Source organism: Sorex fumeus, unplaced genomic scaffold (assembly GCF_029834395.1).
Source record: "Sorex fumeus unplaced genomic scaffold, SorFum_2.1 ptg000265l, whole genome shotgun sequence".
Lineage (NCBI taxonomy): Eukaryota > Metazoa > Chordata > Mammalia > Eulipotyphla > Soricidae > Sorex > Sorex fumeus.
This window is the reverse complement of record NW_026606322.1, coordinates 14,169,166-14,241,254: the sequence shown is the minus strand read 5'-3', so window position 1 is coordinate 14,241,254 and position 72,089 is coordinate 14,169,166.

The following is a 72,089-nucleotide window of genomic DNA, read 5'->3' as shown; positions in this document are numbered from 1 at the left end:
ATTAGTAGTCTCTGAACACTTCAGACCTGGGAAGTAGACACTAAGCACAGCCAGGTGTAGCCCAAATGTGTCAAGAATGTTGTAATAAGGCAAAGAAGGTTATAATAATACTACATGTATATGTTATGAACAAAGTATGAAACGACCAGACCGAGTTTTGCCAAATATTTAGAAATTAGTGATTCTTCATTGGATTTTTGCTGTTTTCCAAATTGCACAGCAATCATTTATTTGACGCCCCCCCCCCCAAACAACTCTGAGGGAAGGAAGGGATAATTCAAGAATTTTATCCTAAAAAAAGATTATCTTAAAAAAGGAACAGCTTTCTGTAGTCAAGATCAAATTAACCAGCAGCCACATTTGCTGCACACCTATTCTCATTTCATCACAAACATCACACAGGAAGGAATTTAAATGAGTATAGAAATCAGTATCATTGTGTGAGTGAATATATGACCCCGCCTTACTCCAGTATTTAACTGATTTCTTCAGAATACAAAAAGGGGTCTGTAAATTTAAGGAGTAAGAAAAGAGAGTTATTCTTAGATTGACCTGAATATTAGCTGAGCTTCTTTTAAAGAGGGTAGTATAATAAAAGAAGCTACACAGACACATATATAACTATCAAGTGAGAGGATATTAAATATAGCAATTTGAAGCTGATACTCTCAAAACAACTGCTGTTACTCATAATGCTGGAATGCAAGAAAACTATATAAAGGATTTGTGAAATTGAGTTTTTTCCCCCTGATCATAAAACAAGTTAAGCTTCTAATGTTATTTTGATCCCGGTCTGTGGTAAATGAAGATTCTGGAAGTGAAATGTGCCAAATAAAATTGTTCAGAGACAAGTTAAAATTATAGATGTTCAGAAAACAGGTACCAGTACTGAAGACTTCCCTATAGGGCTTAAATAAATCTAGAGGCATTAATAATTTTATGATTTCTGATCCTGCCATTCATCATGATAGCTGATGTGTCCAAGTTCAGATCAAAGAAATAGAGATTCATAAAATTTTTTGTGCATCAATTTCCACATGCTATTTCTTCTCACCTCTTTCTGTTGTTTCTCTCTGGAACAACCCATACACACAAATAAGCAGGGTGACTGCTGTCAAGCAGACAGGTTGTTCTGAATTATTATTTACAGGACATTGTTTAATGTCCTTTCCAGTCCATAATCTCAACATAGAAGCACTTGCTAAGAGTAGGCAGATCCAAAAGAGTAAAATAAAAATAATATCAATTCATACATAACCTCTCTTGACAAAAGAACTATTTAATACCTCAGGAAAGTGCAGTATACTTCATTAAGTTATACCTGAATGTTTTCTGTTAAGTTCCTGTTGCAGAAAAAAAAAAGGCACTTTCTCATTCGCAGTTAAACATTCAAGCGTATAAGCATTTGACCCAACTATAAAGTGTTAAAATGTGAGTTTTGGTAATATTACAAATCAGTTGATCACCATGTTAAACATATTTCTACATTTCTGTAGCCTTCAATTTTACAGAAAGGAAAAATATGCATTTCACAGATAATGAGATAGAATTTTAACACAATTGAAATTGTTTACTTAAATGCATGAAACTATTTATAGTGTAGTATATTTGTTAGAATACAAGATATAGTTCTTTCTGGGAACTTGGTTGTCTATATTTTTGTTTTTTATCTTTTTGTTAATTGTGTTTTATTTAAGCATTAATGTACATACCTACTTCCATGAACCCATCTTTATGTTTCTTTAAAAAAATTATTAAGACACCATAATTTACAAAACTATTCATAATAGAATGGTTTCAGGCATACAATGTTGTAACACCAGTCCCACCACCAGTGTCCCCAAGGTCCCTGTTACCCCTTACCCTTGTCATGTATAAAAGAGTTATTTTATATTGCTTGCTACAACAAAAATTAAGGAAATAGCAAATGGAAATATCAGAACATAAATCAACAAAATCAATATGAAATGATTACTTGCGATATGATTTTAACCCATATAAATAATAAAATTTAAATAATTTAACAAAATACAGTATACTCATATTCTCATTTGCATAACTAAGTTTTCAATATGGCATCTAAGACATATTGCATTGAATTTTATTGGGCTGGAGCGATAGCACAGTGGATAGGGCGTTTGCCTTGTATGTGGCCGACCCGGGTTCAATTCCTCCTATCCTCTCGGAGAGCCCAGCAAGCTACCGAGAGTATCCCGTCTTCCATGGCAGAGTCTGGCAAGCTCCCCACTGCCTTTTTGATATGTCAAAAACAGTAACAACAAGTCTCACAATGGAGACGTTACTGGTGTCTGCTCGAGCAAATCATTGAATATCGGAGGACAGTGCTACAGTGCTAACTTGCAATTTACTGAAGATATCATCATATCTTTCCTATCATAAATAAAGCTTCTTTTTTTTGTCCCCTTGTCTGGCATATAACAAATTTATTTCATATTCCTTGGTCAAAAAAATTAAAATAGTGGCAAATAGTTATTACAATATAAATCAATAAAAGTCAATTTGTAATGACTAATTGTTCAATTGTTCTATGCCTTTAACCTTTCTTATCCTAGTAAAGGACAACCACATATACTTTTAGTGAGTACCACATTCAATACCATGTGATAACTTTCTTCTGTACTTTTAAAAACAAGCTCTTTTAAAACTTTTGCAAAACTGTCTTTAAGCTATGAAATCCCAGAGCTGAGCTGTTATTTATTCCTGAAGTTCTGTATAGTTACTTCAAATTTGAATGATAATCTAGTGGATAGTTTTCTATTTGAGGTGTTTAGTTTGTCGAGTTTTGATACTTTCCATATTTTTCTGACTTTTACAGTCTTACTTTATAGATTTGCCATACATCTTATGGACTTTCCTTTGTATGTTAGTTCCTTTTTTGATCTTTCAATATTCTGTCCATCTTTAGATTTTGTTATTTGAGTGCAATGTGTTTTGGAATTTTCCTAATTGGGTCTATTTTCACTGGAACTTATGGCCTCTTGGTTCTCATTGACTATAATCCTTAACTCTGGAAAGTTCTGATCAGTGTTTTCTTTAGCTATGTTTCTTCATATTTGCCTTCTTGTTCTTCAGGAACTCCGATGATTATTATATTGTTCCTTTTGAACTCATCCCATAAATCTCTAGTATACTATTCATTTCTTTACAGACTCTTCCACTTTCTGCTGTTTCCTAATGGTTTTCCTCTCTCTCACCTTGAAACTCTTCAATCTTTTGCTCAGCTTCTTTTATTCTGCTGTTAGGATCGTCTCACTGACTTTTTTTCATATCATCTACCATGTTCTTCATTTCTTTCATTTCTGACTATAATAGCTTTCTCATTTCCACTTTCATAATCTCTTGTGCTTTGTTGACTACCGATGCTATCATTTCTCTGATCATGTAATACTCTCAACAATAGTATCATTAAAGGCACTATCTGAGGATTTACTGCTGCTGTTTATGTCTTCAGTGGTACTGTTTTAGGTTTTTGAGCTTGATAACTTTCTATATATGTTCCCTATTATTTTTCTAGTGTTGTTGTTGTGCTGAGGTTGAGTTTTTGTGATGAAATCCCTGGGAAGGTGGTGAGGGTTAAGCTAGAGTTTGATCTCTGTCTTCTCTGCTTGTCCTCACAGAATGATAAGAATAACTGTGATAAGTTTATAATTTGTTGAGTGGTTCTCAACAGATTGTGATTGGGTGTGGAGACTGCTGGGGATCTACCTGGAAGGGAGAGGCTCTTCCATTCTTATTGCTCTGCCTCAGTTTGAAACAGGTCCACTGATAACAGTCAGAGGCGAGCCTCGGGTAGGATGGTGGAGCAGTAAGCAGAAGTTCCAATACTGTGTATATGTTTTATCGATAATGGTGGTACAGAGTTTTTGAACATTGCAGAATTATTACTGCTGGATAGAATAATATTTTAGCATTTGTTCTTAAACAATTATTTTGCATTTTACACCAATTTAATTTATAAAGAGCTTTAAACCTCAAGGTAAATGCTTTATCTTCTTAAACAGTCTTCTAGTACCTTTCTGTCTAAAATTATACATTTTTCTCAGGGAATTTCTGCTAAAATATTTACATGTGTGAATATTTACATCCTGAAGCAGAGGTGATTGTTATGACTGGAGAAGGCGAAACTAAGTTTAATACTCATTTGTATATGTGTCCTTGGAATGGGTAACCTGATAAGAGTTTGCAAGATTTACGGAATGGAGCAAATCCAAAGATTAAACTTAGATGGATTCTGGAACCAGAAAGTAAATGAAGTTAAACATATTTTAAAGTTAGACATTTTTATTTATTTTGCATCTCACCCAGTGGTGCTCAGGGGTTACTCTTGGCTTATGCAACTAGGAATAACTCCTGACAGTGCTCAGGAGACCATATGGGATGCTGGGATTGAACCCGGTTCAGCCGCTTTCAAGGCAAACGCCCTACCCACTGTGCTATTGTTCTAGCCCCAAAGTTAAATATTTTTGAGAATTTGAGAATCCACTGAAATTTTCAAAGCTTTTGGGTAAGATAAATATGAAGTAAGAATATGCATTTCCCTTTCCACATACTCAAACATCTATTGAGATGCCATTTTTATCCTTTCATGTGTTGATATAGTGTGCCAAATTTATTGATTTGTATATGTTAAGTCATTGAATAAATGAAATGTATCCCATTTGATTCTCTTGTATGATTTTATTGTATGGTTGAATTAAGACTTGCTATAATTTTCCTGAGGAATGTTGCATTAATATTTATCACATATGTTGAATTCTAATTTTTCCCTTTAATGTTAAATTTGAGTTAAGTATCAGGGTAGTAATGGCACCATAAAATGAGTTTGAGACACAGTACCACTTCCTAAATATTTTTGGAATAATTTGAGATAGGTAAGTAGTATATAACTTTTTTAACTATTTTAGATTTCACGAGATAATAATATGTTCCTGGAATTTTCATTGCTCTTCAATTCTCTTATTCTCTTCCTGATGATACTCTTTTGTGAATTTTCTTTCTTTTTTTTTCTAATTTGATCTTTGGAAGTCTACAATTACAGTGATTTAAAGGGTTCAATTTTATGGTGGTAAATGGAAAACACCTTGTGTAGTGATCATAATGTGATATATTAAATGTGGAAATAATGTGGAAATTCATATAAATGTGAATACCTGGAACAAATAAAGTGCTGTAAAACCTGTCACTTTAAAAACAATTAAAAGTTTGTGTTTTTGAGGAGGGTTTGCCAGAGAGATAGCTCAAGTGATAAAGCACAAGCCTAATATGTATAAGGTTTTGAGTTCATCCCTGACACAGCTTGGCCACAGAGAACCACAAGTGTTTCCTGGTGGTCTGTGGACACTTGTATTTTTATTTATTTATTTATTTATTTTTAAATTTTTAATAGTGAGACATCATGAGGTACAGTTGCAGACTTACACATTTTTGTGCTTGGGTTTCAATTATACAATGATCAAATACCCATCCCTCCACCAGTGCCCATTTCCCACCACCACGGATCCCAGTATTCCTCCCACCCCCTGACACTTGTATTTTCAGTCTTAGCCATAAACCAAATGATCAGCTTATCATCAATGCACCACCAGCAAGTGTCTCTTACGGAGATAGGAACATATTTGTATATATATATATATATACATGCACATATATATTAATTTTTGCAGCTTGACTTATTGAGAAGAGTAATTTATGCCTTTTAAAAAAATTATATGGCACTTAGGGAAAGCAGACTCCAACCAGAGCATAGGTGTTCAAAGGCTACTATTTATGATACTTAGTCAACCAGATTGGATAGATAGATGCTTTGGTGGTAGTGCAGTGCTGCTGTGTCCTCGTGGTGCTATGGACCAGTAGACAAAGCCCAGTGTTGCTTGGAAGCAACAACTCACAGTGCTTAAGGACTCCAGGGATTCATTTGGCTATGATAGGTGACTATGAGTGTAATATTGAAACAGGTCCTACTGCATTTTAGGTAATCACCCCTGATCCCTAAACTAGCACCATTGGCCCTAGAATTGCATTTTAAAATGTACTTTAGGTAAGTTTATTATTATTATTTTCTTCGACTTGCTGAGCCTCATCAGATTTCACATTTTGTTCAATAATGTGCTTGGTGTAGCATGTTGCAGCAAGATGAAATAAATATTCAGAGAGAAAATAAGAAACAAAACAGTTTCTTTTTAATTTAATTACTGAAGTCTTTGTGGGGGTACTTATGCAAAAGACAGTTGTGTAGGGAAATATATGGGAAAGAAAAAAAATGTTTTTCATGATATCGCAGAGACATCCTGAACCTAGAGTGTTTGGAGAAAATAAAAGCAATATAATTAGTAACAGAATGCATCAAAAATGTGAAACTAGATGTAGAAGTACCATGTGCATAAGAAAGAATTCACATTCAGAGATCTCCTAACTGATATCAGTCACTTGAGGAAATTTCATTATCATTTATACCTGGAAGCAATATTTTTAGTCACTGTGAATCTCTTGGTTGTTATTATTGGACATTAAACATTACCTATGCCAACAATTAACTGTAATGTTCATCTATAAGGGCAGAGAAAACCTTCTAAGTAGTCACCATGATGCTTCCTTTAGATTTTCCAAACACAGTTAAGGCATGTGCCTTCCTTGGTCTATAATGACTTTCCCTGTATTCTAAAGTGCCTTTTGATTTTCCTAAAAATAGGAAAGCTTTCTAATGGAAAGCAGCGTCTTGGGTATTGTCAAAGAAAAACTGCACTAGTTATAGTTGAACCAGAAAGAAGTCTTTCTAAGAGTCTAGCAATTGATAAAGGAGAGGTTGAGTTCAAATAAAATATGAGATGGAAGTGGGATTTATAAATACTAATGGGCAGGATGAGGAAGTGCATGAAAAATGCTTAAGGACTTGGTTAGGTATCAAAAACCAAGGACGATTAATGTCTTGGAATTAAGTCATAAGTGTTTAGAAAGTATCTCTAAACTTACCTAGCAGATAGATTTCTTTGTGAAAATTATTATTATCAGGTGAGAAACAAAGTAAAGACAAGGCCAAATTGAGAAAATTGCTCAGTGCGTTTTGAGCAAAGTTTGTATAAGATGAGGATCCTTGTCAACATATAGAGAAATGGAATATTGTAGAAAAAGAAAGAATTTTCATCCCCCTCATCACATACACACACACACACACACACACACACACACACACACACACACACACACCTGCCACTTCCTGCTATTCTCTCTTCCCTCTTACAGACTTTACTGATCCCACTACATAGTTAATCTTACTAGAGGGTACTATATCTGTAAAAACTGGTTTGATACTATTTAAAATTTCTATACCTTATTTGTGCTTAATGGTGCCATGTTTAGTTATGCTTAAACTACTTGATGGTTGCAATAGAGTATTGTCAGGAAAAAGTATCTGGTTAAATCTCTAGGGAATTTGGTGTACCTTCATTTATTTATTATTGTTTTATATCCACAATCATTATACTTAAGACAGGGTAATTGTTTAAAGTAATGACTTCTACAGACTATGTGCTAAGTCTATACAAGTGTCTCTAATTTTATACAATTAGCCAGGGATTTTTTAAATATTTAAATACTGACACAATACTAATCCTACTGAATCAAACTCTAACCAGGAGTTGAGAACTGGGAAAGACTTTTACAATTTTACAGATTTGTGGGGCTGAGAGATAGTACAGTGGATAAGTTGTTCACCTTATGTACTGCACAATGGGGTTTGATCAACTACACCCTAGGTGGTGCACTGCTCCCTGCCAGGTTTGATTCCTGAAGACAGAGCCAGATGAAGGCCCAGAACATAGCTTGGAGTGACCCCGTTGCACCCCCCCCGAAATAAAAGTAAAATATTCTTAGGCGATGGTGATGACCACACACAACTTGGAAATGTTCTTGACAGTTATCTTCCAGAGCCATTCTACATGCTGGAGTTTATAGCAATTCTGCTGAACCATACAAATGCAAAAGAAGTGTAGCCTTAGTGCTTTTATAGAGGCTTAAAATAGTTTTACAATAGTAATTACAGTTAACAATTTAGTAATTCAAGTGTTATACAGTTATTTTCTTATGCTTGGTATGCTCTCAGTTATTTCTTGAACATGCATTTTGTTTCCTTATCACTCTAATTGGCTTCTGAAATACCAATTTACTTATGATTGATTTCTTTTTCAGTGGAGTCTCATAGTTAATTAAAGATTCTTTTTTCTTTTCCCAAATTCATTTCTCTCTTCTTTCACTTTATTTATTATTGAAATATTTACTTATGTTTTGATCTGTGAGCTAGCCTATTAGCTTTTCAAGAAGAATCTCATTTAATTAATCTTGTTTTTTATGTGTAGCAGTATATATAATGATATGGACTATATTAAACATAAGTATATATGTTATAGTTATGCATATAAACAAATATATACATAAGTATATATGTATATATTTTATATGTTTGCATATAGATAAATATATAAACATAAAATATATGTTTTTCACATATAGAAAATTTTTAGAGCTATAGTTGAGGAATAACCTCTTATTTTACATTTCTTTTTTCATAGCTCTATTATATCATTGTCAGTGTGAATTTTTATTTCATTGATTTTTTATATTAGATATTTTAAATTCTTTTATTTTTGATTAATCATTTCTATAACAGTTAATTTAATTCCTTAGATACATTTTAATACTTGTTTATTTTGACACTGAATTTATCCTTTTCACATTTTTTTCCATTAAGTAATTCTGTGGACCTTCAAGATATGTTTTGATTCTCTAGATATTTGTTTTATGGAAAGAATGCATTTAATCTTGGTCAATTTTTTCTTGAATCCCTATCCTGGTCAGGGAAAATATGCCTGAGAATAAAATTCTTCATTGTCCCCATCTTCTCTTTATACCAGACTTTTTCTATATCTGAACTTAATGACTAATCCAAATCAATTTGCTGTTCTTTTGTTTGGTTTGGGGGTTACACCCATGAGTGCACAAGCCTTACTCTTGGCCTGTCCTCAAGAATCACTCTGGGAAGGCAGAGGGGTATATACAGGGTGTCAGGGATCAAACCTGGGTCAGCTGCATACCAGGCCTTGGAGATATCTAAAAGGACACAGGTCTCTTGTGTGTGAAACTCTAGATATAATTCTACCACCTCATGGTTCCATAAACTACTGGATGTCACCTTAGAGGTGATCTTAGAGGATCCCTAAGCACTTCACTGTGGTCTAGTCACAGCACTTTGGAGTTAAGTAGCAAACCGGTAAACTGATGGTAGCCTCCAAGTAATCTAAACACCATGGCGGGTAGCTCTAAATAAAACTTACTAAAATATAGCAAACATCCTTAAGAATTTTCTATTTGTAGTATAAAATTTATTTTTAGAAAGACAAATGTAACTAGCAGAATATGAAGTTAATGCAGCAAAGATAACTTTAGCCACTGTCTTTATTATATAAAATGCATATCTATACTCTTTAGATGTTTATCCTCCACAGTTTTAAAGGTATTAGATGAAATCTCATCTCTAAACTTTTACATTTTTTATTTTCCCAGTAGTAACTTAAGATTCACCTTCAAAGTAGTCACAAAGATTAACTTTAATATTGTGGGGCAATCTTAATTCAGCCAACTTGAAATAATTTATCTTATTTGAAATACTCCATTGTTGACTTTCTTATTAAGTAACTAAAAATTTAAGTTAACAAGCATTTCAGAGATAAATCTGTCTAAGAACTTCTCATTTGATTTAATCTTTTGCTTTTTCAGTAAGCTTATCTTAGAATTGCCATTGGTAATATTGACACAAGAACCTTCATTTTGTTTCTATTTTAGTCATAAACCTTTTAAGACTAGGTCAACTACTTTTTTTTGCTAGATAACACAAGATAAGTAAATTACTACACATGGACAGAAAGGAATTTTTTTATCCAATTTTGTGTTTTGAGAGATCTGCATGTATTAAACTAAGCTATTACATTTCACACTAGTTTTATTCACCAAAAATTTTTTCAGACTATAATGTTTTTGACCAGTTAGTTTTTTAATTCTATCCAGAAGCAAAGCTTAAGAGGTAAGATATACAAACATGCATTTAGATACAAAAATATGCATTTCTATATTTCCTAAAATTTTAGATTTCTATAAAAAATCAAACTGCTAATGTTTTCTTCAAATCACTAGCATTTTCTTTAATTTAATTTCAATACTCATGTTCTTGAGCTTCAATATTCTTAAAGTTTCTGCAATCATGCGTATATTTGTAAGAAAAAAAGATAATCTAATTCCCAGTAGATACTAGGTCTTGTTCTGTAAGAGAAACGCCACACCTAGATCTTATTAAGTTCATTCTGCTTTTGTCCCCCTTTATATCCATAGGGTATAAATCTTGCATGTCAATTTATTGTCATTTGGGGGGTGGGGACAAGCAGGTTTGGGGGCCACAATTGGTGGTGATCAGAGCTAAGATGGGTTCCGTGTTTGGGGGTCACTTGTAGAAATGCTCAAGAACCACGTGGTTCTGGGAATTTAATGAGGATCCGTCGTATACAGGGTGTCTTAACCCGTGCACTATTTCCTCTCCCCGTTCACTGTTGTTTTTAACTCATTGTGGGTTTAAGAGTCTCTGCTGACCACTGAACTCATAGAGGCACTTTTGTATTAGAGTGAGAGGCCTAAATTATATTAAATACAAACCCAGGTTTTTCAAAATACATTACTTTTCTGACCATGAAATTTTTGCATCATTTGTTTACTTTTTTAAATTCCCTTATTCATTATCAATAAAAAATTAAATGGAAATTTTTAAAATTTTTATATATTCATTTTAAAAATAAGTTTAGAAATTTTGCAACTTAAATGTGATCCAACATTTAGCAAACATTTTTGTTACTATTTATGCACAAGATCCAGTGGTCAGTTGCATGAAAGACAAGTACCCTACCCACTGTACAATCTCTCTATCCCCCTATTTATTCAGTTTTTCTGATTCTGCTTCAAAGATTTTTAAAAGCACTGTAGCACTGTCCTCCCATTGTTCATCAATTTGAAAATTATTATTCTCCTATATTCTAAATCTAAGTGTTTTTAAGTTTTCATATAATTTACAATATTATATTAGTGATGTGAATTGAGAATTTAAACTTTAATTGATATTTCAACAAAGAACAAATGCTTCAAAATTAATTTATCAAACATTTATTATTTTCAACATCTCTTGCTATTACTGTCTAATTACATATGTGTTCTATTAAATTACTTAATTTTCTCTACATGTCACATTACATTGTTTTAAATATTGTTGTCAAACTTAAATATGTCTTATAGAGCAATCTCTATAAACCTCTTAAGTGTTTAATATGACAAGATATTATCTCAAAACAAAGGGTAAAATGAAATAAATGAGTTATTAAGCAAATGAGAAGCAAAGAAATATATGAGAAAGATTTAAGGATTACTCAAAATGTATTAATTTTCACCATGAGTGCTAGAAATAGACAAAAAAAATTGCATAAAGAAAAATTATTCATTCTAAGAGATAACAGATGATGCATGATATTAAAATTTCTTTGTATAGAAACTATACATAGCAAAAGCTTTTGCATAATAATGTTGAATGGAAGGCATTTTAGGCATTCATGTTCATAAACTATATACTATACTGAATATATTCTAAATAATATACCTAAGCACAATATATTATAAACATATTCATAATTAAGATAATTTATGTTTCAGTTTCATTTTATCATTATTTTGGTTCCACTAGGAAAAAGTAACTTAATCTTCATAAGCATTAATTATAAATATATGAGAATTATTAATAGCAGCACATTAGTAAATAAATATAATAAGTAAATATGTCATGGGATCTGACTTTTAAAGTCCCATAAAGGATAAAAAAATGTTAAACTTTATTATATAATATGTCTAATAATAATGGTTTCCAAGTACTGGTACAAATAAAGGGATGTTCAATTTAGATAAGGTAAAATTTTCTCAGAGTTAATTATATTAAAGTTAAATATTACAAATACATAAATATTCATTGTGTATTACTACATAATAGCAACTAAAATAGGCTTAAGTGCTTCTATATATTTTTATATCTGAATAAATCAAGTTAAGAGTCTCATTGGCTATAATAATATGTGTATGTATATACATGCATATATATGTATACGTGAGTAGCATTCACAATTGACTTTCTTGATTTTCTGTCACTCTATGATTTACTCAGATTTTTGTAGCATTTGATCTTTTGGCCACTTCGCAATTCTTTAATCTTGCATGTCAATATATTGTCATTAAAAGTGACATATGACCTTATTGCATTCTGTTTCTTGCAGACATCCTTGAGTCACACACTAAAAACTGCCAAATCTTAGAACATTATTATCCCCAATAAATTCTCTTTTTTATGTGCATAAAGAGATTAAAAAGTGTATAGGTTACAGATATTTAGTAACTGAGAAATTCAATTGAAATGCAAAAGAATGTATTAGTTTTTTTCTCTACATTTGATACTGTGCTCCAAGCTAAGGCTAAAAAAATCTATACTGGTATACTTGAATAAGAAGAACTTATTTATCAATGAGATTCTTAGACCACATGAAATTGGTTGTGAAGTAATTAAACACAAATGTCTGCCTGTGCTTCCTGCAGGCAAAGCAGATCTCTCTTCAGGAAATACTCCTACCCAGTGGGAAAGTTGAGAGGCTGACAGAAAATGCTGCTAATGTCAAAACTGGTTCTAACTCTAGTCACACTATTCTTATTATCATAAGAAATATAGCACACACATACAATAGAACATACAATAGAATATTAGAACTTTACTCAACAGCCAAAGTTATTAAATAAGAAACAGTGTACTTTAGTTTTATAATAATAAACACATCTCTGCATAAATTAATTGATAAAGTCAGCACTGATAGTTAATTTAATGAATGGTTAATTATAAAAGTTGAGTAAAAGCCTGAAACAAATAGTAATTCATTCTAAGGTAGAAATTCTGGTGTTCAAATATGTTGGATATAGGGGTTGGGGGACTGGAGTGATAGCACAGTGGGTAGGGCATTTGCCTTAGCATGCAGCTGACCCGGGTTTGATTCTTCTGTCCCTCTGGGAGAGCCCGGCAAGCTACCGAGAGTATCCACCCCACGCAGCCGAACCTGGCAAGCTTCCTGTGGTGTATTTTATATGCCAAAACCAGTAACAACAAGTCTCACAACGGAGACGTTACTGGTGCCCACTCAAGAAAATTGATAAACAATGGGAGAACAGTACAACAGTACTATAGGGGGTGGGGAATACAACAAAGGAGATATTCCGTGAAGAACTATAAATGCACATCAGAATTGTTTCACATGGATTTAATATTACTTATTTTCAGTAGAAACTGTTAGTTATCATAAAAGAAGAAAAATTCTGTTCAAATTCTTAAATCTCTTTTAATTGCATGTGAATGAATAGAATGACCTATTAAATAAAGTTGATTTTTTTTATTTTTTATAATTTTCTATATTTGAATCACCATGAGAGCAGTTACAAAACTTTTGGGTTTAAGTCTCAGTCATACAATGAAACACCCATACCTTCACCAGTGCCCATTCTCCACCACCAAAAACCCCAACATACCCCCATTTCACACCCTCCCCCTACATGCGGGGGCAGATGATTTCCACATTACTCTTGCTCTACTTTGATCACATTCAATATTTTGACCCACCATTATTATTTGGGATTTTACCCCAACATTCAGATCTGTTGAAAAGGCAACAGCAGACAGAGTATTTTCTATTGCTGGTTAAGAATAACATATGATGTTGTGTGGCTGCAGTAGTGGCCATGCGATTTTGAAATTCCAAAATTTTAAATTTGGAGGGATTTCTACCAAAACCTGCTGGGTTCTGAGATTTGCTCCTGAGTCTCTGGGATCGTGGCCCTTAAGCAGCTTGATCAGGAGCCAGAAAGGCCGCTCATGGGCAGTGACTTGGGGTCTCATTGGGACAGAGAGGAAAGAACCAGCTCCACCCCAATCCCATGAGGCCCTGCGTGTCTGGTCACTGAGGGCCAAAACCTGACTGTCCAATGGCCTCTGGCAGATGGCGGTCACCGAGCTGCCAAGAGGGAGCAGGTGGAGGGACAGCACCCATTCCCCCCTGGGGTGGTCCAGCAACAACCCACTGTGGGGTCCAGACACATTTCTGCCAAAAGTCACTGGGTTTCAATATTTGTTTCTGAGTCTCTGGGATCATGGCCGTTAAGCAGCTTGATCAGGAGTCAGAGAGGCCATTTGCGGGCGGCAATTAGGGGGCTCGTTGGGACGGAGAGGAAAGGGCTGGCTCCATCCGCATCCCATGAGGCGCCACGTGTTTCGTCGCTGCGGGTCCAAACCTGACTGTCCAGTGGCCTGTGGAGGATGGTGGTCACTGGGCCACCAGGAGGAACAGGCCAAGACAAAAACCTATTCCCACCTGGGTTGACCCAGCACCAGTAACCTACTGCAGGGACTGGATGCATTTCTGCCAAAAGCCGCTGTGTTTCAAGATTTGTTTCTGAGTCCTTGGGATCATGGCCGTTAAGCAGGTCGATCAGGAACCAGAGAGGCCATGCCTCCAATTGTATAGCTGAGTCCGAGGTGGTTTGTGGGTGTGTCTCCCACATACCTACCTTTTGGCCATTAACATTCTTGGTAAACTTTGCTCCAAGTTTTTGAGGTCTGTCCAAAGGCACGGCAGCAATTTTGGGGTATCTGGAAGTCTGAAGGTGCCATCAGGCTGCTGTTGCACTCATCTCAGAGGTACAGATTGACCTGCTGGTGGCACCATAGGCCGAAGTTCATTATGTTCTGTATTTTTGATGCTGTAGGTAAACCAAGTATTTAATTTACCTAATTTCAGACATCATTATAATTCAGTGTAGGCCACATATCACATTCCCATATTCCTATTAAAAATCAATGAGTCAGTATGGATGTAACCCTACTGAAATGAAAAGTTTGGGTAAAGAGTTACGTGGAAAATTTAGCACATACTAACTTTGTCTTTTAAGTTCAGACACAGCGAGAGTCAGCCAGGAGAATAGCAGCTTTTTTTTTTTACCTATTGTGGTGATTTCACTTTAAAACACAAGTAGTGGCTCCCTGCTCCAAAGTTTGTTATAGCATTTATAATTGGCACTTGTTTGGCAAATGCTTAGTATAGAATCCTGTTCCTGATACTGACCTCATGTTAAATGAGCATATTAAATCTCCATCCCTGGGCAGGAATTTTTTATTAAAATCAGGGGGAAATGTCACTGGGTGACCAACACTCAGGTTTGTTTTGGAATAAGATAATTTAGTCCTGTTTTCTTTGTGAGCTCGCTTCTCTCTGTTCATATCCTCCTCACTGCATTTCCTCCAGATGGACTCCTCAGGAGAACTTCAGCCTTCTGTATTTCATACCTTTAAGAACCAAGTGCCATTTTCTTTTCCAATTTTTACTTAGACACTATGATTTACAATACTGCTAATTACAGTTTCACTTAGCCTTTCCTTTCACACTTAATATGATAAGCAGGGTGGGATTGAGTATCCAGTACATGATTTTCCCTTCCTCTAGAAGGCTGAAGACTCCTCCAAGCAGGAGGATTACTTCATTTTCAATTTTTTTTCAGAAAATGTATTAATCTGATATATTGATGATGTCAATATATCAGATGGGCTGGAGCGATAGCACAGCAGGTAGGGCGTTCGTCTTACAAGCGGCCAACATGGCCAACCTGAGTTCGATTCCTCCACCCCTCTCGGAGAGCCCGGCAAGCTACCGAGAGTATTCGATATGCCAAACACAGTAACAACAAAGTCTCCAATGGAGACGTTACTGGGCCCGCTCGAGCAAATCGACGATCAACGGGTGGGCCTTTACCTTTACCTTTACCTTTATTGATGATGTCTTGCTTGCCAAATATAGTATCACTAAAAGAAGAAACTTCTCTCCAATTAATTGCTACTCTTGTGGTTTGCTGAAAAATAAATAAATAAATAAATAAATAAATAAAGAGCTTTGGAAAATTATAAGAACAATGATACTTTTGTTGCTGTCTTATTTGTTTGTTTTCTGGGCCTCATCTGGAGGTTCTTAGTGGTTACTCCTAACTCTGTACACAGAGATCACTCCTGGCTGAGTTCAGGCGACCACATGGGGTACTGAGGATGAAATCACAATACAAATTGTGCAAAGCAAACATCTATATCTTTGTATTCCTAAAACAATGAGTTTTATCTGTTCATGATTGAGTTTCAGTCATACATGTTCCAACACCCATTCTTTATGTCTGATTTTTAAATAGGTTGCTTACTTTTAATATTTGAAGAGAAAATATATCTATTTCCATTCTCATCTCTGAGGAGTTCATCTCTCTAGTTAGCTGTACTTATTCTGATCAAATAATTACATATTTTATTCCATTAATGGTTTTTTATGGTGCTTTTACACTAGGGTTTGCATCAAGAAGGAGGATACATAAACTATTCCATTTTAAATTTATTAACCATCTTTTTGAGCTAGAGATTTTCCAGTGGTTCTTATTCTTATTTCTCTAAGTTTCAGAATATTTAAGTGTATATTGATAGACAGGAATTGTAGATGGTAATTATAAAATATCTTTCTCTGTTCCAAGGACTGTACTTTGGCTGCCAATTATCTTTAAAGTGACCATTATGATGTATTAAAACCACTGTTTTAATTTCTGTATTGACTGTGATAGTATTTTTCTACCATATTTTATTTCTCTGTTGTTGCTGGTCAATAATTTTATGTCCATCTATATTGCTTCTTAAGATGTACTATTAACCAAATTTGGAAATCCAAATGCAACCAGAGTCGGATGCAAAAAAGAATCAAATAAACTGACATCTATTTCTGAGTTTTTAAGCTCTGTAAGTTATTATTGGGGTCAATTAGTAAATTATTTTTCTCTTAAAATCATTTACCCTAGATATTTAAAATCATTTATCCTAGATCCTTAGATATCATGAACTTTTGATATATACATTATATTCTTTCTCTGCTAAATTCAAAGAAGTTGTATCTTCATCTAAAATCTCCTATGGTTAGTTTTTGGTATGCCCATCACATAGTCTAGGGTATAGATAGCCTTTCTTTCATATAGACTTTTTTCATATGTAGACATCTTTGACATGACTGCTCAGAGATTTTCCAGAAATTGTGGAGGATTCTTCAATTCTTAAAAAAATGCCAATGGTTTATAGATTTTGTCAAGTCTTGGAGTCCTCCACTTCAAAAGCAAAAAAATTGGAGAAAGATCAAGTAGTATACCAAAGGAAATTTTTGAAACAAGAAAATATACCATTTTTTATCTCCAGACAAATTCACAAGGAGGATACATAGATTGAGTGTCTTTGAGTGGATGCCCCGCATAAGTTCATTTACTTCTCTCAAGTTTTGATGAAATTTACTCATTTGCCTTTGGTTTTTCCTATGATAGTGATGACTGTTCTGGAATATATACTGACTGAAGAAGGATCTCCCTGAGTTTTTTTTTTTAAGATTTTGCTCTTTTCAGAATTATGTTTTTTGGTATTTTACTTTCATTTCTCTCTCATCTCCCTCTCCTCTCTTTGTCTCTTTCTCCCTTTTTTCTCTCCCTTTATCTCTCCCTGTCTCTCTGTTCCTTGCACTCTTTCTATTCCTCTCTCTCTCACACTATTTTTTACACATACACACACAGAGACCACACAGATACACAAACACACACAAGAACCCCATTAGAGATTCCTTGTAATCAGATAGTGTACCATGGTACCACAAACATTTATCTATGTTAAGGAAAACATGGACACTACTTCCACTACCCAGCCGTCGCCACACTCCAGGACGCTTTCCGGACCCGCGCGGCAGCTCCGGCCGAGACCCACGCACAACTGAAGACCCACAGAACAAGATAAGTGGAACTCTCTGAGACCTTGGACTCCAGGCTCGGCGGACCCAGGGACAGAGCTTCTTGCTTGCTCCCACCACCACAGGTGACAAAGGGATTCTAATCAGGAGCCCCACCCTACCCTGCCCTGTCTGCTTCCATCAACCACCCAGGGATCGAATTGTGCACAGGAGACCCACACTACCCAGATAAATACCCCACTGGCAGACTTCCACTCTCGACAGGACTTCCACTACCCAGCCGTCGCCACACTCCAGGACGCTTTCCGGACACATCATAAGACACTAAATACCCATCTTCTGGAATTGTCGTACCATATTTGATAGGGTTCAAATATGGCAACACCTACAAGGGTGATTAGAGGTCACCCCAAGAGCCTCTATACCTCTCGGAAAGACTGGCAAGCTACCGAGAGTATTTCGCCCGCACGGAAGAGCCTGGCAAGCTATCCGCTGTGTATTCGATATGCCAAAACCAGTAACTACAACTGGTCTCATTCACCTGACCCTGAAGGCTTCACCGACAAGGCAGCACTGAGAAGGATGAGAAAGGAGAGGCCGACAAAATCTCAAGGCCGACCTAGGCTGCCACAACGAAGGAAGACAAAAATGATCGTCTGTACTTTCAATGCACGTACGCTAGCATCAGATGCATCCATCGAGGACCTGATGGTACAAGCGTGAATGATCAAGTACGACATCATTGGTCTGACCGAGACAAGAAGGCACGAATCTCACCATGCCGTTTTCGACACCGGAGAAGAATTGTTCCTCGGAACATGCGATAAAAGAGGTGTTGGAGGCGTCGGTGTCCTTGTCAACACAAACTTGGCCAAGAGCATTGATTCATTCGAATGCCTAACAACCCGAATCGGACGTTTACATTTGAATAGATGTGGCTCACTGCCTGCAGTTTCTATCTTCGTTGTCTACGCACCAACATCTCATTATGATGAAAGAGAAATCGAGAAGTTCTACATGGAGCTAGAGAAGTTCTATAAAGAAGATCACACCTTCTACAAGATCATTGTGGGTGATTTTAATGCCAAGATAGGACCGAGAAGATCAGCTGAAGAACTTCACATCGGGACCCATGGCCTAGAATGGAACAAACAGGGTGAGAGACTGTCTGAGTTCATCATGTCGACCAAGACCATTCATGGTAACTCACAGTTCCAGAAGGCAGAATCTAAACGATGGACATGGGAGTCTCCCAGTGGACGATTCCACAACGAAATAGACCACATCATATTCAATCGACGGTTTTGCCTGACTGATGTCGCTGTTGTCCCAAAATTTCGAACGGGATCGGACCACCGTCTCCTTCGTGCAAAATTCTACTTCACAGAGCGGGGAGAAAGGGCTGCAAAGTTCAAAAAGAGAACTCCCAGAACGACCACCAACTGGGAAATCTTTGGTACTATTGCGGCAACATGGGAAGATGCCATTGTTGACAACATTGACGAGGAATACGATCAACTGGTTCAGCACCTCCATGAATGTGCGAGGAACGCCAAGAGAGAGATAGCCACAAAAAGTCGCCTATCTTCGAAAACTCTTGAGCTAATTCGCCAGCGTGGTTTGGCGCATGCCTCAGGCAACCGCAAGCTAACGTCCGAGCTTGCAAAGCAGTGCAGAGATGCGATCAAGGAAGACCTCAAAGAGAGAAGAGCAGAAGTACTGGTAGATGCGGCAGAAGCCGGGAAAAGTATTCGTAACGCCCGCCTGTCCTTCGCCAACTACAAGACCAAGATGACTGCCCTCCGACGTCCTGATGGATCCATCACATCCTCCAGAACGGCAATGGAGAAGATTATCCATGACTTCTTCTCAAATCTCTTCGATAGCCATGTCCACTTGCCAACATACCAAATTCCACAGGATGGGTATGTCGTTCCTAACGTTCTCCCTTCCGAAATCCGACACGCCATTTCGTTGGTAAAGAAGCAAACAGCACCCGGCCCAGACAAGGTCAGACCTGAACACCTGAAGAACCTGCCGTCAGTACTCATCAATACACTGGCTCGGCTCTTCACTCGCTACCTGTCTGAATGCAAGGTTCCGTCCCAATGGAAAACCAGCAGGACCGTACTACTGTTCAAGAAGGGAGACATCCATGACATTGGCAACTATCGCCCGATCTGCCTATTGTCTGTCATCTACAAGCTGTTCACTCGAGTCATCCTGAATAGGATTGGCAGAACACTAGATGAAGGACAACCATGCGAGCAAACCGGGTTCCGCAAAGGATTCAGCACCATCGACCATATCCACACGGTAACCAAGCTCATTGAGCTTTCTCGGGAGTTCAAGATGCCGCTCTGCTTAACATTCATTGATTTAAAGAAGGCCTTTGATTCTGTTGAGACGGAAGCGGTCATTGAAGCCCTAGCCAATCAGGGCATTCAAGCCCAATACATCAGGATCCTCTGTGAGCTGTATTGCGGATTCACTACCAGGATCTCACCATTCTACAAAGAAGTGATCGTTGATGTCAAGAGAGGGGTGCGGCAGGGTGATACCATTTCACCGAAACTCTTCAGTGCCACCCTCGAGAACATCATGCGACGACTGGAATGGGAAGGAATGGGAGTGAAGATAGATGGTCGGCAATTACACCACCTCCGCTTTGCTGATGACATTGTTTTAATAACACCAAACATCAGCCAAGCGGCACAAATGCTGGCCGACTTTGACCGTGAGTGTGGAAAGGTAGGACTACAGCTGAATCTTACGAAGACAATGTTTATGAGAAACAGCCTTGTTCCTGACACCCCATTCGCTCTCAATGGAACGACCATCTCCGAATGCAACAGCTATGTGTACCTAGGTCGAGAGGTCAACATGAGAAATGACCTGGCACCCGAGCTGCGCAGGAGGAAGAGAGCGGCTTGGAACGCCTTCAAGAACGTCGAAGAAATAGCTAAGAGGACGAAGAACCTCCGGCTCCGGGCACATCTCTTTGATTCCACTGTTCTTCCTGCATTAACATATGCCTCAGAGACCTGGGCCCTATGCAAACAAGATGAGAACGTTATTCAGGTCTCCCAAAGAAGAATAGAAAGAGCTATGCTTGGAATATCACGTTTCACTCAAATGAGAGAACGAATCCGGAGTTCTGACATCCGTCGACGATCAAGGATCAGGGACGCTGTCTCATATGCCAAGGTGTCGAAAATCAGATGGGCTGGTCACGTAATGAGATTTAAAGATGACCGTTGGACTAGAGCTGTTACTGATTGGATTCCACGGGATGTCAAGAGACCGCGTGGCCGCCCACCTACCAGATGGTCAGACTTCTTTGTCAAGATCATGAACGATCGGTTTGAGGCCCTCCATGTTCCCGGAGCGAAGAGATGCCATTGGGCTACACTAGCACGCGACAGGGACAAATGGAGACGTTACTGGCGCCCGCTCGAGCAAATCGACGACTAACGGGAAGTTAAGTGTGATTAAGTGTGTGATTAAGGAAAACATTTCCATTTGTGGTTCCAAACATTATATCCAACTTATTGAGATCTGAAGAAAGTTCTGGTAAACCATTAACAGTACGTTTTCACTATGAATCTTTTTTTGTTTGTTTGCTTGTTTCCCTACAGTTGCCTCTTATTTTGTAAGTAAATCCCATATGATAATTACCATGACCTTTTCTTTCAAAAGCACAAAGGCTTTTGCTTTGGTCATGATCATGATTACCATGGTTCTGAGGGAATACACTTGTGTATCTGATCTTTAAGTCATTAGCAGTTTCTCGTACGTTGATATAGGTTCTTCTTTTAACAATTTCCATTAGTATTCTTTTGTTCCTTGAGACCATAGCTATGCTGCAATGGCCTATTACTGACTGCATGCAATAACTATCATTTATTTTCCATTTTTGTAATATTTAGTCACTTGAAATTATATATTTTTTAAATTTATGTGCATACCTTATCAACCATGCCAGCCACCTCGCACCTGCTGGGTCCCCACAACCTGCACCCCCCAGGCGCCCCCCGGCTCGCCTGTTCCTGGGCTCCCGTCTCCCCATAGCCCCCGCGGCAGCTATAAGAAGAAGGAGATCTCCAAGGTCCTGCATAGCTCCTACTTGAAGGGCATGAACCTGGCATCCTTCTTCCCAGCCAGCAAGATCATCATGTACGTGACCTTCACCATATATGTGCTTCTAGGCCACACCATCACAGTCAGCTTGGTTTTCGTGTCTGTGACCCTGTACCGTGCTGTGTGGCTCACTGTCAGCCTCTTCTTCCCTTTGGCAATCAAGGTGTCAGAGTATTTTATGAGCATCTGGAGGATAAAGAACTTTCTGCTGCTGGATGAGGTCACGTGGCCCCCACCGCCACTGGCCTCTGAGGGGAAAGTGCAACTGTGCATGCAGGACCGCAGCCTTCTGGGACAGGCGTCAGGCTGTTTTCACTGGAGGGAGGGAGGGCAGAGAGGGAAGGGTGAGAGCCCTCCTGGCCCCAAGCAACCCAGCCCAGCAACTGACCTCTACTACCCAACTGCCGCCATACTCCAGGCCACTTTCAGGCCTCACGCATGAGTGAAGTCCCACGAAACTCAGGTAATGCTGAACTTTGTGACCTTGGACTCTGGGTTCAATGGGACCCAGGAGCAGAGATCCTCTGCCTGCTTCTCCCAGTCTCTGGTGACCCAGGGCTCACACCCACAAGCCACCTCCTGCCAGTGCCAGATAATCTCATTGTCCACCCTCCAGGGAGCCTAAAATGAGAGCCCTCCCCACCCCAAGGGACCCAGCCCCTGCAGCTGATCTCCACTACCCAACCACAGCCATGCTGCAGGCTGCTTTCCACATGCTCAGACCAAGCCTCACATATGAATGAACATAGTCCTGGACCACGTGGACACCACACATATGCCCAGTTCTCTCCTTTTCCTGTGAACTCTGACCAAGTCCTGTTTAACGATGCCCAGTCTGCGATCCACTTACCTGGCTGGCCCCGAGATGCTCGCCTGTACCAGGCCCTGTTCAGGCTCATGCAGCCCTAGCTGAGCTATGGGTCCCGTAAAAAGAGAGGTGGGTCGAGGGAATTTGTGTTACGGAAAAGTGAGAAGAAAGATCCAAAAAGAGGGGGTTGGGGCTGGAGAGATAGCACAGCCGGTAGGCCGTTTGCCTTGCACGCAGTCGACCCAGGTTCGATTCCCAGCATCCCATATGGTCCCCTGAGTACCGCCAGAAGTGATTTCTGAGTGCAGAGCCAGGAGTAACCCCTGAGCATTGCCGGGTGTGACCCAAAAAGCAAAAGAAAAAAAGAGGGGGTTAACTCGGTCTGGGGGCTTCTATTTATCTGCTGCCAAGTCCCACCCCCCAGTCATCCTATTGTACTTTCTGATTGGCTACCTCTTCAATGGCAGAGATTTAAAGTGTCTTGGTGTTCTCAGCTTATGTTGTACCAGTATCACAAACACATTGACATATATGAAAATGTTCTAAATTTATATTCTATCAATCGATGCTTTTACTCCAAGCACTACTATGATCTATAAGTATATGCATTTTAAATTATGTTTTATTATATACATTATTTGTCTAAAAGACAGTATTCAAGATTCAAAGCTTTCAAAACGAAAAACCTAATTTTCCCTTTCTAAAATAAAAATTGTTATCCTAATTTCCAGTTACTGATTCTAAAAGATTGGAAAATATGATCCAATAGTTATATGAGTGGTGATTTTCTTTTACAAATATACAGTATTCATTGAAATAATATGGCATATTGTTATATTTGTGTGTATAAATTTTGTCTTCCAAACATTTTCATTTTCTTGATATATAACATCTTCTCATTTCTCCCAAAATGCTTTAATACTAACATTGTTCATGCTGAGTAGTCTTTGAATATAACAACAGAAACCTTCAGAAATTGGCAAATAAATACTTGGCTCATTTTAATTTTAAATTTATCAAAGACATAAAGGAAAGAAAATATAAGGGACTTATGAGAATAAAGACTCCAACTGTGTAGTCAGATTAAATAGTGTTGAATGAGATTTCTGATACTGTAATTGCTATTAAGGCTAATTTTAAATACGCACATAAGAAGTCCTATTGCTTTTTATTCTAAAAGTAATTCTAATGGCTATATCACGATGGTGGCTAGACTTCTATCTACAAATCCACAAGTTATTATTCCACCATGCCCTTCCTACTGATTATAAAAAGAGTGTTAGAGCTAGAAAATTAGTATAGATTTTAGGGTCTTCACCTTACATATGGCTGTTTCTGTGATGATGGTTTGGATCCCAGAATTGCATATGTTTATGTGAGCACTATCAAGCCATGGTCTCTGAGAAGAGCATCAGGTACCTTTACTGCTCCTCCCTTCTAATAGACATGATTGAGAGGCTGCAGATATAGTATAGATGGTAAAACACTTGCTTTGCATATGGCTGACCCTAGTTGGAATCGTTAGCCATATGTTTTCCCCCAGGTACCACCAAGAGTGATCTCAGAGCACAGAGCACAGATCCATAAATAAGCCTAGACTACTACTGAGCGTGCTACTACTGAGCGTGGCCTAGCAACATCACTCCCAATCAGTCAATAGGTCTTTTAAGTATACTTTGGATATACCGAAAAAGGTATTCAAAGGCCACTTTGGTGGAAGGTCACTCTTTTCTTCATACACACACACACACACACACACACACACACACACACCCCTCCCTGCTTTTCAATCCTGAGAAAAGTAAAGACTCTACTATTACTAAAGTTGAGAGGGAATCAAAGATAATATCTAGAACAGATGGGAGTTTCTTTACTGTGTGTAATTGGTCATCTGATTTTCTGCGTAGATGTGAACAAAATGCCAGACCAGACGGTCCATTACTCTGTGATCATGTAAGCAGAAAACACTATTAGCCATTATTTGTGTGTCCTGAATTTGCAGTATTTCTTTTTTTACAGTCTACACAATTTAGTATGTTAAGGATCATTTAGAATATATCATATTGCTGGGACAGCTTGCATTAGTGAGACACACTGAAAAAGGATCAGAAACTGTAATCTTAGTAGGATCACAGAGGCAAAAACTTCCAGTCTATGAATATAATAAGATGTGAGACTGTTGTATTAAAATTAGGATGAATCAAATTTAATAACTAAAATGCCAATTTTTAGAATCTTTTTAAGACAAAGGAAGAGTTTTAATATGGGACATTATAAAAGTATTAATTAGAGGGTAGAGTGCTTGCCTTTTATGCTGTCAACCCAGGTTCAATTCCTGGAATCCCAACTGATTCCTGAAAATGGACTCAGGAGTTACCCCTGATGATTACTGGTTTTGCAAAAAAACAAAACAAACAAACAAACAAAAAAAGAGAGAGAAATAATTAGATACCAACATGCATTGATAAAGTTGAGTTTTTTTTAAGCCAGTGGTTACTTTTCTGTTTTTTTTATTCCTTATATTTTCCAATTGCAGATATAGTGTCTCATTATGTTATTTCATTTTATTTCCTCTCTATATGAGATGTTGCCTATCTCAAAATAGCCCCTAAATTTCTATGATCCTGATTCATTATCTCACAGTTCTTCTAATGCTCATTTTTAAGATAAGACCTTTAATTTATTTAATTCATTGAGCAAATATATTTTTCTTTGGTGCCTCATTGGTCTTACAATTTTTAACCATGTTGTGGATATGGTGGGCTGGAACGATAGCACAGCACGTAGGGCGTTGCCTTGCACACTGTCCACCCGGGTTAGATTCCTCCATCCCTCTTGGAGAGCCTGGCAAACTACCGAGAGTATCCCGCCTGCACAGCAGAGCCTGGCAAGCTCCCCGTGGTGTATTTTATATGCCAAAACCAGTAAACACAAGTCTCACCATGGAGACATTACTGGTGCCTGCTTGAGCAAATCGATGAACAATGGGAGGACAGTGCTACAGTGCTACAGCTGTGGATATGGTACAAATGGAAGCAAAAATTAAAGTTGTTGTGCATTTTCTAAGAGAGGAACGAAGCAAGTAGGTAGTCGTTAGGAGTTACTCAGAGTGAGCGTTCATCTAATATTTTGTGTATGCCTTCCGTGTGAGTCAACTTCTCAAACATATAGTTGTGAGTTTCCAATCACAAAGTGACTCTGATATTGCACCAAGGTGAATCATAATACAGTTATTTACCTTCCTGCAGCTTGTAAGCAAAGAAGTTTTGTCAAGTGAATCGAATATGACATCTGTTCTTGGTCAAAAAGAAGAAATGAAACAAGCAAATAATCTTCCTTCAAATTACTTGCTCATGATTAAGCAAAGAGCTTCAGGTAAATGAAAAGTGCAATTGCATTAGTAATGTGCTTGTTTCCCAAGGTGAAACATAAAAATTATATATATGCATATATAAATATATATAACTGAACACAGCTATTAAAGCACTGAACTTTGTAAGGTCATATAAGCCTAAAAATCTTATAGAGTAGTGTTCTAAATGACATTGCACTCACACTATGTCCTTGAGAACAGTTGAGAGTTTTACATTTGACATGCAATTAAGGAGACACAGATATATGCTGGACCTTGTATTTTCTTGTTACTTGGCAACAGTTTCTTTTCTACCTTAGCAACAGTAGAGAGGAGAGCTTTTGAAAACAGAAAATACTAGAAGATAGAAAAAGTCAAAGCCTTTCATATTTCCTCTGGGTGAAGGGTTTATTGGAAGAAACATTATTCCACCAAGGATATAGAATTACATTTGTTTCAACTGATGATCACACTTTTATTGAATTTTAACTCTAAAAGTTTATATCTTAATTATTTTATTTATATACCTTTGCTTGTTAAGAATTGCAGAGTACCACTCAATGGGTCAATTAATATTCATGTCTGTTTCCTAATATGTATAATTCACAGTGGGGAAAAAAAGCATATCAAGGAAAGCAATCATTTTCAGATAACCTCTATTTGAATAAGATACCACAGTCTGAACCTTACTCTCTTTACTTTTTTAGTTGGGAGTCATACCCAACAGTTCTTAGGACTTACTCCTAGATCTGCACTCAAAAATTATTCCTGGTAGACCAAACATGATTGCCACTCAATGCCTCTTTTGCAAACCACAACACCCAAAAGGGGAGAGAGAGAACAAAATGGAATACCTTGCCACAGAGGCAGGGTAGAATGGGGGGATGGGGGGGTGGGAGGGATATTGGGACCCGTGGTGGTGGAAAATGGGCACTGGTGGAGGGATGGGTGTTTGATCATTGTATAATTGAAACCCAAGCACAAAAATTTGTAAATCTACAACTGTACCTCATGGTGTTTCACTAATAAAAATTTAAAGAAAAGAATTATTCCTAGTGATGCTCAAAGGACCATATGGGGGTACCAGAAATTGAACCCAAGTTAGCCACATGCAAGGCAAATGCCCTACTCATTGTACTACCTCTCCAGCCCCAAGTCTGAATGTTTCTTAATTAAAATTTTAGAAAGACTTCTATTGTAAACTGGGGAAAAGAAAGAAGAAACATGATTGGATTCCATGAAATTTTGCCTTGCCAAAATAATATAGTTTTCTGTAGTTTCTTGGTGAAAGTCTGATTGACAGTTCATAATCTGTTTGCTAATATGATCACTTTATTTTTTGGAGTTCACTGGATGATAACAGGAGTTGTTATGAAAGAGGTTTGTGGAAATTCATACAAAAGATCATACTATTAATTTACCTTTTTCTTATGTCACCATTTGGTGAGCATTCATTCAGGCAAAACGAATCTTCATTTTTCAAAACACATTTATAGATATCTACTCACATACTTTTCCAAATTTCCTTAGCACAACACTTCCTACTATGTTCCTTCCAGGGCCTTCATCAGCCAGGGTAATCATTGTTCAGTATATAACAATGTACATGACTATTTCTCTTTTTAGGGGAAGTGAACATCAAGTTGTTTAAAGTTCCTCCCACTGGGAAAATGTCCTTTCACTACTGTCCTTAGGGGTATCAGAGAGAGTTTGTAGAAGTGCAGTTGTCCACTTCTGGATGGTACGTGCAAATTATACTTATCTGAAAAAAAGATAGCACTGTCCTCCCATTATTCATCAATTTTCTCGAGCGGGCACTAGTAATGTCTCCATTGTAAGACTTGTTGTTACTGTTTTTGACATATCGAATACATCATGGGGAGTTTGCCAGGCTTCGCCGAGTGGATGGTATACTCTTGGTAGCTTCCCAGGCTCTTCAAGAGGGATGGAGGAATGGAATCCAGCTTAGGCATGTGCAAGATAAATGCCTTACCTGCTATGCTATCGCTCTGGCCTGAAAAAAAAGGTATAATACATAAATGACCTCTTAGGAATTTGGAGGAAAATTGTTACTTACTGGTAGAAATCTGGCACATTTATCAAATAATCAAGAAAAGAAGCTTATTTTTAAGTAACGCATATCAAAAAGTGACTGACCATTGTATCCTAGCAGCTGAACAAACTGTTCTACCTTATAGAATCAAGCGGATCCAATGGGACTTACAAGGCAAAGTTTTCTTTTCCTTTGTTAAATTGTAGTAGGTAACTTTCCATTAATGTAAATAGGGAAAGAGAAGACAATGAGGTATGAATGGGGGCCATGTGCATTTAGACTACTACTGTACATAGTTTATGTAAAGTGTTAGATCCTTCTTAACCTGATCACTTCTATAGCATTGCTGTGACTACTATCACCAATTTTATAGGTTTGTGGGTCAGTTTAATTCTTTGTAATGATGATCAGTTCACATTTCATGGTAAATGAGTACTTCTGAAGTATTGTTTTCCTAATTACTAGTAAGAGACTAAAAGGTTATTATTATTGTTATTTGTAATCAAGTATAAAATAACTATTCACAAATGTTGTTATAGATTTATTCTTTCAAAAATATAAAGATGTTGTGGTTTGCAAAAGAGGCATTGAGTGGCAATCATGTTCAGGGTGGGATGGGGGATGGGGGGTCAGAGGGATACTAGGATCTGTGGTGGTGGGAAATGGGCACTGGTGGAGGGATGGGTATTTGATCATTGTATAATTGAAACCCAAGCACAAAAATTTGTAAGTCTACAACTGTACCTCATGTGTATCACTGTTATTCGATTGCCTCAAGCAGGCCCCAGTAAAGTCTCTTTCATCCTAGCCCTGAGATTATATTCAAGGCTCTTTAGGAGAGTGAGACCCATCATTGTTACTGGTATTTGGCATATTTGGTACGCCACGGGGAGTTTTCCAGACTCTGCCCTGTGGGCAGGCTACATTCGATAGCCTGCAAGTTTGTCCAAAGTAGGAATGAGATAATAAGATGTCATAAAAAGATGTCCTGATAAGATGTCGCGTGGCTGCAAATGCGGCCGCGCGGTTCCGGGAGCTGGATTTTATAGTCTCTGAGTCTTGGCCGTTGATGGGATTATACGGCGCCAGGGGGCCAGGTGGTGGGTGTGACCCCCGCCTACTGGAATTTGGAGGATCTGGGTGGAGGATGCTCAACTCCAATCCGAGTAGGCTTGGAGATCTCAGCCCCGGAACCCGCGTGGCTTTGTCCCGCTGCCAGTACCTTCATGTGTGTGGAGAGTGGTCTCGGCATGGTGGTGACTGGTCCTGGAGGTCTTCCGCTGCCAGAGCCCTGGTCAGCGCGGGGAGGAAAGCTCAACCCGCTCCCCTCCAAGGGACCCCGGCGAGGAACAGCCAGGCGCAGGGGCAGGAGACTGCACTGGTCTCGTCCGGGAGCTGGATTTTATAGTCTCTGAGTCTTGGCCACTGATGGGATTACACGGTGCCAGGGGGCCAGTCTCGGCATGGTGTATCACTAATAAAAATTTTAAAAAATTTAAAAAAATAAATAAATAAAAATATATAAAGATCTTACCATGCTTAACATATAATAACTCACAGCAGCAACTAGGTCGTCTCAGTAATCCATTCACACAGTAAGTACCATTGGATCTGCTTGATTCTATGAGGTAGAGCAGTTTGTTCAGCTGCTAGGATACAATGGTCACAGTCACTTTTTGACATGTCAAAAATAAGTAAGTTTATTTTGAAGAAACTTACTTCAAAATAAGTTTCTTTTCTTGATTACTTGATAAATGTGCCAGATTTCTACCAGTAAGTAGCAAGTTTCTCCCACATTCCTAAGAGATCGTTTATGTATTATACCTTTTTTTCAGTTATAGGAGGGAGAAAGATGCAACAACACTATTCACTTTAAAATGAAAATATTAACGTTGTAAAGGTTGTAGACTATTCCCTAAAAGTTGTATCATCTTCTCTGATAAACATCTTACAATAAATCTAGAATAACTATTATTTTTTTGCTCATTACTTCCAATTAAAATTTAATGATTGAAATGTAGTGAGTCATTCTGATATACTCTGGAAAGGAAAAGTAACGAACTTTTATAAAGCTAATATAAGGATATAGGAATTTAGAATTTACATACAATTGAGGCAAGGCAATAAATAACATTGCTAACATTACCAACTAAATGCGGACTTTTTCAATGGCCTTATTGACAAGGATGTGGAAAAAGAATTTTCAGATCACTAGTGAGCAGTATACCAGGTACATTTGTTAGGTTGATGTTTTCAATCATCTAACTCTAACATTGCCTCTAACTCAGCTCAAAGTGACAGTTTCTACATTTTGAAAGATATCAGTTCAAGATAGTCTTCACTAATTCCCTCAAATTATGGTGAATTTATCAATTACAATGTAGTTACCCTGATGAAAAAGAAAAGTTTTTTTTTTTGAAATCTGGAAGGCAGATTAACAGTGCAATTTTTTGTATTAGTGTTCTTACTCAAGGGAACCTAGTTTTTCTTACTTAAGAGGTATTAGATTTAAAAAGAACTGGAGAATTGGTTGAGAGGCTTTGAATTTTATTATAATTTAGATTTGCCTTTATTGATTTACTTCTCTTTGAATGTACTTTATGAATTTAAAGTTTCTACTTATTTCTGGGAAAGCTATAATAGAGTGGTGAACAACAGCGGTCTGCTAAACTTACCATTGATCATTGAATATCATTGAAACTGGGCTCTGTTCTTCATTATAAAATAGCCAAAATTACCTTGTCAAGTTTTTTCTGCCATCTGAAGAGCAGTCATTCCCATTACATTTAGATTTAATAATTAAGTAACTGTTGTTACTCTTAAGTCTCTATAAGGATAAGAAACTCCACTTATAAATTTACTTTTTTTAGTGTTGGTGAAAGTCATATATTCTGGACATCTCAGTTTGGATGCAGACATCATAAATGAAAATTTAACTGTAATATTCCAAACCACCACCGTCTTTGAGTCCAAAATCCTATTTCCTTAATCAATCTTGAGGATGAAGAAGAAAAATGAATAGATCATGTTCCAAATTTTAAACAATCTGGTCAAGGTGATAGTAATCAAACCAATATGATATAAAAATGCATGGATCGATGGAATAAAATTTAAAGCCCAGGGTAGAAAATACATTACTCTACAAGGGAATATCATCCTATAGCCAAAAAAGGAAATTCTCTTCACCAATTTGTGTTGTAAAAAGTTAATATACTATGTCCCATGGTATCTATAAAACTTTCTCCTTTCTACTGCATGGAACATAGTTTGGTACCTGAGGGAGGGACAGGTTTGATACCTGAGAGAGGGGCTGTCATCTCCAGGCCTGGGAGATACAAGCTCAATGTTTTCTTGTGGGCAGAAACAGAGAGAAATAGTGAATCTAGGTTACATTACAGGGCATCTGTGCCATTTTACCAGTTATGAGCTTTTATATAGTCACTCTGTACCAAAGACAAAATATAGTTCTTTGCCATAGGCAATGAGAAGTAGAATTTCGGCTCTACACACACTACTTGTCTGAATGCAAGGTTCCGTCCCAATGGAAAACCAGCATGACTGCGCTACCTTACAAGAAGGGAGACATCCATAACACTGGCAACTATCGCCTGATCTGCCTATTTTCTGTCATCTACAAGCTGTTCACTTGAGTCATCCTGAATAGGATTGGCAGAACACTAGATGAAGGAAAACCATGCAAGTAAGCCGGTTTCCAAAAAGAATTCAGCATGATTGACCATATCCACATGACAACCAAGCTCATTGAGGTTTCTCGAGAGTTCAAGATGGCACTCTGTCTAACGTTCATTGATTTCAAGGAGGCCTTTGATTCTGTTGAGACGGAAGCGGTCATTGAAGCCCTAGCTAATCAGGGCATTCAAGCCCAATACATCAAGATCCTCCGTGAGCTGTATTGCGGATTCATTACCAGGATCTCACCATTCTACAAAGAAGTGATCATTGATGTCAAGAGAGAGGTTCAGCAGGGTGATACCATTTCACCAAAAGTCTTCAGTGCCATCCTTGAAAACGTCATGTGACAACTGGAATGGGAAGGAATGGGAGTGAAGATAGACGGTCAGCAACTACACCACCTCTGCTTTGCTGATGACATCGTTCTAATAACACCAAACATTAGCCAAGTGGAACAAATGCTGGCCGACTTCGACCGTGAGTATGGAAATGTCGGACTACAGCTGAATCTCACGAAGACAATGTTTATGAGAAACAGTCTCGTTCCTGATGTTCCATTCACTCTCAATGGAACAACCATCTCTGAATGCAACAGTTATGTGTACTTAGGTCAAGAGGTCAACATGAGGAATGACCTGGCACCTTAGTTGCGCAGGAGGAAGAGAGCAGTGTGAAGCACCTTCAAGAGTGTCGAAGAAATAGCTAAGAGGACAAAGAACCTCTGGCTCCAGGCACTTCTCTTTGATTCCACTGTTCTTCCTGCATTAACATATGCCTCAGTGAACTGGGCCCTACGAAATCAGGATGAGAACGCTATTTGGGTCTCCCAAAGAGGAATCAAAAGAGCTATGCTTGGAGTATCACGTTTCACTCAAATGAGAGAAAGAATCAGGAGTTCCAACGTCCGTCGATGATCAAGAATCAGGGACGCTATCTTGTTTGGCAAGGCATCGAAAATCAGATGGGCTGGACATGTAATGAGGCTTGGAGATGACTGCTGGACTAGAGCCGTTACCGACTGGGTTCCATGGGATGTCAAGAGACCGCATGGCTGCCCACCCACATGATGGTCAGACTTTTCCGTCAAGACCTTGAATGATCGGTTTGAGGCTCTTCGTGTTCCTAAAACAAACAGACACCATTGGACTATACTAGCACGCAACAGGGACAAATGGAGACATTTCTGGCGCCCACCCGAGCAAATCGATGATTAACAGGAAGTCAAGTGATCAAGTGATCAATCCATAAGCAAACTTTAAAACAGTTGAACACACACAGTTACACAGAGATACATAGTTATATTTAAATTGATTTGTCTTTTGCTTTTCGTTTTGGATCATACCTGGGGGTACTCATGGCTCATCCCTGGCTGTGATTAGAAATCATTTCTAGCGGGGCCTGCAAGATATGTGGTGTAGGGATTAAACAAGAGTCCTTGGAATGTGTCTTAACCCCTGTCCTCTCTCTCTTGCCTTGATGTATTACAATTGCATAAATGTTAACATGGCCATAAATAGATACCCCCTATTCAACTTTTCTATCATTTCCTATTACTTATCAAATATTTCTTGGAATACAATACCATGTCTAAGTTGTTAGGGCTCTGTGGAATTGCAGCAGAACTTGTGGATTGCACTAATGCGTGTTTGAAAACTTCAATTCCAATAAGCATTCTGTCACATGCTCTTTAAAGAAACTAGGCCAGGCAAATTTGTTCCATTCAAGCTTTTTGGAAGCATACAACTTTTTTGTTGTTGTTTTGGGGCCACAACCAGCAGTGTTCAGGGCTTACTCCTGGCTCTGTGCTCAGGGATTATGTTTGTCTGGCTCTGGGGACCATATGGAGTATCAGGGATCAAACTCAAGTCTGTCTTATGCAAGGCAAGTGCCTTAACCACTGCACTATCTCTCCAGTACCAGTAGCATATAGCTTTCAAGAAGTACACAGTAAGCTTTTAACTTAGCCAAAAAGTATATGTTAACTTAACAATATAAGTTTATATTCCTTTTTTTGAATGCGCTAGATATGCTTTTTTACTAGAATGATGTAACATGGATAAAATATGTTCATTTATGTTAATTGTTGAACTTTTCTCTTGATTAACTAAGCCTGTATCCAATTAGAACTAGAGACATATTTCTTGTTCACTACATGTAGAATAGATCTGGTTTAAATTCAGAAATGAATGTAATGGGATTATAACATAAAAGCAGACACTAAATCGAAGAGATTTGCAACAAACAGACCTCAATGTAAGACCAATTGTTTTGACATTCTAATTTATTGCAATGCAAGCTATGAGAATTTTGAGAAACATACCAAGAAACAAAATTAACACTGATGAATTGTTCCAGGCATCCTCAAGAACTAATTCATCTAATTGTTTAACTTTCAATTCTAGAAAACTTTAGGACAAAATTAAAAGAGTATGAAATTGTCAAAATTAAGGGAAATTTTTCTCTCAATATATTGAAAATTATTTGTCACACTAAAAACATTGTTTAGTAATGGAATTCACAACTGAAGAGATATTTGCGTGCTGAACTTTGTCTGGACAAAAACATATGGATCTTTAAGGGTACATATTTTAAGGCCACATATCATTACATCATTAGGTCTTACAATAATAAGGAGAATAGGACCTATTAGGGATAAAAACAGACATAATAATTATCTTCAAATATTTGAATGGATATTATATTAAAGGTCAATTAGGATTGTTAGTTAAGGCTTTTGGAAAGTAGAAGTAATTGGAAAGATAGGGCATTAAATCATATTTCACATCATTATTAAAAGTTCCTATAATACTCAGAACATTTTAAAATTGTAATGGATTATTTTAAGACATTAAGTTTGATACCACCAAGATTATTAAATGGACACTAAACTGGCATTGAATTATGAGGCTATAGAGTGAATTTAAAGAACTAATAGATACTTGAGAACTCTATGATTAATATAATTAATAGGCAATTTCTGTATATGACATACATAATACTGTGAAAGCAAAAGTTTTAAATGTGTAAACTGATTTTTATTTTTATTTCAATACATGACTGATTTTCTGTGTGTGTGTCTGTGTATGTGTGTGTGGATTTGTCAGTTTGTTTGGTTTAGGACCATAGTAAGTGATGCTTAGGGCTTGCTTCTGGTTCTATGCTCAGGAATTAATCCTGGCAGTACTTGGATGACCATATGTGGTACTGGGTATAGAACTGGAGTTAACTGCATGTTGGTTTACCCTGTAGTATCTAATCCCTATAGTACCTCAAATTCTGTAAAATCTAATTTAAAAAGTGATGCCAAATTTAAAAAAACTTGAAATAGAGGTGAATTTATCAAAACATATTTTATTCTTCTGACTCTACAAAATAGAAACTAACATTGAGCCAAATGAGAGTGACCAAAAGGAAGAGAAAGTCCAAGTTCACACAGTAGGAGAATCAATGCTATTAGGTGTTAATTTTTCTCTAAATTTTTCTCTATTTATTGATATTTTCCCATCTAAATGAAAATGCCAATAAACATCTTTGTAGAAATGCAAAGAAACATTTTTTCAGCTTTGGATATGATACTTATTTTTTTTGAAAGAAAGAACAAAACTAGAGAACTTATACTATTTGATTTCAAAACTTTAAAGAGTCGGAAGCTGTTATATGATCCCATGTTTAGGAATTTCTCTGCTTGCTAAATTTATTTGTAATCTCCAAATAACTACTCTTGGCACTTTGCAGCCGTTTGTGGCTAGATTCAGAAAAACAAATATTTTGTCGTGTAACTCTGTATATTTCCTGTTGAGGCAAAGCACCAATCAGGCCATTATTATGGTGCACATAGAACAACGGTTTCCTAGTTGCCCCTGCCATGTGAGAATTCTTCCTATATGACCCTCGGAAGCTCTAAATTTTCTATAGGAGGACCTGGAGATAAGCCAGTTGTGCACCTATGAGGTCATGGCAAGTGGTACCCACAGTGCTTTACAGCAAATGATGTGCAGCATAGCAGCGATAAGTGTGTTAGTATTACTTTTTTATACTTTATTTTTTTAAATAATTTACCATGGGCTGTAGTGATAGCACAGTGGTAGGGCATTTGCCTAGCATGCAGCCAACATGGCTGACTCAAGTTCGATTCCTCCACCCCTCTTGGAGAGCCCGGCAAACTACGAGAGTATCTCGCCCGCACGGCAAAGCCTGGCAAGCTCCTCGTGATGTATTCGATATGCTAAACACAGTAACAAGTGTCACAGTGGAGATTTTACTGGGCCCACTCAAGCAAATCGATGAACAACTGGAGGACAGTGGTAGTGACAGTGATTAATTTACCATGAGGTACAGTAACAAAAATTTCACGTTTGAACTTCGATCATACAGTCATCAATCACCCATCCCTTGACCAGTGCATGTTTTCCACCACCAAAATACCCAGTATCCCCCGGCTCCCATTCCATACCTCCCTCTGCCTGGGTGGCAGACAATTTGCATAATACTCTCTTTCTTTACTTTAGTTATCTTTGACATTGCAAAAACAGTCCTACCACCCTGCATACCTGCTGGAAATGCAATGTTAGACTATGTGTTTTGTATTGCTTGTTATGGATATAATATAATGTCACGTGGCTGCAAGAGTGGCTTCACACTCTAGGAATTCTAAGATTTTAAAAACTAGGGTCTGCAGAAATCACTGCAGCAAGTTGCTTGGGTCCGAGATTCATCTGTGTGTCTCTGAATCGTGGCCGTGGGAGCTTACGTGGATAGCGTTCGGATGTGGTGTCAACTTGGCATCCCATTGGGGTGAGAAGAAGAAGTAGGGCCCACCCCTCCCTGTACTGAGAGACTTGGGATTTACTGTCACCGAGATTCGTACCTGGAGCTTCTTGCATCAGAAAATAGTGACCACCGGGACTCTTAAGGGCAGACAGAGGGACAACATCTGCCCCCATCTGGAGTATCCCAGCAGAAAAGGCCTATTGCAAAGTCCCAGGGCATCTCTGCGGCAAGTAGCTCAGGTCTGAGACTTGTTTGTGTGTTCAGTATTATTTATAGGCACTGCAACAAGTCTGACCAGCCCTGTACTGCAAAGAAGTAAAAACAACAGCAATGACTAGAGATTTGCTCAAGCGGGCCCAGTAACGTCTCCATTGGAGACTTTGTTGTTACTGTGTTTGGCATATCGAATGACTAGAGAAATATTGGTAAATTACTAGAACTGAATTAAATGATCAGCTGATAGAATTTATTGTGATAAGGCTTGACTCTGTTACTCCTCCTATGTTCGGTATAAGATTCCATCCAAGGATTTGACAATCTTGATATTAATGATCTAGTCTGATCTTTCTTCACCTGAGAATGAATATCTTAGGTTTATTCTCTCCATTTTTTAAAGAGTCTCTGAAATATCCTTTTGCCTTTTCTGTTGACTCTTCAAGCTTTTCTCATTTCTTTGCAGTATACTTTCATGTAGCATGGAGTGGGGGGAGGCAGATGATACAAGGTTGAGTGTCAAGATGCTGAGCTCTTGTTTTATCTTGTCCTTGGAGATACAGCTCTGGCAGTAGCAGCATTCACATTTAAATTTCTCTAAATCAATACCATGTGAAGAAGAGCCTTTTCCTCTTTTGTCTACCTGAAAAGAAAACAGGGGCTTAAGATACCTCCTTCTAGTATATTTCACTGGCTTTTTCTCTTCAGAACTACCTTGAGCTTTTTCACTGCTGTCATTCCTCCATCATGTTCAGAAATCAATTCAAGTGTGCACATACTATTGGGTGATTTTTTTTTCTTGCCTTCAATGCAGCTTTGGATATGTCAGAAGATACAGGTTGTTGTTGTTGTTGTTATTATTGTTGTTATTTTGTTGTTGTTGTTTTCTTTGAGTGTGTAGTACTTATTTTATCATTGGAAAATTCTTTTGGTGATCAACAGTTTGTTCTTATAAGAGAGATCTCATCTGTACTTAGAAAATCCTCTTCCTCTCCAGATCAGTTTCATGACAGGGTCTTGATGCCAAGAGGTACCTCTGATATTATGGCCACAAAACAAACCTTTGAAGAAGAGGGGAGGTATTACACTCAGTGAAGCAGTTCCCCTACCTTCCTCGAGAAGCCCAGTCCTCCAGCTACCACATGCCTCATGAGGCATTGATCAGATGAGTCTAGTGATTCCTGACAAGACACGAGGATTTTAAGATAAGTAGTGTTCCTTTTCCTATGGGATAATGTAAATAAACAGATAAATTTACCTCCTTTAATCTGGGTTACTGTAGGAGAAATATTCAGGGGCTTAGTGGTGATCTGCTTCTCGGTGTAACAAGTCAATTCGAATTTTTCCCTTTCCATGTGAAAAAAAATATGAGTCCCTAATCAAGATACCTGAAATCAACACACATCTAAGCCCTCATACTATGCTGATGTGTGTTTGTACTACGGGGGACCCTCCTCAAGTTTTGCTTGTTTCTGGACCAGTGATTCAAATGACCATAGAAAAAATTTCAAGGTACTGAAAGTGATGTCACAACTGAATGATAGAGGCCCTCCCGTTGATCGTCGATTTGCTCGAGCGGGCCGAGTAACGTCTCCATTGGAGACTTTGTTGTTACTGTGTCTGGCATATCGAATACTCTCGGTAGCTTGCCGGGCTCTCCGAGAGGGGCGGAGGAATCGAACTCGGGTCGGCCATGTTGGCCGCTTGTAAGGCGAAATAGGTTAAAAATTCCACCCTTCTGGGAATGAAGGACTGGTTACAGAGAGGGAGGGTGGAGTAGAGATTAAAAAAGCAGGAGGGGTTAAAAGAGGAATAATAAAATAACGGTCTGTCTTTCTGTGACATTGACGTTGATATTATTGTTTTTAGCATATCTGTTTAAGAATAAAGTATATTCTCTCGAAGAAACACACATTTTTAAATATATAGCATCTTATATACAAATCAAGTGATAAACTGAGATGACTTTTTCCCCCGAAGAATTAAATAACACAGATAGCCAATTAAAGATTGCAAAATGGAAAATGGTTTGATACTAAATGAACACAGTGTGTATAAGTGGTTTTTGCACACTTGTATATTGGAGACTAGAGTCAAGATCATTTAGGATCTTGTTTGCTCTGATGGGATGCTGTCTGCTCAAAGAGCATCATCATCAGGGCTATCAATTTCCTTGATAACTGCCCTAAGTATTCACTGGTCTTTTCCATGACTGCATCTAGTCATCTTAAAGAATATTTTTTTAATTTTATTGAATCACTGTGAGATAGTTACAAGCTTTCATGTTTGGGTTACAATCACACAATGATCAAACCCCCTTCCCTCCACCAGTGCACATTCCCTGCCACCAATATCACCGCTATACCACCATTTCCCACTCTCCCTGTGCCTCCATGCCAGACAATATTCCCCATACTCTCTCTCTAATTTGGGCATTATGGTTTGCAATACAGACCCTGAGAGGTTATCATGTTTGGTCCTTTATCTACTTTCTGCACACATCTCCCATCCTGACCGATTCCTCCAGCCATCTTTTTCTTAGTTATCCCTTCTCTATTCCAGCTGCCTTCTCCACTTGGCTCATGATGCAGGCTTCCAGCTATGGAACAATCTGTCTGTCCTGTGTATCTACTATCCTTAGGTGTCAGCCTCATGTTATGTTGTTTTATACTCCACAAATGAGTGCAGTCCTTCTATGTCTGTCCCTCTCTTTCTGACTCATTTCACTTAGCATGATATTCTCCATGTCTATCCATGTCTAAACAAAGTTTATGACTTCATCTCTCCTGACAGCTGCATAGTATTCCATTGTGTAGATGTACCAAAGATTCTTTAATGAGTCATCTGTTCTAGGACACTTGGGTTGTTTCCAGATTTTGGCTATTGTGAACAGTGCTGCAATGAACATATAGGTATAGATCCCATTTATACTGTGTTTTTTTTTTGCATCCTTGGGATATATTTTCAGAAGTGGTATTGCAGGATCATATGGAAGCTCAATTTCTAGTTTTTGAAGGACTCTCCATGTTGTTTTCCAGAAAGGCTGGAATAGTGTGCTTTCCCACCAACAGCAAAAGAGTGTCCCTTTTTGCCCAAATCCATGCCAGCACTGGTTGCTTTTGTTCTTTTGAATGTGTGCCAGTCTCTCTGGTGTGAGATGATATTTCATTGTTGTTCTGATGTGCATCTCCCTGTTGGCTAGTGATGTGGAGCATTTTTTTCATGTGCCTTTTCACCGTTTGTATTTCTTTTTTGAGGAAACTGAATCCATATCTCACACCATACACAAAAGTTGATTCAAAGTACATCAAAGAACTTGAGACCAGAATACAACCTATAATATACATTAAGGAAAATATAGGAAGGATGCTCCAAGATCTAGATCTCAAAGCTGTCTTCAGTGAAAAAAATGCTACAGGCAAAGGAGACAAAGTAAAAAATGAATGGGACTTCTAATTGAAGAGTTTCTTCTTGACAAAAGAAATATGGGCTAGAACTAAAAGACAGCTAACTCAAGGGGAGAAAATATTTGTTATCAATACATCAAATAAAAAGTTAATATCTAGGACATATAAAGTACTCATAAATATTAACAACAGAAAAGCGTTTTTTTTTTAATCAAAGAATGGGGAGAGGAATGAACAGGGATTTCTCTGAAGAATACTCACAGATGGCCAATGGGCACATGAAAAAATCCTTGTCATCATGTTTTTATGGAAATCAAAATCAAAACAGCAGTGAGATACCAACTCACACCAGTGAGTATGGCACAGATCAGATATAATGGAAACAATCTGTGTTGGCAAGGGTGTAGTGAAAAAGAAGCTCCAATCCACTGCTGGTGGAAATGTTGTTTGTTTCGACCCTTCTGACAAATAGTATAGAGGGTTCTCACACCTAAATATTTTTACCTTCAATATGCACAAAACTAAGTCTGTCCTCTTCTGCAACTCACGTCCTGAATCATTCCTAATTTCAGTAACTCTTTGAAGCTACCCAAGTCATCTCAGAATCCCCCGTTGCACCAAACAAGCCCAAATATTCCATCAATTACCAGGACCTGTTAATAAAATTTAACCCCATCTATACGTTCTCTTCACTAGCCTAATTTCTCCTGATCTTAGGTGAGTTTTCCTGGTTGCATGATCTTGTAGTATAACACCTGCCACAGTCACAGAGACTTCGTCTCATTGATTGTTTTATTAACCAGTATTCTATAGTTTGTGATGAGAGCAATGCTTATTCCAAGACAATTGCATAATATTTGTGTCCCAATTTTGAATTGGTGACATTATAGAATTTTAAAAAACTTTGGTTTATGGAAGCAGTTGTAGATATGAAAACCGTTGTTAATTTCCTAAACTTCAAACAAATTGGTTATATATAAAGAGGAAAAAAGAAGGCATACTTTGCTTTTTAAAATTTTTGTTCATCGATTTGCTGGAGTGGGCCCAGTAGCGTCTCCATCCTGAGACTTGTTACTGTGTTTGGCATATTGAATACATCACGGGTAGCTTTCCGGGCTTTTTAAAGTTTTATTTTTATAAAGATGTTCATTACAGTTCATTACAGTTTATATTCAAACACCAATCCCACACCCATGCACCTTCCAACCACCATAAGAGGAAAGTGTTTGAAGATTGTTTTATTTCATCCTGAATACATTTAAGCCCTTGCATAAGAGACTACAAGCCTGTATGTTAAACCCAAACAAATTTGTGCTACATATTGGTACATCAGTGGGCTAGAGTATAAGAGGCTGTGTGGCCACTAATGCAGCTGCGCGCTTCAGGACGTTCTGTGTTGTCCTCTTCCGGGAGCTTTATTCTTGACCACTGATGAGATTGTATGGTGCTGGGGGTAATTTGTGGCTATGACTGCCAAGCTACTGGAAAACTAAGGAGCTGGGGGATGGAGGCCCAGTCCTGTTCTGGGCTCTGTTGCAAATGGCCCTGACCCTGACCCTGCAACACAGATTTCATGACAAACAAATTTTGGCATTGCCATCATCCTTATCTCTTATTTATTCTAATGTATTATCAGTTAGTCCTGTTTCATGTATTTAGTAAAAAATACCAAGATTCTTCAGAGAAAGGAGAGGTAATAACATTATATATATTTATCTAAACTTTGGATAAACTAAATCTATACTTGTACAGAACATATGTATATATAAACATTTCATATGTATATGTGCATGTGAAGAGAGAGAGAGAGAGGAGAGGGATTTATTATGTAATTTGTCTCAGTCACATGATTTGAGAGACTGAGAAATGTAACTGTATGCTTTCTACTAAATATAGAACCAGGAAAGCCAGTGTTATGATTCTGAGTCTGAAGGCCTCAAAACTTATGTGTGATTGCCAGTCCAGAGTCTGAGAAGGGGTGGGGAGGGCAGTACTGGTGCAAATATGGAGCCTGAAGACCTGAGAATCAGACACTTAGGTGTCTGAAGGCAGTAAATGGTGAATGTCTTAGCTCTAGAAGAAAAAAAAATTCCCTCAGCTTTTAGGTTTTGTTGGGACTCTCAACAGTTACCTCCATAATCTTGGTGGGTTTTATTTTTTTTGGGGGGGTGACACTCCTGGCTTTATACTCATGAATCACTACTGGCAGGTTGAGGGTACCATATGGGGTGCTGGGGATTGAACCGGGGTGGACACATGCAAGACAAGTTCCCTACCCACTGAATTGCTCCAGTCCCTGATATTGATTTTTAAAGACCATTATTCAGGAGCAATACTACAGCAGGAAGGATGCTTGAATCTGACCTGAGTTCCATCCTCTGAATCCCATATTGTTCTCTGAGCCTGTGAGTGACCCCTGAACACAGAGCCAGGGGTCAACATGAAGCATTGGCAAGAGTGATCCATAAATACAAAATAATAAAATAAATAGTATTATCCTATTAAAGTAAGCAGTCTACTTCAAGATGTAGTTGATCTCAAAACTTGAGAATTCAAGATAAATGTAGCATTTTGTAGGGTAGAATGTAAATAAGTGATCCGCATAGGACAGGGACATATTATAAAAGGCAAAGGAAATAATTTAGCACAAGACTTTGTTGCAAAGTTGGTAAAGATTGATTTAGAAAATAAGTAACAATATCGTATTATAATTTAGATTAATTATATTAGACTTATTTAATAACCTGTTAGGGTTTTTATTTTTTTAAGGAAAAGCTAATTTGAGGCTATAGAGATTGCATGTCAGATAAAATGCTTGCCTTGCACTGAGATCAATCCCTGGAACTCCATATAGTCCCCTGAGCCCACCAGGAGAAATCCCTGACCACAAACAAGTGTGGCTCCAAAATAAACCAACAAAAAGAATAAAATAATCTACTATAGAATAAATAATATTTATAACATAAAATAAATGGAGAAAGGAATTTTTATTCTTATTGAATAAGTCCAATTAGTAAATATATAAGAAACAAAATTATGGAAAATCATCATTATGGCATAATAATAGTTGTTGCATGGTGGATCCCGAAGGATAATTTAAAATTCTGATGAATAATAAAAAATTGACATGTATGTTTATTTAATACATGAATTTCAAAAGTAAGAATCACAACTTTACAACAGGAAATCTGGGTGCACCATTTTAACCAAATGGTCAAGGACTGTATTATTATATACTCACTTTTTCCAAATACTTGCTGAAAATATTTTGAGAAAATATCAAACAAACCGAAAAGTAGCAACTTTCTATAAAGTAATTTGTAACTCTTCAAAAATATCAGAAAAAATCAAAAGAAAAAAAATCTCAGAAAACTGTTAGCATTTCAAGAACATCTAGGAGACAGGAAATAAAAGTAGCAAGAATTCTGGTTGAAATACTGAAATAGAAAAAAAAGACATTATTAGAAAACTGAAAAAAAATCTAAGAAATTCTGGTCAATTAAAAATTAATCAAATATAATAAAATAATTTATTCTTTTAGGCAGAAACAAATATCTACCCTTTTTGTTATCTAATTTTCTTTTTGGCCATATCTTTGCTCCTTGTTCTTGGTTTTGTGCTCAGGGATCACTTTTGGTGGGGTCAGGGAACCATATGGGGTGCTTGAGGCTAAACCCATTTCAACTGCACCCAAGATAGGCACCCTATCACCTCTACTATCTAATCAGCAAAAAAATGTCTACTCTACCTTAGTCCCCAGAAGAGCAGAGACTATTCATGCTAAAGTAGGTAATAAAGTATTTGTGAAAGGCTACATTAAAGTTAAATTCTATTCATAATTGTTTGAGGCTCTCTTTTCTAGAAATGGTCCTGAGCCCCATTCACCATTGGAGACTCACCTTTTGCATCCCACCAAAATATTGTGTAATAATTTGCTTTATGTGGTTGAAATGCTTTTTACATATCAAAATGAGTACATCTAGGGAAAGTAGAGTTAATAATGAGAATTGCTGATAAATTTTAGATAAAAATAGACTGAGAAGCACTAACATAGATCCAAAGGACTTTCAGATGGGGCATCTCATCATGGATTGAAGTATTCATTGCAAACTAGTCAAAATGAGAATCAAACCAGCTAGATATTGAAATCATGTACAATTTAAGAAGGTTTAGCATGAAACATAATGTAAGTTGGATCAAGTGTTAGAGGTGTCCTTGATACTTTAAATTAATATTATTTACATGTATGTATATTATATATTGCATAATATGACATTTATGTTACATATGGATAATTTAAATGAAGATAAGAAAGTTCTTCATTTTATGTGCGATTTTCTCTTCATACCCTGATGCACTATAATTGAAATTATATCCACACATTCAATATCAATCATATTGTGATGAAATACACTCCTAACAATTATGTCTCTACTATGATACTTAAAGAAATACTTTTTAAAATTCTATAATTATCATATAGTACCATATATCATGAGATATGGTATCATGAGATATGGTATTATCAGATACCATCATTGTTATCAATATGAGAAAAAAATATTCTCTGTCTACTATCCTGAACATTAAATTTCTATTATCCTAAAACATAACTTATTTAATGCATTAAAGCTTAATAAGATGACTAGGGACCTCAGTAGCTGGGGTTGTAGTCCTGACCATAACTTCTTTCTCTGTTAAATTAATATTTAATGTCGTGTAAATTACTTATATCTTAATTTTTTAAGAGGGGGTTAAACAAGATTATACAAACAAGATTCTTTTAAGCAGTTTCCCAAATTTATTTGCCTACAACTTTCTTCTCAGGGAAAGAGATATTCAACGTCCCACTGGATATATACTTTCTGTAAGCAAACAGGAAGTACCTCCCACTTACACCTAAGACTGCTGCTGCCCCTTATATCTTTCTGTGCTTCCAGTGGGTAATATCATCCACCCTGGAAAATGCTTTACAAAAGGGTACAGCAAAATATAGTAATCTAGAATGCTTATGAAATGTAATAAATGGGTTGCCAAGCATGTTTTTAGGGCTTAAATTTACAGCTAGTGATAGTCTATTATTTCTAGTATAAGTACTTTTTCACATAGAAAATATTCACTCTTGTAAACATAATTTTATGAGTAAGATCTGAAGTGATTTCTTTACTCTCTGAATTCCTATTACTTAGAGAATTATATATCTCATGGGCTGGAGCGATAGCTCAGCAGGTAGGATGTTTGCCTTGCACATGGCCGAACCGGTCGACTGAGTTCGATTCCTCCACCTCTCTTGGAAAGCCCAGCAAGCTACTGAGTATCTCACCCACATGGCAAAGCCTAGCAAGCTCCCCGTGACATATTCCATATACCAAACACACTAACAGCAAGTCTCACCCTGTTACCAGCCAGCTCGAGCAAATCAATGAACAACAGGAGAACAGTGACAGTGACAGTGATGTTCCTGTAAAACAAAAATTAATTTTTATTTTAAAATACTGGTTTATAATATCTACAAATTTCATATTTACAACATTGTTAATCAACATTTGAATATACTACAATTTAATTGTCACCAAAATTCTAGTTTCGATTTCTCATCATACAAGTGATTTCCCCATTGTCTGATATACCTTGCCTTTTATTCTTCCCTGGTGTAAAACATGAATTTGTTTTAATAGTTTCTGAGGGTTTTATTTTGTCAATATTTTGTTTATTTTGTTTTACTTTCCACCTATGAGTGAAAATATAAGGTGTATGTATTCATCATATTATTAGTTTCACTATACTGTCAATCCATGTTATGATTAAGGGATATCAATTTTATAGCTGAATAATATTTTATTCTGAATATAATAATAAAATATCTTTAATCATTTTGGTATCACGTGTGAATCTCAGAGAGCAACCATTTTGTCTTAGATGGTGAATAAATAAGACAATTTCAAATTTCATTGCACAATTCTTGTTCTTGTTTCACTGCCAAAGCAATTTTTCTGCATTCAAAAGCAAAAAACAAAAATTGAAAAGAATAAAAATTAAACCTCAGAACAATTTGTCTATATTCAGATACTTTAAGAAGCAAATGTCAAGAGAAAGTGGGATATGAAGATACCTTTGGGGACATTACTTTAAAATGATTAGTGAAAGGATACATCAGATAACCATTAGAGCTTAATGACAGTGATTTAGACTTAAAACTTGTGAAAGAGAAGAATAAGATAGAACTATTGCATAGGAAGTATTGTAGGTTGTAGCCCAGTTTCTATAAAAGTTTCAGGCTGATTAATGAAATGTCCCCGAGCCAGTGTCACCCATGAAAAGTGTCCACTGTCTCATAAAATGTGTCATTGAAATGGATTCATATCCTTGACACTGTCTTTCATTTACTGCAGCATCCTAAGGGTAAGTAATTTTACAGTGCATGTGGAAGTTTATTTAGAAGTGGAGCAAGTGAGGCCATCCATCAACAACTCTCTGCTGTAATCCCATAGTTAATGCAGCAATAAAGACTTTGCACATTGTCTTCACATCTTTAACAGACTTATTTATACTCATTAGTTTTGTAACACACTCTTAACAAAAATACTATAGACTGGATCTCTTAAATTAGAAGAAAACTGTGCTATCAAAGTTCTGGAAGGCTTTAAGTATAAATTTTAGGTTTGGCAATGTTGGTTCCTTGTGTGAGTTAAAAAAAATGGTTCTGCTTTCTCATAGAGTCTATTGGTAGGTTACCATTCTCTGACATGTGTATATATAGATACAATCTCTCCAATATTCTTTATAAAGCTTTTCTATATTTCGCTAAATTATCTTTCTTCTGTGCTACCATTAGTGTTCATATTTCTCTCCTCTCTTAAAGACAGAACTGAATCAGGGAATACCCTAATTTAGCCTGATTTTTATCTTCAATTCATTAAATTTATGGAGACCTTTAATTTAAACAAGGTCACATTCTAAGTTTCAGTATGTCAGGAATTTCAAAGGCTCAGTGTTTGGCCTATATACACTACTTCTTTCAACTACTGAGAAAAATAGCCTTTTCTCTGTTAACAGTTCAAATTTCAATTTTAATTATTTGCAGTAGATTAACTTTAAACTTTGGAGAGGGAAGCTGTGGAAAATTAATTGAAGGTAATATTAAATTATGGAGAAATAAAGCATGCCCTGACTGTATCACAGTAAAGATGGGCTAGTATCAGTTTATAATATAAAATGGACTACACGTCTTTTATTCTTAAAACATAAAGCTAGACACTTGTAATCCTACAGAGATTTCTAAGCATGCTGTAATGCAATTCTTATTCTGTATGGAAATCCATATTTTGTTAGTGAGAAATGAAAGAATGAAACTTCTCAAATTGTGTGAAACCATAATGGCAGAGGAACAAAGAGAATTTTCTATGATCAAGTTTGAAGATAGAAGGTGCTGTCCATAGGTGGCCTCTTTAATTAGAGACTTAAAACATGACCCAGCCAAGAAACAAGTGCAAAGAAGTAGCATTTGAATCAAATGAAGGAAATGGATAAATAAATAGAACCAAAGAAATAGTAAACTGATAATTTATGTCCAAAATTGGTTTATTAATCTATCCCATAATCAAGATTTTTAAATTTACAGAATGTTTACAAGAGTCCAATTTCCATGCATATTGTTCCATACTGAGGTAACCTGCTAATTGCTTTCTTAGTAGAACTGCAGGGTAGGAACAGTAAGTAGATCCTGGCTTAAGTTTGAATTCTATATCCTCCAGAATTCAGATGTCTTGGAAAACTCAGCAGGACTTAAAAAGTGTTAAACACTTTTACTTTAAACTCCTATTCTCTTGAATATGAAAATGTTCTTAAAATTTAATTGGTATGAATTCTAACAAAATCAAAATGCCTGACCAATGCAAAGACCAATGTGAGACCTATGCAATACTGCTGGTTGTTTACATATTTTCAGTTAAGAAAAGCTGATTAAGAAGGAAAAACATCTGACAATTGTAGTTGTGAACATTTATTATTGCTGATTTTCTCAGCAATAATAAATTTGGCCATATTTGATTTTAGGGAAATTATTGGTTATCACAGTTGTTGTCTTTCTTTACAAGTTCTGAGTGTACAGAGAGTTACACATGTGTACAAATCTCTACTAAAAATGGTATCTGGGTCCAGTTAAAGCTTTAGAATACTTAAAGTTAGTTGGATAAAATATTCATAGTAGCTGGAAAGTTATTTTTGCCAGACTTCATAAATGTTCTCATTTACATTTTATTTTGACCTGTAATTCCTAAATTATTTTTAGTAGCTCAAAGATTTTTAGATATCATCTATTGTTCCCTTCAAATACAAGCCATCTTTCTAAATTATGAGCACTAAGAAACATGTTTGAAATTTTCAGTGCTATATGTGTATGTTAGATAACTATTCAATTTGGTATTTGTAAATTAATGGTTCAGTCCCATTTTCACTAAAATCTCACATATTTTAGAATATTTTTGTGGGGGGCGGCAGTGGAGGAACACACGGAGGTGCTTAGTTAGTATTCCAACCTTGGGTACTCAAGAGTCACTGCCGCAGACACAGCCCACAGCCATGAATCCCAGAAGACAGTAGCTCTCGGGAGATTTCACCTAACCCTGTTCAGAGCAGATTTCATGGGGGTCCTCAGAGCAGGTGTCCCCTCTCCTCCCACTCCAGTGGCCATAAACTTTCAGAATTAAAACCCAGGTACAAGGAAATAGGTTCTGAAAACATCAAGCCACACTGCAGCAGAGACAATTCGTCCTGTCCTGTCTCCCCGCCCCTTGAGGTCCTGGCTGTCATGTCCATGGACAGCCTCCAAGCCATATTTAAGTGCACTACTGGCCTTGATCCAAGGACTCACAAATGAATCTCAAAATGGATTAGTTCCCTACAGAGTTGTCTCTGGACCCCAATTATTTACCTATTTAGAATTCCAGGAGCACTGCAGCTTTTGCAGCTGCATGACCTCTCATGATATTCATAATAAGCAATAGAAAATAAATTATCTAGAATCTGCCAGTACCAGGCAGATTTGAACGGTGGTGGGAAAATCAAAATAATGGTGGTGGGAAGGGGTAATGGCGGTGGGATTGGTATTGATATATTAAATGTATCAATTAATGTGAACAACCTTATGAGAATAAAATTTAAAAAAAAAAGAATCACTGCTGGCAGTATTCAGGGTACCATATGGGATGCTTGGGACTGAACTCAGGTTGGACTGGGCTCATGCAATTCTCATGCAAGGCTCATACCTTTCAGCTGTAGGATTTCTCCAATTCCTAGAACGTGCTCTTTTGATTAACTGATAGTAAGAAGTCAGTGGTATGGATTTGAGAGGTGTGTATTTGGACTGTAGCACTGTAGCACTGTTCTCCAACTGCCCAACAATTTTCTCGAGCGGGCACCAGTAACGTCTCCATTGTGAGACTTGTTGTTACTGTTTTTGGCATATCAAATGTGTCACAGGTAGCTTGCCGGGCTTTGCCATGGGGGAGGGACACTCTTGGTAGCTTGCCGTGCTCTCTGAGAGAGGCAGAGGAATTGAACCAGGGTAGGCTGCCTGCAAGACAAATGCCCTACCTGCTGTGCTGTTGTTGTAGCCCTTTAAATACAAAAAGTTACAAACACCAAATCTACATTTTTCTAACTGTGTGAACATGAGTGGTGTGAAATTTGGCAAAGAGGAGGAGAATTTGCAGAGGATATTAGTTCATCTATAAAGGAAACTAATACAAACAAAACTTTTCCCATTTGGGCTGTGAAAAGCCCTGAAGTTCCAATCCATCTATACTGTAGTTCTGCTGTATCCCTTTATCTTTAGAATAACTCTTGATTCAGAGGTAACAATCTCAAATTCAAAATACACACATTAGCTAGAATGTTAGCTGCCCATCTTCATCAGACAAATGATTTTATTATTTTAATAGTTATTTTAATATAACTGTTTCCTCTGTTGATAATAGTCTGCCTATTTCAACTTTATATGAGTTGTAACCCACCCTAGGCTTGAAGGACAGCAGCTAATTATAACCCTTCTTGTGTTGGCTTTTTCCTCATGGCAGTCCTCATTTTAAATTCTGAAGAAAAAAAAAAGAATAGAATTTTCTTTCATTGACAAATATTTTTCTCCATATATTACTTTCTGTTTTAGTTAATACACAGATAAGGTACTTTAAAATTTTGAATTCAGTTACATTGTGTTTTTAATTTGCTTTGCATAATTAAATCATTATAAAAATACATATTAGGAAATAGTATAAAAGTATAAAACCATATATATATTCGCCCCCTTCTATTTCAAGATGTTCATTTTATAGTAAATTAAATTTTATAATTATTTTGACTATGTATCAGAATTTTAGACACATCGCTTTCACTTTCATTCTGCTGCCATTTTATACCTGTCCTTTTTCAATTTGGCTGCTGTTTACAGCATTGTTATATTTCCAAATAGCTCTATGTATTGACTGTGCATTGGGAAATATTTTAAACTATTATAATCTGGTTTTCACTGAGAGATTGTTAACTTCTTTCAAGGCATTGTAAAATTTGGCTCTTTTGAGGAAAAAACAAAGTATGGAAAAAATGTGTACTCAAAAGTTATTGAGTAAGAAATTAACCTTCCTTAGCTGTTATGGTAGTTAGAAATTCCCTACGACCAAATTTCAAGCAATACATTGAAGAAACAGTGAAATTAGTATGGATAATGAGAATATACAGCTTCAAGCAGAAAAACTGATCAGTTTAATTTACAGGGATAATGATGTAGACACTTTTTAGATAAGAAAAAAACCATGAAAATCATCAAACAACAAAAAAAACTATAAGGATGAAATTATGTAAAATGATGAAACATGTGAGTCAAAAATGGGCCTTTGTAAAAGGAATTCTATCATAGTAAGATTAAGAAAATTTAAGGACAATTGAACATCGAGAATAGTCCTAATCTCTTAGTACCAGGAATTTTGCTCCATGGCTTGGAGGCCAGCCACACATGCTAGGGGAAAAGGCAGCTCAGATAGAGAAGGGAGCACCGAATAAAGGGTGTTGGGAGGATCCTCTCAGGACGGGAGAAGCATGCTGAAAGTAGACTATAGACCAAACATGATTGCCATTCAAAGCCTCTTTTGCAAACCACAACACCCGAAAGGAGAGAGAGAACAGAGGGGAATGCCCTGCCATAGAGGCAGGTGAGATGGAGGGGATGGGGGGTCGGAGGGATACTAGGATCCGTGGTGGTGGGAAATGGGCACTGGTGGAGGGATGGGTATTTGATCATTGTACAGTTGAAACCCAAGCACAAAGTCTGTAAGTCTACAACTGTACCTCACGGCATCTTACTAATAAAATTTTTTTAAAAAAAGAAAAGAAAACATGACTTTTAAAACTAAAACAAGAATGTTTATTAGCCAGTTGCCCCAAAGGAGAGTCAGCAGGTTGGGGATTTGAGAACCAAATCTGCCTCAGGACAGCAGGGTTTAACTTCCTTGATCTTGTTTCTTATCAATAAAATGTGAATAATTTTCAAAAAAAAGGAATAATCCTAATCTCTAATTTCAAAAAAGAAAAAGACTACATACCAAATAAATATACACCCATATTAAATTAAATAAAATTGGGGGAAGAGGACTGGAAACTTGATATAGCAGTTAGGGTGCTTGCTTGTATGTGGCTGACCGGAATTCTTCCCCAGCACTCATAATGTCCTCACCAGCCCCAGTTGAGTTATCCCTGAGCACAGTGGAGACAGGAGTAAGCCATGAGCCCTGCAGTCTATGGTCTCAAAACAAAGCAAAAAAGAAAACAAACAAAAAATAACAGGGGAAATGATAATAAAATTTGTATAAAGTAAACTACATGAAGTATCCACCAATGTATTGGACAATAGTTTTTTTTCTGGTCTATTAGCATATCAAATGTTCCCATTCAAATATTCTAATGGACTTCTATCACTTCTTAAACCACTAAACTTTAATGAATAACTTGCATACTTGAATACTCAGTGGTAGGGTGTTTGCCTTGCACGCAGCCAGCATGGCCGACCCGAGTTCGATTCCTCCGCCCCTCTCGGAGAGCCCGGCAAGCTACCGAGAGTATCTCGCCCGCATGGCAGAGCCTGGCAAGCTCCCCGTGACGTATTCGATATGCCAGACACAGTAACAACAAAGTCTCCAATGGAGACGTTACTGGGCCCGCTCGAGCAAATCGATGATCAACAGAAGGGCCTTTACTTTTACTTTACTTTTACTTGAATACTAGGTTGATTGGTAACAGGGATGGGTTGTTATAGTCATCAGTCACTTAATCTGAATCACTGTATCCACACACACATACACACATGCACACATGCACATACCCACACACACACATAGACTCTGGAATAACTGTACTTATGACGTTTAGATAATCTGGGGAGAAACAGAACGACATATTTAGGAATTTCTAAAGATTTAATTCAGAGTGCTGATGTTTTTTTTATCTATTTATTTATTTATTTATTTATTTTAATGAATCACTGTAGGGTACAATTACAGACTTACAAGCTTTTGTACTTACCATTCAGTCATACAATGATCTAGTACCTATCCCTTCACCAGGGCCCATTCTCCACCACCAATGATCCCAGTATCCCTCACACCACCCCTACCCCACTTTTTTTTTTTGGCTTTCTGGGTCACACCCAGTGACACTCAGAGGGTTGCTGCACTCTGCACTCAGTAATTACTCCTGACTATGCTCAGGGAACCATATGAGATGCTGGGAATCAAACCCAGGTCGCCCACTTGCAAGGCAAACACCCTACCTGCTCCAGCCCGTGAGATTATTTTTGGAGTTCAAAAGTAATTGCAACTTTTGATAGTATAAAGGTCAATTATTCTCAAGCCACATGAAAATAGATCTCAGCAGAAATAATCTTATGATTTACTACCACTAATTCAAGGTTTATCTGGTATCATACGGTGGTTTGATTTAGTAGTAGTAAGAAAACAAGAATGCAAGGAACAAGATATTTACAGTGAACTTTACTGAAATAATAATAATGAGTTTCTCTGTAGATTAAAAAGACATGGAATGCATCAGGATTTGGTCATAGGATTTTGATTGAGATATTAAGAACAGCAATAATAAGATAAAGCTAATTTCATGACTTTCTCTTTTCTAACAGCTGCATGGTATTCCATTGTGTAAACGTACCAAAGCCTTTTAACCAGTCATCTGTTCTAGGGCACATGGGTTTTTTACAGATTTTGGCTATTGTAAACAGTGCAGCAAAGAACATACAAGTGCAGATGTTATTTTGACAGTACTTTTTTTGCCTCTCTGAGATATATTTCCATGAGTGATATTGCTGGGTCAAATGGGAGCTCAATTTCTAATTTTTTTAAAAATTTTTATTAGTGAAACACCATGAGGTACAATTGTAGGCATAAAAATTTTTGTGCTTGGGTTTCAGTTATACGATAGCACAGTGGGTAGGGCGTTCGCCTTACAAGCGGCCAACATGGCCGACCCGAGTTCGATTCCTCCGCCCCTCTCGGAGAGCCCGGCAAGCTGCCGAGAGTATTCGATATGCCAGACACAGTAAGAACAAAGTCTCCAATGGAGACGTTACTGGGCCCGCTCGAGTAAATTGACGATCAATGGGAGGGCCTTTACCTTTTACCTTATTGATAGAGTAACCATAATTCCACTAGTGCCCTTTCTCCACCACCAATGATCCCAGCATCCCTCCCAACCCCCCATCCCTTCCATCCCATCCTGCCTCTGTGGGAGGGCATTCCCTTTGATCTATGTCTCCCTGATAATTAGTGATGAAGAGCATTTTCTCATGTGCCTTTTAGCCATTTGGATTTCTTCTTTGAGAAAGTTTCTGTTCATTTTGTCACCCCATTTTTTGATGGGGTTGGATGTTTTCGACCAGTGCCTTGTATATTCTTGATAAAGTAAAAGGCCCTCCCGTTGATCATCGATTTGCTCGAGCGGGCCCAGTAATATCTCCATTGGAGACTTTGTTGTTACTGTGTCTGGCATATGGAATACTCTCGGTAGCTTGCCGGGCTCTCTGAGAGGGGCGGAGGAATCGAACTCGGGTCGGCCATGTTGGCTGCGTGCAAGGCAAACGCCCTACCCGCTGTGCTATCGCTCCAGCCCATATTCTTGATATCAACCACTTATTAGATGGTTATTGAGTGAATATCCTTTCCCATTCTGTAGACTGTCTTTGTATTTTGGCCATTGTTTCTTTTGAGGTGCACAAGCTTCTTAGTTTAATTTGCATACAAGTGGTTCTACATGGAAAGCATCATGCTAAGTGAAATGAGCCAGAAAGAGAGGAAAAGCCATAGAAATATTGCACTCATCTGTGGAATATAAAGTAACAGAATGGGAGACTAACACCCAAGAATAGTTGAGATAAGAACCAGGAGATTTGCTAGATGACTTGGAAGCTGGCAGCTTCTTAGATAGAGAAGAGAACACCAAGTAAAGGGAAAAGCACGCTTGGGATGCGAGATGAATGCTGAAAGTAGACTATAGACCAAATATGATGGCCACTCAATACCTCTATTGCAAACCACAACACCCTAAAGGAAAGAGAGAGAAAAAGGGAATGCCCTGCCACAGAGGCAGGGCGGGGTGGAGAGGGGATGTAGTGGGAGAGGGGAGGGCTACTGGAATCATTGGTGGTGGAGAATAGGCACTGGTGGAGGGGTGGATACTCAATCATTGTATAACTGAAACACAAGCACGAAAGTTTGTAAGACTACAACTGTATCCCATGGTGTTTCACTAAGGAAAAATAAATTTAAAAAATCAGAATGAAAATACAAAAAAAGAACAAGAAAAGAAAGCTGGGACAAGGGAACAAATACTAGTTTCTGGAATTCTTTCTTACTCTTAGTAGAGAAGACCAGTAGGCATGAAGCTCAGTGTTGAAGTGCATGCTCCTCAGATATGGATCCTAAATTCTATCCCTTGTACCTTCACAATAGAAGAGGGTCTATGTAATTCAGAGCTATATAGTCTCATGGTTAAACTATACAGTTTAAAATGTGCATACTGAGGAAGCTTATGAAATGATCAATTCTACTTTTTTGTTCTACTATTAAATTAACAGAGAAGTAATCTTTGTTGATAGTCTGTAAGTTAAAATATAGTCTAGGAAATAAAAGTATGAGTTGAAAGCTCTTATATAAGAAAATAAATTGAAGCCCTTTCTGATGAATTTATGGATAATATAATCCCTTTTTCATGTAGCTGAAGAATGGCATCTATATATACATATATAATTTATATATTATATATTAATTTTATATATGTTTATATATGTATATAATATAAATTTAAATTGATGCAAATTATGAAATTTATGGAAAACATTTTATACATGCAGAAATGGAGATAGACTAACTAAACTAACTTAATAAGTTCATGTATTAAAAGAATTATGAGTTTTCAGAGTCAAATATCTTGAAGTATAGTTTAAAACAGAAGCAAATACTTTTCTTTTTCCATAAGGACATCCCTCATATTTTCAGAACGAACAATTGTTAAAGGAGTAGCATTCCTTACTAGTTTAATATTCTCCCTAAAGTCCTAGTAAATTAGAGTTGAATAAAGAAGGAAAAAACACAAACTCACCAGAACTACTGCAGATAAACTTCACTGAAGTTTATAATGCTCAGATGAATTGGCTTTAGATACTGCTTTACCAAATTTTTTAAAAAATGTTTTCCAATAACTAAACAGTTCTTTCTTAGAAAATGTATATGTTTTTGGATTAATTATCCCAATAATATTTTAACACCTTCAGCATTTAGATTAAAATTTTAATGACTCATTCACTATGGTTTAGAAATTGATGTGAAGTAATAGATGATTCTTTCTAGAATTATGAAACTCAGTAGAGAATTGATCTCAAGAAATCATTTCCTAATTAAGAAATATATCTCAAATAAAACTCTTCTGAGCCAATTATGATTATTTTTCATTTGGCTTTGAGCATATTTATGTGGACAATATTTATAATAATTTTTTTAGTTATACTTTCTTGAACTCCAGATTTACAAATTATATAAATTACCTGTCTAGCCTGTAGTTTATCTATGATATACTCATAAAATGCCTTTGAACTTTAAGGGGATAATGATATTTTTCTTATCTCCTTAGATTTTCTGAGTCATTCTTTGTTTACCACTAAATGTTCACATTAACATTATTATTGCTACTCTTATATTAAATATATCTATCACTTAACCCGTGTAATTATTTATAATATTTTGTTAATTATGTCCATCTATAAAATCTCATCTTAATAAATAGTGCAGATGGGGCTGGAGTGATAGCACAGCTGGGTAGAGTGTTTGCCTTGCACCCAGCTGACCTGGTTCAATTCCCAGGATCCCATATGATCTCCCAAGCACCACCAGGAGTAATTCCTGAGTGTATGAGTCAGTAGTAAACCCTGTGCATCACCGTGTGTGATCCAAAAAGCCAAACAAAAAGTGCAGGAATAATTTAAGATATAAATAATGTAACACCACAAATAACCACTTAGTGTATAAAATGAGGTATGGAACATTGTAATTTTAAATGACATTTTTAATCTCATAGAAATCAAAATATTTAATTTTTAAATTGTGTATTTATTCTTGAGGCATCATAACTTTTAATAATATTGGAGTAATTATTTTAGAGTTGCAGATTATTTAACAAAGCCATTTACCAGTGCTCCAAGATCCCTTCACCTTTTTCCCTTGGTAACTTTCCCTTGTTTTTCCACCATCCCATCTGTTTCCTGTTCAATTTATCGTGTCTAAGGACTTGCTTGTGTTGGTGACTATCTAAACTAAGAATCTAAACTGTTCTTTCTTTCTTTATATTTTGCTTGAGTGAGATCACAAGGTAGTCTTAATTTATGATTTACTTCATTTAGACAACACCCTCCAATTCTTCTAAGTGGCAGAGAACTGCAAGATCTTTATCATAGCTGAATAGCATTCTATTGTTTATATTTACCCCCTAATTTTGTCAACCACTTATGTATTGTTGAGCACTTGGTTTATTTTCTGATATTGGCTACTATAGTGTTGCCATGAAAGAGGTATGCATATATGTACATATAAATGAATTTAGTTTTAGATTTAAAATATCATAGAAAATAAAGGACATTCCATAAAAGGGCAGAGTAAAATAAATTTGTTTGATTCACTCTTCCAAAATTGGGAAAAACAAGAATCTTCCCAAATAGTTTCTATGAGACATATCATGTTGATATCAAAAGCTCACTAAGACATTATGAGAAAAGAGTATTTCAGACCAATATCCCTAATGAACACTGATGCAAAGGACCTCAAAAGAAATCTTATGATTCAGGTCATATTTTATTATCTCCAGAAAAAAAAACAATTGTTGCTGTTCAATGAGATCTCTTATCATTTTATATTAATTTTTAAAATCTAAATTTAAATTCATACATATTTTTGGATTTTGGACAACAGCGAACACTTCTCAGGGATCACTCCAAGCTAGGTTCTGAGACCCATAGGGCTCAAAGGATCAAATCCAGGTCTGGTGCATGCAAGGCAAGCATCTTATCTGTTGTATCTCTCTGGACCCAAGTTTATGATTTTCTGATATTATCATTAAAAAGTATTGCAATTTTTATATCACATTTAATCCTTTGCACTTTGTAAGTAGCTTTGACTTTTTCATTTTATATATATATATGTATATATATACATTGAGATTTTAAAAATATTTCATTCTAATTTTATGTTTTTATGTGTTTTTATTACCTTATTTCATAGAATAATACCACCAGTATAATATAGAATATGTTTATATGTTACTTAAAGGAAAGCTTGCATATAAATTTTTCTCAAGTTTGAGCTAATGCTGATCTAAAAAAAAGATTAAGAAAAGATTTACCTTTTTTATATTGCCTGACAATATTAGTGTAGAAATAACATTTTTTAAATTTCTTCAATGATATGTAGATTTCCAAAGTAAAAATTACATCTTTTAATCTGTGAGTTCCTGAGTTCAAGCCCATATAATTATAACAATAATGCTCATGGTTAAGTATAATAATTAATAGTATATTAGAAAACAAATGTTAATATTTTTGTGGTATATTAGAGTGTGGGAAAATGACACATTGAGGATACAGGTGCTCCTGAATTATATAAAACAGGTATATTAACTATTTAACTTTGACATAATCAGAAACTTTTTATTCAAGCATCTGTAGAATTTAGAGCCAACGCCATTTCCTCCTCTGAAGTTACTGTCAGGTAGATTAGAATCAGAGATCAAGAGTCATAGGACCCTTAGAGCATTGAGAGAGAAAAAGAGAGAGAGAGAGAAAGAGAGAGAGATACAAAGACAGAGAGACAGAGAGATACAGAGACAGAAGACAAAGGAGGGGAAGAGAAGGGTGAGGGGGAAGTAGAGGAGAAGGAAGAGAAGGAGGAGGAAGTAAGTGGGAGGAGCAATAAGAAAAAGAGAATGAAAGAATATGTTATTAAAAAGCAAGCTGGCGTATACGCTGCCCAAGCCCATGTGCTGCTTGAGCCCATGTGGCTGAGCACATGAGGCAACTAAGCACATATGTTGCTCACATCTCCCCTCTTGAGATGTGTACTTTCATGATTTTGTGTCTAACGCTGGTATGTGTGTAGGGGTTCTCTCCGCCATTGGAGAAGTCCCTGTTTTCTCTTGAGTACATTACTCTCTCTCACTCTCTCCCCCCCAAACCTTAAAAATCCTCCAAATAAAATCTGATTATTTCAAAAAAGGCAAGCTAATTTTAAAGTTAATTGAATTGTGAAAAACATACAAAGAAAAATTTTAAAAAGTTTCTAAAAATAAGCTAATTTTATATGATATTTATTTGCAAGGACCCACTGAGTCCTAAGTTAGCAGAAAGATGTACATAGGAAAGGTCAACAAGAAAATAAATGAACACTAAGAAGACTACAAACAAGATTATTGAATCTAAGAAATGATTTATGATTAATATAGAAAAATGAAAAGTCATTTTCTCAATAACAAAGAAAAATGAGGATTCAAATTAAATTATAAATGAATGGAGAGCTCTCACAGCTGATACTACAGATTTACAAAAGGTCATGAAGACCATGATTAACAATTTTTGAACCAAAAATTGGAAAACTATAATAAATGGATATAATGGTAGAAGTTATAATGTACCAAGACTGAATCATGAAGAAATAAACAATTTGAGAGTACCAATTACTAACCAGGAAATTGAATCAGTGGTGAAAAACCTCTTCCGAAAGATAAATTCCAGACCAGATGGTTTCAATGTGTAATCCTATCAAGTATTTAATAAGAATTAATATCAGAATTTCAAGTACATTTAGGAAAAGTCAATTGATAGAATACATTTATGATGACATGCACAGGAAACCAAATTTGATCCCCAGCATTAAATTGCCCTTTGATATCAACTGGGTGTGGCCATGCCAGACCCTAGCTCCATTGTGTATAAACCTTATTCTTTGTAAGTGGTGTCATAGAGATAGTACAGCAGGTAAGCTGCTTGCCTTGCATGTGGACAAGCAAGGTCCAATCTGTGGTACCTCATATTGTCCCCCTAAGCCCACCAGAAGTTATCTTTAAACACAGATGGGAGTAATACCTAAAAATATTCATGTGGTCCCAAACTTAAAATAAACAGAGTCTCTATGCATTCATCTGGGGAACATAAAGTAACAAAATGGGAGACTAACACCCAGAAGTGGCCGAGATTAGTACCAGGAATTTTGCTCCATGACTTGGAGGCCAGCCACACGTGCTAGGGGAAAAGGAAGCTCAGATAGAGAAGGGAGCACCAAATAAAGGGTGTTGGGAGGATCCTCCCAGGATTGAAGAAGCATGCTCAAAGTAGACTATAGATCAAACTTGATTGCCACTTAATGTCTCTCTTGTAAACCACAGGACACAAAAGGAGAGAGAGAACAAAAGGGAATGCCCTGCCACAGAGGCAGGGTGGGATAGGGGGTATGGGGGTGAGAGGGATGCTGGGACTCATGGTGGTGGAGGATGGGTGCTGGTGGACGGATGGGTACTTGATTATTGTATAACTGAAACCCAAGTACAAAAATTTGTAAGTCTATAACTGTACCTCATGGTATTTCACCAATAAAAATAAATAAATAAATAAATAAAAATAAAAAACAGGAGTTCTTTTTTTTTTATCATTTTTTTATTAGTGAAACACCATGAAGTACACTTATAGACTTATAAATTTTTGTGCTTGGGTTTCAGTTATACAATTATCAAGTACCCATCCCTCCACCAGTGCCCATCCTCCCCCACCACGGGTCCTAGCATCCCTCCCACCTCCCATCCCCCCCCCCCCCCCGTCCCACCCTGCCGCTGTGGCAGGGCATTCCCCTCTGTTCTCTCTCTCTCTTCTTTTGGGTACTGTGTTTTGCCAGAGAGGCATTGAGTGGCAATCATGTTTGGTCTATAGACTACTTTTAGCATGTCTCTCCCACCCTGGGAGGGTCTTCACAACACCCTTTATTTGGTGCTCTCTTCTCTATCTGAGCTTCCTTCTCACCTAGCACATGTGGCTGGCCTTCAAGTCATGGAGCAAAATTCCTGGTACTAATCTGAGCCCTTCCTGGGTGTTAATCTCCCGAAAAACAGGAGTTCTTAAGGAAAAATAAATAAACAAATTGGTGATAGAGATAAGAATAAAAAAGCAAAGAACAAAAAAAAAAACAAAAAGGCACAGACAAAAAACACCTAAAAAACCTACGAAAAGTAAAAGAATGAAACTTCTGAATTGTATCAGACCTGCATTAACCTCCTATCAAAGACAGCAGAACAATTCCCAGCATCCTCTGCTCACTCATCCAGGTACCCGCCCAGAGGCAGGGCCCCTTTCCGGGGTAACACGTCTAACTAGACCCCCAGAGAATGGCCAAAATTCATCCTTGGTCTGCGGGGGATGGAAATTGAGGCACACCGTGCGCACCCAAAGCTGAACTGTTCTGGGTACCCTTTGCTCACTCATCCAGGTATCCTCCCAGTGTCAGGGCCCCTTCCCAGGGCTGCGCATCTAACCAGACCCCCAGAGAATGGCTGGTATTCATCTTTGGTCTGCGGGAGATGGGAATTGAGGCACACTTCATGCACCTAAAGATGAACCATTCTGGGAACCCTCTGCTCACTCATCCAAATACCCACCTGGTGGCAGGGACCTTTCCCGGAGCCATGGCCACTAACACGGTCGTGAGTTATTCTCCCCCTACATATCCCATAGGAACCATAAGTTACCCTATTAGATGGAACTTTCACTAGTTTAGCTTAACCACCAGAAACACATTAGGCAATAATTCATTAAGCCCATCTCAATTAATTCTGCATCATTAGCAGAAGAGTAACAGTGAGCATGAAGTTCTAAACCACACAGGTCACAATGGTAAAGCAACACAGAAGCCCACCAAGCTTACTTATTAAAGAGGCTAGCCCAGAAACCCCACAGTAATGAAGCACTAGACAACCTCTCTAACAAGGAATTTAGAAGGGAGCTACTGAGGATGCTTAGGGAGCTAAAAGAAGCAATGGAAAGCAATGCCAATAAGAGATAAGAGGATTTGATGGTAGAAATGAGGAAAATGCACTGGATCTGCGCAGGACGAGGAACTGAGGCACATCTCGCAGAAACAAAGCTAAAAGGCTCCGGGCACTCTCTCCTCATTCAAATAGGTACTGACCTGTGCCCAGTGCCAGGGACCCTTTCTGGGCATGCGCAGCTAGCTTGATCCCCCTAGAACAGCTGGCTTTCCCCCTGGATCTGCATGGGACAGGGAACTGAGGCACATCTCGTGGAAAAAAAAGCTGAACGGCTCCAGGCACTCTCTCCTCATTCGAACAGGTACTGCCCAGTGCCCAGTGCCAGGGACTCTTTCCAGAGCTGCGGCCGCTATTGCGGCCGCAAATTATTCTCCCACTACATATGCCATAGGAACCATAAGTTACCATCTTAGATGGAAACTTCTCTAGGTTAGCTCAACCACTAGAACCACATTAGCCAATAACTCGTTAATCCTATCTCAGCTTATTCTGCATATCAAGCAGAATAGTAACAGTGAACATGAAGGACTAAACCACACTGGTCACAATGGTAAAGCAACACAAAAGCCCACCAAACTTTCTTATTGAAGAGGCTAGCCCAGAAGACACCAAGAGTACTGTAGTGTTAGACAACCTCTCTGACAAGGAATTCAGAAGGGAGCTACTTAGGATACTTAGGGAACTAAAAGACACAATGGAAAGCAATGCCAATAAAAGACAAGAGAATTTGAAGGTAGAAATGAGGAAAATGCAAATGGAAATGTCAGACCTGAAAAACACGATAGGTGAATTGAAAAACTCAGTGGAAGGCCTCAGCAGCAGAGCAACAACTGCTGGGAACAGAATCAGTGAGCTCGAAGAAGAAGTACAAAGACTCTCCAGAAAAGAGCAGAAAATGGAAAAGAGACTCACAGTTCGAGAACAGATGGCAAGAGAAGATTGTGATGAAGCCAAGAGGGGTAACATAAGAATTATTGGAGTCCCAGAGGGACAGGAAGAAAACCCTGATGAAGAAGAAACTGTCAAAGACATCATTGCTACAACGTTTCCAGAGCTGAAGAAAACTTGTGACCACATTCAGGAGGCCCGAAAGGTACCAGCTAGAAGAAATCCGAATAAAAATACCACAAGACACATCCTGATCAAAATGACCAAAACCTTAAATAGAGACAAAATTCAGAAAGCAGCAAGATTGAAGAAAGAAATCTCCTACAAAGGAGCATCCTTAAAATTCACAGCTGATTTTTCTGATAAAACCCTCACGGCCCGCAAACAGTGGTGGGATATAGTGAAAAAACTCAATGAAATAAATGCCTCACCAAAAAAACTTTACCTAGCAAGACCCACATTTATAACAGAAGGAACAACACACAGCTTCACAGACAAATAACAGCTCAGGAACTTCAAAGACTCAAAACCCTGGTTACAAGAAAAACTACTACTTAAAGACAAGACAGGTCCCTCAAATACACCAAATTTCAACAGAACAATGGAACAAAACCCCATAGCAATAATCTCTCTCAACATCAATGGGATAAATGTACCAATTAAAAAACACAGAGTGGCAGCATGGATTAGAAAATTGAACCCAATATTCTGCTGCCTGCAAGACACACATCTCAATAGTCAGAGCAAACACAGGCTCAGAGTCAAAGGCTGGAAAACAATCCTGCAGGCAAACAGCTCCCATAAAAAAGCTGGGGTAGCCATCCTAATATCAGACCACATCGGTTTCAGAGTAAAGAATGTCACAAGAGACAGTGAAGGCCATTTCTTATTGATCAAAGGATCTGTACTACAAAGAAAGAGAATTACAAGCCGATATCCCTGATGAACACAGACGCAAAGATCCTTAACAAACAACTAGCAAATAGAATCCAACGACTCATCAAAAAGATCATACACCATGACCAAGTAGGATTCATCCCAGGGATGCAAGGATGGTTTAACTTTCAGAAATCAATAAACACAATCCATTATATCAACAAAAGAAAAGAGAAAAACCATATGATCCTATCAATAGATGCAGAGAAAGCATTTGACAAGATCCAGCACCCCTTTATGATGAAAACCCTAGCCGAAATGGGAATAGAAGGAAATTTCCTCAACATAGTTTAAGCCATCTACCACAAGCCTACAGCAAGCATCATCCTCAATGGGGAAAAACTAAGAGCTTTCTCTCTAAGATCAGGGATGAGACAAGGATGCCCACTCTCTCCACTGCTGTTCAATATAGTACTGGAAGTACTTGCAATAGCAATTAGGCAAAAAAAGAGATTAAGGGCAATCAGGTAGGAAAGGAAGAAATTAAGCTCTCACTATTCGCAGATGATATGATACTATACTTAGAGAACCCTAAACCCACTACCAAGAAACTCCTAAAAATAACACATTTGCGTAGTAAAGTTGCTATAAAATCAATACCCAAAGGTCCATGACTTTCCTATATGCAAAGAGTGAAAGAGAAGACAGTGACATGAAGAAAACAATCCTGTTCACAATTGTGCCCCAGAAAAATCAAGTACCTAGGAATCAGCTTAACTAAGGAAGTAAAGGACCTATACAAAGAAAACTTCAAAACGCTACTTCAGGAAATAAAAGAGGACATGAGAAAATGGAAAGATATCCCCTGCTCATGGTTCGGGAGAGTTAACATTGTCAAAATGGCAATACTTCCCAAAGCATTGTACAAATTCAATGCAATCCCCATAAGGACACCCATGAAATTCTTCAAAGAAATGGAGCAAACACTCCTGAAATTCATATAGAACAATAAGTCCCCACGAGTAGCTAAAGCAATTCTTGGGAAAAAGAAAATCGGAGGAATCAACCTCCCCAACTTTAAACTCTACTACAAAGCAGTAATAATTAAAACAGCATGGTACTGGGACAAAGGCAGAGTTGCAGACCAATGGAACAGGGTTGAATACACTGACATCTCCCCTAAATTATATGATCATCTAATCTTTGAAAAAGGTACAAGAAATGTGAAGTGGAGTAAGGAAAGCCTCTTTAACAAATGGTGTGGGCAAAACTGGACGGCTACATGCAAAAAAATGGGCTCAGAACTCTGCCTATCACCATGTACAAAAGTAAGATCAAAATGGATCAAAGTCCTCAACATCAGACCGGAAACCATAAGGTACATTAAAGACAAAGTTGGAAAAACCCTCCATGACGTTGAAGCTAATGGTATCTTCAAAGATGTCACGCCACTGGCCGAGCAAGTGAAAACAGAGATAGATAAATGAGACTTTCTTAAAATAAGAAGCTTCTGCACCTCCAAAGAAACAGTGACCAAAATACAAAGACAGTCTACAGAATGGGAAAGGATATTCGCCGAATACACATCTGACAAGGGGTTGATATCAAGGATATATAACATACTGTTTGAACTACACAAAAAGAAAACATCCAAACCCATAAAAAAAATGGGGCAATGAAATGAACAGATACTTTCTCAAAGAAGAAATCTGAATGGCAAAAAAGCACATGAGAAAATGCTCTACATCATTAAACATCAGTGAGATGCAGATTAAAACCACAATGAAATACTATCTCACACCTCAGAGACTTGCCCACATCCAAAAGAACAAAAGCAACCGATGCTGGCGTGGATGTGTCGAGAAAGGGACACTCCTTCACTGTTGGTGGGAATGCCGACTGGTTCAGCCCTTTTGGAAAACAGTATGGACCATTCTCAAGAAATTAGAAATTGAGCTTCCATTTGACCCAGCAATACCACTCCTGGGAATATATCCCAGAGAGGCAAAAAAGTATAGTCGAAGTGACATCTGCACTTGTTTGTTCATTGCAGCACTCTTTACAATAGCCAGAATCTGGAAAAAACCTGAGTGCCTAAGAAAAGATGACTGGTTAAAGAAACGTTGGTACATCTACTCAATGGAGTACTATGTAGCTGTTAGAAAAGATGAAGTCATGAATTTTACATACAAGTGGTACCACATGGAAAGTATCATGCTAAGCGAAATAAGTCAGAAAGAGAGGGATAAACATTAAAAGATTGCATTCATCTGGAGGACATAAAGTAACAAAATAGGAGATTAATACCCAAGAATAGCCGAGATCAGTACCAGGAGGATTACTCCATGGCTTAGAGGCCAACCGGACATTCTAGGGGAAAGGGCAGCTCGGATAGAGAAGGGAGCACCAAATAAAGGGTGTTTGAAGGATCCTCCCAGGAGGGGAGAGACATGTTGAAAGTAGACTATGGACTGAACCACACTCTCAGCAAAATAGGTATTGAAAGAACTTTCCTCAATAAAGTCAAAATAGGTATTGAAAGAACTTTCCTCAATAAAGTCAAAGCCATGTACCACAAGCCCACAGCAAGTATCATTTTCAATGGGGAAAAACTAAATCTTCCTTCTAAGATAGGGCACAAGACAAGGATGCACACTTTTGCCATTCCTATCCAATATAGTACTGGAAGTCCTGGCCAGAGGTTAAGGACCTATACAAGAAAAATTACAAAACAGTACTTTAAGAAATAAAAGAGGACACTAGAAAACGGAGACACATCCCCTGCTCATGGATAGAAAGGATTAATGTTATCAAAATGACAATACTGCCCAAAGCACTATACAAATTCTATGTATCTGTACTACAGGAAGAACTTACAATAATAAATGTATATGCATCTAATGAGGAACCAGTAAACAACTTAAAACAACTACTCATAGACGTGGAGAAAGACATCAATAGCAACAAAATACTAGTGGAAGACTTCAACACCACTTTATCACCTCTTGATAGATCAAGCAGACACAAGCTTAGCAAGGACATACTTCATCTGAGGGAAACAATGGAAGAAAGGGACTTAGTAGATATATACAGGACACTTCATCCTCAAAAAGCTAAATACACATTCTTCTCAAGCATACATGGAACATTCTCCAAGATAGACCAGATGCTGAGCCACAAAACATACCTCCATAAAATTAAGAAGATAGAGATTGTATCAACAATCTTCTCAGACCATAATGTGCTGAAATTAGAAGTAAATCACACACAAAAACAGAAAACTAAATCAAACACCTGGAAATTAAACAGTGCACTATTGAACAAAGAGTGGCTTAGAAAGGAAATCAAAGAGGAAATCAAACGTTTCCTAGAAACGAATGAAAATGAGGACATGAGTTACGAAGCTTATAGGACACAGCAAAAGCTGTGTTAAGAGGAAAGTTTATAGCTCTACAAGCATTCCTCAGAAAGCAGGAGCAAACCTACATAAATAACCTAACCTCAAGCTTAAGAGCTTGGAGAAGGACAAACCAAAAGGAGCACAAACCAAACAGGAGGAAGGAAATAATAAAACTCAGAGTAGAGACTAAGGAGATGGAAACCCAAAAAACAATCCGAAAGATCAATGAAACATACATACAATGAAGTGATGTACTGTAGTTGACAACACAGATTGAAATCTTCGAATAGAGTTAAATTCTAAATTTAGTAAAATTCTAAATTTAAGTAAGGTAAATAAGTGAGATATTAGTGTATTACCTTGATGGAAGACTTCTTGCACAAAGCATATGTATATCATCATCACACTGCATTCTTAATTTGAAAATTTATTTGACAATTCTATGTTATGGTGGGGGGTGGTAGGACCACAACCAATATTTCTCAGAGGTTACTCCTGGCTGTGCACTAAGGAATTGTTCCTGGTGGTGTTCAGGGATGTCACAAATCACACTCAGGTCTTCCACATGCAAGGCAAACACCCTACCTGCTATCGTATTTCTCAATCCCCAAGGAAGTTATAATTCATTAAATCTGAAGAAAATAAACAAATTGGTGATTTTCACATGGGAGAAGTGGATTATAGTTACTACAGAGAGCACAGAATGACTGTCTATGTAAAACTGGGTATTGGACTAGATAATTTTACCAAAGTTATTCAGGGTGAACTACATGCTTCTTAAATATGTAAGTACATATGAGTGATATATATTTACATGTACATGTATAATTTATGGGCTGGATAAATAGCACAGCAGGTAGGGTATTTACCTTGCATGCAGCCGACCGGGTTTGATTCCTCTGTCCCTCTCAGAGAGCCCGGCAAGAGTATCCCACCCGCACAGCAGATACTGGTAAGCTCCCCATGGTATATTTGATATACCACAAACAATAGCAACAAGTCTCACAATGGAGAAGTTACTGGTGCCCGCTTGAGCAAATTGATGAATAACGGGAGGATATTGCTTCAGTGCTATAGTGCTATAGTATAATTTATATATCATGTACAACAATTTTGTCTACTTAACATTTATATGTATGCATATTTATATATGTATATGTAAGTATATATGTATATATGTATTGGAATAGTAAATAATGAAAAGAGAAAGTTAACCAAGTTTTGAGAACTCTTTTGATAGGAAATTATAAATCTAAAAGCAAAAGGAATTCTAAATTTGTATACTAATTAGTAAATTGGGTAAGAATAACAAGTTAACAATATTGAAACTGACTTGCAAAATAACTAATAATTTTAAATAATATATTAGACATAGTTAGACATAGACTTTATGGTGTCAGATAAACACTTAAGATAAATGTGTATCTGAGATGCTGCCTCTGGACAGTTCCTCTAACTGCTTCTTAAGCTCCTTAATGGTCATGATACCAGAGACACACAAATGAATCTCGAAATCCAGTGGCTTTTGACAAAAATCACTCCAGACTTAATTATTACAATTTCAGAATTCCAAGATCGCAAGCCTTGATAGCAGCCGTGTGAACATCATATGCTATTCATAATCAGCAATGGAAAACAAATTGTCTAATGTTGCTTTTTTGGCAGGTCTGAGCATTGGGGGGAAATTCCAAATAATAATGGTGGGACTGGTGTCAAAATATTGAATGTAATCAAAGTAGAGAGTAACGTGGGAATTATCTGCCACGGGTTTTGGTGGTGGAAAATGTGCATTGGTGAAGGAATGGGTGTTTGATCATTGTATGACTGAGACTTAAACCCAAAAGTTTTGTAACTGTTCTCACAATGATTAAATAAATAAATTTATTAAAAAATAAAAGATAAATGTGTCCAAAATCACATTCCTCAAAAAACTAGCAATTGAGATCCCATTTTAACCTAGCAATACCACTTCTGGGAATGTACCCTGGGTGTCAAAAAACACACAGCAGAAACACCATCTGTGCTCTATATTCATTGCAGCACTATTCATAATAGCCAGAATACGGAAACAACCAGAATGCCCAGGAACAGACGTATGAATAAAAAAACTGTGGGACATCTACACAGTGGAATACTACACAACTGTTAGGAAAACATGAGGCCATGAAATTTTCCTACATATTAATAGACTTGGATAGTATCATACTGAGTGAAATTAATCAAAAGCAGAGGGGCAGATATTGAATGACTGAATTCACTTGCAGGATATATACTAAAAAAACAGTATGAAGCTAATATCCAAGGCCAGGGAAAATGAGCCAGGAGGACTGCTCCAAAGATTGATCAGTGTTGTATAAGATGGAGGGTAGTTAAGATAGAGGAGGATCTATTATGACAATATTAGTTGGAAATGATCACTGTGGACAATAACTGAGTATTGAAAGCGAGTAAAGGGATATTGATGATAACCTTTCAGCATCTGACTTGCAAACCATAATGCCTAAAATGAGAGAGAGATAAAGAGAGAAAGAGAAGAGGGGTGCCTGACATAGAGGCACACTGGAGTGGTGGGTGGCTTGATGGGGTGGGAGGGAAACTGGGGACACTCATCCTGGTAAATTACACTGGTGGAGGGATGGGTGAACATTAAATGACTGAAATGCAATCATGGACAATTTTGTAATGTTCTATCTCATAGTGATTCAATTAAAAAAGTTTTTTTTTAAAGTGTGTTCAAAATTCACAGTTAAATTTAGTTAGGAAAATATACCAACTTTAGTGATCCTAGGGCTGGAGCCATAGCACAGCAGTAGGGCGTTTGCCTTGCACGCTGCCAACATGGCTGACCCGAGTTTGATTCCTCCACCCCTCTCAGAGAGCCCTGCAAGCTACCGAGAGTATCTCACCTGCACGGCAGAACCTGGCAAGCTACCCATGATGTATTCCATATTCCAAACACAGTAGCAACAAAGTCTCTAATGGAGACGTTACTGGGCCTGCTGGAGCAAATCGATGAACAACAGGAGGACAGTGACAGGAAAATATAAGTTAACAACTAAACTTTAGTATTTTATTTCATGAATTATTTGAAGATAATTTCAGAAGGTGAAAAAAGAATGCAGTTACTGTATGCAAATTAGGAGTATATTTTATATTTACAGTAGTCTCACAATGGAGACTTTACTGGGGCCGTTTGAGCAAATCGATGAACAATGGGAGGACAGTATTACAGTGCTAATTATAAATATAAAATAGTATTTTTAAGAGAGCTAATGTCTGAAACTGAAAATAATTTTTTAAATAGAAGCAAAAGGAATAAGTTACATAAAAATATCACTAATACAATTTATTATATATGTGTATATGTAATCTGTATATATACAGATATATGTATTTATACAAACACATCTATATATCTATATATCCATATATAATAGCAATAATCCCAAGCTTATTCTGTGTTCAATACTGACAATGATACATAGGAGAAAAAACTAAAGTGTGATTAATTTCTGGAGTATTCCTGTTGTTTCACATACTTTGTAGAAATAGAAGAACTAGACAAAATTGTGCTGATTTACACCAACTTGAATGCTGCTCTCTTGCATATCAGAGGTCATACTTCAGTGAATTGCGGTGTTCATCAAGTGGCCACCTGCACTGATCAGTGAATCCTTACTGATCCAAACAATCCATTTGTTTGTGAATGGAAACATCTTAATTTTATAAGTACTCGTTGAATTTCTAAGACATTTTCAGCCTCATGTGAATTGGCACAGTTACTCTTGAAGTTGAAGAGCAAAGCATACCAGTAACTGAAGAAAAGCAAGGAGCACCTTGAAAAAGTGCTCTACATTTAAGAAGTCATATTTCTGTCCTACTTTCAGCCAAATTCTCTTGGAATTACAGAGATTGTATAAAAATCAAAAGGGCCATTCATGTTATTTGAGGAGAAATGTGCTATATTGGAACATGACACTTCATTACAAAATTCAAAGCTGTTTTGTCTTCATCTTTACTATCAAGAAAACAGAAACAACTAAAGGAATAGTTGTTTTCAGAGGTCTTATTAATAAAGCACAAAATTCTTTGACCTTTTCAGAGCAAGCAGATATATAGTTGAATAAACAGAAAGAGAACATATCAGTCACTTATTTAACCCTTCCATAACACATATGGATTTATTCACCAAAATGTTATGTAGAAGTTATGAAGTTATGAAGGTGTTGCAGGGAGAAAAAATGTGGCTTAGTGGAAGGAGTGTGTCCCTAGATATTTGAAAAATAAAATTTAATTTTTATAATTAATGGAGAAAGCAGGAAACAGAAGTAATAGATGATAGTTTGATGAGTTATTTTTTTATTTGTGTTTTAAGAATCCTCTTGGGCCACAGAGGTGGTGGGATTATTCACTGGTGGTGGGCTTCATTCAAGGGATGGGTATTGAAACACTGTATGACTGAAACAAATTTATAACTGTGTATCTCATGGTGATTTAATTCATTTTTTAAACATGAAAAAAAATTAAAAATAAAAAGGTCTCAAAAAAAGTGTTCCTACCATAGACATAGTTGTTTTTTCCTGTTATTCAGACCAAGATACGAAAGTTGCAGATGGATATTGCTTTAACTCACTGTCCCAGAGGTGGGAGCACAAGAAAGAGAAGACTGCAGAGATTTAGCATAAATTTAATAGTAAGTGCCACTGCTTTGTGTTTCGTACCAAAAGTTGGGATCAGTGTTGCCTTTATAAGAAAGGGAAAAACAAGTGGCAAAAGCTTTATTTGGAAATAAAACACCAATGACCCCAGGGTAGGCTATTGTATCACCACCATCTCTGTACAGGATTACACAAAGAGAGCATATTGAATGAGTCCACCTTTGTAATAGGAAGCAGAAGCCATGTGGGAAACAACTTTTGAACACTGAACTACAGC